The sequence below is a fragment of the Helianthus annuus genome, chromosome 2 (assembly GCF_002127325.2).
Source record: "Helianthus annuus cultivar XRQ/B chromosome 2, HanXRQr2.0-SUNRISE, whole genome shotgun sequence".
NCBI lineage: Eukaryota > Viridiplantae > Streptophyta > Magnoliopsida > Asterales > Asteraceae > Helianthus > Helianthus annuus.
This window is the reverse complement of record NC_035434.2, coordinates 131248792-131320880: the sequence shown is the minus strand read 5'-3', so window position 1 is coordinate 131320880 and position 72089 is coordinate 131248792. Positions and strand designations below refer to the sequence as shown.

The window sequence follows — 72089 nt, the reverse complement described above, 5'->3', positions numbered from 1 at the left end:
AAAAACCATTTTGATTGAAACAAACTTGAGTGTTTTGAAATCATTATGGGAAAATAGTTTGTTGTGAGGGGGAGTTCTGATTGTTTTTTGCACGAGAATGGTGAATTGAGGTAATTCACATAATGTTGTCAAATTTCTTGTATAGTTTGTTTTCAATTTTTTTTTTCAGAAAATCAAAATTGAAATATATTTTGATTTTAGGGGGAGTAATAAAATTTTGAAAAATTTAAAAAAATTGAAAAATGAAAATGAGTTTTGTTGCAAAAAGAGGAGATGATAGTACATTGGTGGACTATCACAGCATGCTAGAGATTTGTAAAGACAAAATTGTTTTTAAACAAGTCTTACTAATGATGTGTCAGTAGGCTTCACACAGTTAGTAAATTGTATTCAAGATATAAACATAAAATCAAAACTTACTTATTTTGTGGGGAACACTACTTGGATATATAGGTAACCCCTGAAATCTCGTTTGAAAGGTTTCTTATTCTGGAATACTAGGTTCTTGTACTCAATTGATGTCTGGGGTATTATTCCGGGACTTCTGCTGAACGGTAGTTCTGACCTAGTCCCTGGCTAATACTTTCTTCATATGCTTGAAACATAGCATAAAGCCCTCAGCTGATTAGACAATAAAATTGATGATCAGTTGTTGTAGCTGAAAAGATCCTCTAAAGGGGACCCACTGCTAAGTCGAAACTGATATCTCTCTGCTGAACGGAAGTTCTGACCTGAGATCCCTCAGTTCTCGCATTTTTCCCCTAATTTATATACAGATATCATTTGTAGTTATACTTACCTGTAGATCAGAATATTGGGATCTGGATACGGGAGTATATTCAAGAGGTGGGACACTCAAATAAGTTTAAGTGCTAATACATTAAATACGTATCTTGAATCAATTGAAAATTTGTGTAGAGGTTTAAGTGGACAACAATACTGACAATCAGAAGTAAATTTGTTTTTAACATTTGCTGATTAATCAAGATCAACGGTGTTGGTGATATGTCTCAAAAACCGATATGATCCTCTTGCACAATCTCTCAAAAATAGTGTTCATTTCTGTATTGTTCAAAATTCAAAAATCCAAAAATATTGTATTTTTGTTTGATATTTGAAAACTACAAAAAGATTTTCGACAACAGAGTGTGAAGAACTGATTTTTGTCATTTCAAGTGCTAAACATGTTGAACTTGTGGTTTGAGAGAGAGTGTTAAATTGTGAAGATTTAAATGCAAAATTTGGTTCATTAACTTGATGACTAAGTTGAATGGTAACCTACAATTTGATCTTCATAATTTTTCTTATACGATTAGTTAATTCATTAAGTTGAATTACAAATTGTATTGGTTTGTGATAGTGCGTTTGAGTTGTGCAGGTTTCTGATCCTGTTGCTACGGATAGCCAGGAGATATATCAGAACCAGAGAAGAGCTTAAACAGAGAAAGCCAGGAGTTGATTTCAATGGTGATAACGGCTTCCAGACAGAGATCCCAGCATGATGATAGGGGGAGTCTGACGAAAGTTAGAGCCAGAGAAAGATCCAGGCATATGATTCCAGGATGAGTTCCTGAAGAAGATCGAACAAGATTGAGTTATCTGTCGACTACATCTTCATTCGAGTCTTAAAATGATAGAATGATAAAGAGAGAGAAGCCCGAAGACTGATCAAGACTAAAGAACTGAAGACAGAATGGTGTGACTCGATAGTCGACTCCATCAACATCTGAGGGGGAGTCTGTTGGTGCACTACATCTGCTGATTCCGTCTTGTATCGAGTCATAGTCTTAGTTTGTTAGATTTGGGCGCGTTTACGAGAAAACAGGAGAGTTTAGGCGTATTATAGTTCTGGACCGCTTATTCGGACATGCCGAATAAGTGGACCAGACCTGGACCGCTTATTCGGACATGACGAATAAGTGGACCAGACCTGGATCGCTTTTACGGACGTGACGTATAAGTGGACCAGAAATCCTATAAATACCCTTGGAGAGGTCCCCAAATGTAACGTGGTGTAGAAATCGTGCCGAAGTGCTGCCGGTGCGAGATTTGAAGTGTAATCAGTGTCAAATCAATAAACAAGTAGTTAAAGTGATTTGCCTGCTGTTTCTACCTTAGTTTCTTGTTATTCCGCACCTGAAACCAAGGAGAAAGCCTCTGAACGACTCGTTCGGGTCGGAATCCGATCCTACAGAAACGGCAAATGGAAGTTCTATCAGCATAAGTGAAATCCTTCAGAAAGGAAAGATAGAATTTTTAGGACATAAGTTCACCGCTAACCTTTTACCAATGAATCTAGCCGGATTCGATGTCGTATGAGGGATGGATTGGTTGGTGGCCAATCATGCGAGAATTTTGTGTGATCAAAATTCTGTATAAGTTCGTACTCCAACTGGAGAAAGGATTACAATTCAGGGAGACAAGCCGACAACATACACAAAGTTCATCTCAGTAATGAAAGCTGCAAGCTATGCACGAAAAGGATGAATAGTGTATATGATTTCGGAAATCATTAGCAATAAAGGAAAAGAGTTAAAAGATATTCTCGTAGTATCTGATTTCTCAGACATTTTCCCAGAAGAGCTACCTGGACTACCGCCAGATCGCGAGGTTGAATTTAAAATTCACCTAATACCAAGAACTGCACCAATTGCCAAAGCACCCTATCGCTTAGCGCCAACAGAGATGCTGGAATTGAAGAAGCAATTAGAAGAATTATTAGAAAAAGGTTTCATACAACCTAGTTCATCGCCTTGGGGAGCGCCTGTGTTATTCGTCAAGAAGAAAGATGGATCGATGCGCATGTGTATTGATTACAGAGATTTGAATAAGATTACGATTAAATATCGGTATCCACTACCGAGAATCGATGATCTATTCGATCAACGTCAAGGAGCTTGATTCTTCTCGAAGATTGACTTACGCTCAGGATATCATCAACTGAAGGTACTGGAAGAGGATGTTCCTAAGACTGCTTTTAAGACAAATGGTCATTATGAATTTACAGTCATGCCATTCGGTTTGACAAATTCCCCAATAACATTTATGGATATGATGAACAGGATATGTAAACCATACCTGGATAAATTCATAATTGTCTTTATAGATGATATACTAATTTACTCCAAGAGTAAGGAGGAGCATGCCGGACATTTACAAATACTTCTATCATCGTTGAGAAAGGAAAAGCTTTAGCTAAATTCTCAAAATGTGAATTCTGATTGCAAGAAGTACAATTTCTTGGGCACTTAGTTATTTATGAAGGAATTCATGCAGATCCTATAAATTTCGAAACTATTACCAAACGAAAAGTCCGTGATTCACCAACAGAAGTAAGAAGTTTTCTTGGATTGGTAGGATATTATAGGCGTTTTATTCAAGATTTTTCTAGAATAGCTATTCCATTAACCAAACTAACATGCAAGTCAGTTAAGTTTGAATGGGGACCAAAATAGGAGGAAGCATTCAAGGTTCTGAAGCAAAGGTTAACATTTGCTATAAATATGCAAATTTAATGATCTTCCACTCATAGTGCAACTTGTTAAAAAAATCATATAGTTTTCTTTTAATACGGCTGAAAGGTTTATTTTTCAACTAATGCTGAATGGTTTGTTAAAGACCAACTTATATAACAACCCTAAAAATGTCCCAAAACACTCTGTAATCAAAAAACCCAAACTTGTAAAACGATATTCCGCATGAAAAATGAAATAAAATAATTTCATGTCTGTCGCAGGCCGCGACAGACTTATAGTAACCTATTGCGGGTGGCGAAAGCCTAATAACTTTCCGGACACGCCTAGGGACACGTGTCGTCCACGTGTCAAGCCTATACCAATGACTAGTGCCTCGCGGGGCACGATAGGATTACCCTAGCATATCGCGGCCCCCGAAAGACTTGCTAATCAGCTATAAATAAAGCATTCGTGCAACAGTTCAAAGTCGTTCAAAACTTTCTTTCTCTCTCAACTTTCTGCTCAAGATAGAATACCCCTAATAACAGGAAGCTTTACCCCGTTGTAAGTGTTTTAACCCCTAAATCACTAATTCGATACCTTGTCCGATCGATACGAAACCCAGCAACGGATGTCAAGGTGATGCTTGAATAAGGCTACAGTTTGTTAACTACGTTGGGGTTTTGATCTCGTGATGTATTGATAAAGTAGAGTTGGGTTATTATACTAACACGTGTGCATTGTATATTTTATTAGGAACTCAGAAATTTTATCAGTAAATATTACCAGGAGGTTTTTAGCTAAACCCCAAGTTTACAAAGTGAGTCACTCTTCGTTTCCTCACATTATTGTGAGTCATTCTCTCTTTTTCTCAAATGCTTTGCAAAACCCAAAATGTTTTTATCAGTTATATTTATAGTGATTAAGTCTTTGTATTCTGAAATTATTGCCGGTATGTGGGGTTTTGTATACATCACTTGTCAAACGTTATTATTGGGTGACAGGATCCAATAGTAATATGACCACGAGCACAGGGGATTGGCCCTAGTCGCCATACTGTTTTGAGTAATTGATAGATAAAAACATTGTAATCGCTCTTGATCCTGTAAAATATAACAATGTGTCTTTTTTATAAAATGGAATGAACTCGTCGGTATTTCTTGCTGATAAAATGTTTTCAAACGCGTTTAAGGTAATTTACTGTGAACGTAATAGAAGCCCGCTTTGGAGCACTGAAGGCTTAAATAAAGTGGCTATGATTACCTGAATAAAAGAAGAAATTTATGTTTTCAGCAATTAGGGTTTATCCCTATTAAAACATTTGAATGCAATATGAGTTTTAGCCCATTTGTTTTTGGTGTTTTACAAACTCTGAAATTATTTACTAACTACGATCCTGATGATTTATTACGCTGCAAATTTAATAAACACCGATATCATATGACTGGTTTATGGCTCCCGCTCTCAGGGTAGGGTTTGGGGCTATGATATCTTATAGGGAAGTGACTTAAGTAATATTGTAGGTTTTCAGATCACATGGTGATTTCCAACATATGGTGGTTTAACAAACCTTAATAGTTATTTTTGTAATGTACTATTAAGTCTATGGCTCAAATGTGATCCAGATAATTAGCCTCTTTTAGTTGCCTAATAACCTTCCTATTTGATTAATTACAACAAGTGGTTTAACCTTTTGATTATTGTTCATCAAACCGTTTTGTCAGGGTAGGGTTTGGGGCTATGATATCTTATAGGGAAGTGACTTAAGTAATATCGTAGGTTTTCAGATCACATGATGATTTCCAACATATGGTGGTTTAACAAACCTTAATAGTTATTTTTTTAATGTACTATTGAGTCTATGGCTCAAATGTGATCTAGATAATTAGCCTCTTTTAGTTGCCTAATAACCTTCCTATTTGATTAATTACAACAAGTGGTTTAACCTTTTGATTATGGTTAAACCACTTGTTGTAATTAATCAAATAGGAAGGTTATTAGGCAACTAAAAGAGGCTAATTATCTGGATCACGTTTGAGCCATAGACTCAATAGTACATTACAAAAATAACTATTAAGGTTTGTTAAACCACCATATGTTGGAAATCACCATGTGATCTGAAAACCTACGATATTACTTAAGTCACTTCCCTATAAGATATCATAGCCCCAAACCCTACCCTGAGAGCGGGAGCCATAAACCAGTCATATGATATCGGTGTTTATTAAATTTGCAGCGTAATAAATCATCAGGATCGTAGTTAGTAAATAATTTCAGAGTTTGTAAAACACCAAAAACAAATGGGCTAAAACCCATATTGCATTCAAATCTTTTAATAGGGATAAACCCTAATTGCTGAAACATAAATTTCTTCTTTTATTTAGGTAATCATAGCCACTTTATTTAAGCCTTCAGTGCTCCAAAGCGGGCTTCTATTACGTTCATAGTAAATTACCTTAAACGCATTTGAAAACATTTTATCAGCAAGAAATACTGACGAGTTCATTCCATTTTATAAAAAAGACACATTGTTATATTTTACAGGATCAAGAGCGATTACAATATTTTTATCTATCAATTACTCAAAACAGTATGGCGACTAGGGCCAATCCCCTGTGCTCGTGGTCATATTACTATTGGATCCTGTCACCCAATAATAACGTTTGACAAGTGATGTATACAAAACCCCACATACCGGCAGTAATTTCAGAATACAAAGACTTAATCACTATAAATATAACTGATAAAAACATTTAGGGTTTTGCAAAGCATTTGAGAAAAAGAGAGAATGACTCACAATAATGTGAGGAAACGAAGAGTGACTCACTTTGTAAACTTGGGGTTTAGCTAAAAACCTCCTGGTAATATTTACTGATAAAATTTCTAATAATATATTGTTATACATCAAGCTTGTGTATCTTTGTCGGTGATGGATCATAATCTTACATCAGTAAGGGCCAAAACAAGTAATGTCATAAAGGTGGTCCTAGATTTAGAATGGAAACTTTTTGGATTAAAGTCACATAGACGACATTCATCCTCGATAAGATGATCATTTATTAGGTTTGATTTGGAATATATTTATATCTTTAAGACTATGGGGTATGGGGCTTGGGTTGGGGCATGGGTTGGCTGAAAACGCCTAAGTCACCACCCCGGAGGCTTGGATTGGGGTGTGGCGTGGGGCGGTCTAGTGATCCTATGTGGCGGGCTCCTATTCGCTATGTCCTATTCCCTTTTTTTTTAATAAACTGCCAAGCCACGCCCCAACCCAAGTCCCACCATACCCCACGGACACGTCACTCACCTGTGGGGGCTCGAACTCCACGTGTCAACTCATGCCCCCAACCCAAGCCCCACCATACCCCACGGTCTAAGACTATGGGGTATGGAGGGGCTTGAGTTGGGGGCATTGCTCGACACGTGACAAATGTTGCCTTTATCAGTTCACACCCAAAAAAGTGTGGCGTGGAAGCGGCGTGACCAGGCCGGCGTTGTGGAAGGGGCTAGCCAAACGGTCATCAACAACTAGCCAACCATTGACAGACGTGTCACCTCAGGCCAACGCCACACGCCAAGCAGTATTGCCATGCTAAGTTGGCAACGTCCACCAAAACACTAAACCAGAGTAGAACACCCGGTTGAAAGGCCATCAACACCCAAAAGTCACGCACATACCCAGCGGTCTAAAGACTGAAGCTTTGTTGAAGCTATTAAACAAGCATAGATCTAATAGTTATTTCGCGTCATCTAACGTCTCACCCTCTTTTTTGTCCTCTATTAATTTTGTCCCTCTGATCAGATCCAATACTTATGTCTAATAAGTCCCTCATGTATAGGGATATTTGCTATTAAAGCTAATTAGATTAGAGATAAGTGAATATTTGAGACAACTATTCGGATATGAAATCAAATATGAGATTTAAGATTAAATATTTTCACAAATTACTCTATATAATATTTACCGTAGCTTCTTACCTACGGTAGATGTTTTGGTTGGTCCACGTGTCCTAACCTCACTGGTTACAATTTTTTTAACATTTTAACTTTTTTTACTAGGGTGCTAAACAGGTCGTGTTGACGGATTCAATCTTACCCGAACTCGAAAATCGTATCATACATATGAACCCGAACACGACCCGTTCAACCCAAATTTTTTTTCTGAAATTAATATATTAAATTAAAATTTACTTAAAAAACACAAATGTATAAAACAAAACTATATTGAATTATAAAATCTTATGGTAATTTCTCTTTTTAAGTTATAATTACGGGATAAAATACATACCTCATTTAATTTATGACATAAAACAACCTATAAAAAAATAAAATATAATATAAATGTGTTAAACGGGTCAACCCGCCAACCTGATCGGGTTGACCCAAACCCGACCCGTTAACCTAAACGGGTTCAACCTAAAACTGACTCGAACCTATTTAGACTAAATCTAAACTCGCGAATTTCGTGTTAGGTCGTTCGTCTCGTGTTTTCAGGTCGTGTCTGAAATTCACGTGTCACACCCTGGCTTTTGCGGAAGCGTGGGTTTATTTGGTATGACTTCTTAATACCATAGCAACAATCACAACAATGCTATATGAATATAAAACACACGATAGTCATCCATTCATTGAATTTAAGAGTTACCACAGCATCATTGTTTTAAGAGTTGACACATGAAACAAAATACAAACATGACATGAATTTAAAACGTGTTCACTTGACATAACAAGAGACTTGAATAAAACATGGTTTAAGACTTGTAACCCGTCCAGGAAAGGGTCACACCTCCTAAACTTGGATGACATCATTACTCCCTACGCAGCTTAACATCATTGCACACTTGGCCAGATCCTTTAATTTCCTGAAATACATGTAGTTTGAAAAATCAACAAAAAGTTGAGCGAGTTCATGTAAAAGTGAGAATGTATAAAACTTTCATGTATAAAAGTCCCTGGTATGTAGCAATAAGGAAAAAGAGATCACCAATAGGTTTCAAATCCACTGGTATGTGTGAAAAGGTGCAAGATAACTCAAACCTAGCAAAATTTTTACCGGGCTTCGGCAGTAAGACACAGTCACCTCTATGGGCCACCCCGGCCTCACGGGTGTGGGCTTGCTACACCCAAATAGATCTATCACTCTTGTGTCCCTCGGTCCTAACAACGAGGATTAATGGCCTTAAGTGTTGTACCCACCCCTCACATGATCTAGTAGTAAAACCCTCCCTACGCTAACCATACCATGTAAATAAATGTTTGTAATAATTGTCGCATGTATTTCACCCCCGAAGTATAAAACTGAAAACAGTAAAGAGAATAGGGGGACATGAACTCACAGAAGTGTGTATCCTGTAACGTCAACCTCAAATATTTATATGTGTATTTCCTTCCCAAGGATGGGGGTATTTATACATGTACACTTGTAATTCCGAAAAATATATTTTTAGTCCCACTTAGAAAAATATATTTAGATTATTTGTCTTAAAAAATCTTACTTCAAAATATATATATTTTTCCCAAAAATATTATATTTTACCTCATAGGTTTTCCAAAATAATATTTTACCAAAAATATACGTATAAGAGTATTTTTCCGAAATACTACATAAGTCACGTTTTAGCGTTTTGTATTGCAATAAAAATTGCGTAACTTAAATATTTATTTCGTAAGAGTTTTAAGTATTATTTTGGGGTCAATATTTTATGGTATTCATGTGTTATATTATTTCATCCTAAAAATAATATAACTAATTCACAAAATAAACAAACAATGATCACACAAGCGTTTTAGTATAAAATATATATTCTAAATATATATTTATCAAGTTTTATTTACGAAAATCAACCTCTAGCATTTAATATCTTTGTAATAAAAATCATGGCAAAGTTTATTTTGAAAACCAAGTTAAAAATATGTTTGTAACACTTGTTAGAAAAATATTTTCTAAGTGTTAGATTTTTAGAAAAATTTCGCCAGAGTTTCCTTTGTAAATGGAGGCGTCCATGCTTACTAGCATATCATTTTCTTTTGTAAAATCATTCAATCAACTTTTCAATCAACAACATATAACCTCTATTAACCAAACTTGTCAAAAAAAGCATGGTCCGTAAACTTATGAACTTGAAAATTTATAAAAACATGTAGTAACTTACTAGCACTCTTAGTAAGTCTTGTTACCTTCCAAAATGTGATTAGTTCCTTTAAGACTTCATTTTTAAAGAGTTTGGTGTTTCACAACTTCTAGTCATATTTTCTAAAAATATTTCTTTGTGAAATTTTCTCATTACGCAAGTGTTTCTACGCTTGTTTATCCTCTAAAAATGTGATTAGTTTATGTAAGATCCAAGTTTTAACAAAACTCATACTTTTCACATGGTTCTTTCGAAAAACCACTCATGGATCTTTAGATCTACAAGTTTACACCCTACTTTGATCTTTGTTTTTCAAGAAAACATTTATTTATTCATTCAAGTTCATAGTTTATGTACTTCATCATCCACAACATCTCTAACTTTCACATCTTGCTAGTTCATGTTTTTAATCATGATCTAGCAAGTCCATGTGATGATCCATATCATTTTTACTAGCAAACAACATTCAACAAACATCATAGCACAGTGATTTCATCAACATTTTAACCATACTTCATCACAAGTTAGTTTATGTTTCAAGACTTTGTTTATGGTTCTTTAGAGTTCTTATCATTACATCATTCTTTTAACTATTAACCATAAAAAATATGAAGAGGATGAAGATCTAAGACACTTACTACTAGCACAAGGCTAGGGGAGTTCAAGAGTGTAAAAGTGGTGGTTAAAAGAAAATGAGAGAGGTCCTTGAGCTTCCGAACACACCAAGCTTCGTTGTATGATCTCTAACACCATTGGATGTATGTAGAATGCATGACAGAAAACTTGAAGGTGGTTATGGTGGTGCTTGTGTTCTCGGCTGAACAAGGAAGAGGAGAGGGTGAAGTTTGAGTTTGAAAGTGTGTTGTGATGAGAGAAGGTGATGGACTATGGGTTTAAATAAAAATCCTCCAACTCTTGTTTACACATTGGTAAAGATGTTCCCATAGTACACTACAAGTTCAATAAACAAATCAAAGTAATCAAGGGTGGGTCTCCACCCTTGTAACCGGTTTCGAAAGGGAGGGTATAGGGTTGGGTTTCAATGGTAAGGTTACTAATCTAGTTAGGATTCAATGATATAGTTAGTGTCTTTTGTGTGTTATTAATTATATAGTGTGTTAGGGTGTTCGGGGACCCTAACTAGCTCAGAAAAATAAACACAATGTGTTTGACAATATTTTTGTGTTCCGGGTAAAGTCCGGTTGTTCGGTTGGATGTTGTTCCGTTAAAGTGCTAAATTAATCAATAAGGTGTCTTTTATAATACTTTTAGTGACACATTTAATTCCCAACACTTTGGAAAGTATCTAGGACTATTTTGTCAAGTTTTTGCACTTTACTAAATTTTGTTTATTTAGTGCAGAATTTTGCATTAAAGTGTGTTTTAGGCACTTCCCGACACTATATCTATCACCTAGTGACGCAGTTTTATGGTCCTCACCTCCCTACACTCCCTACTAGTGTAGTATTCTATCTTTGGCTCATACTGGCCTCAAAAATATTGTCTGTCTAGGTTCTAGCATTGTCAGCATGTTTTCTGGGTTATCCGTTCAGTGTGCTAATTGTGCTTTGTGCATCAAGTTTGTCAGTAATGTTTGTATGAAATAAATGATGTGACAGTATGAAAGGTGATGCATATGTATGTATGTAACAGAAAAACAGAAAGCAGTTTAATCACAGTTGTAATCAAGCACAGTCATTAATCACAAATTAATTATTAATTAAGTGTACGGATACCTGTAAATGTGAGGGTTGTCACATTCTCCCCCTGTTAAGAAAATTTCGTCCCGAAATTTTAGGTTCTGCTTCTAGTTGCAGGGGTCTTGGGAAATAAATGGGGGTATTTCTCCTTCATACGATCCTCACGTTCCCACGTGAATTTTGGGTCGTGTCATGCATTCCATCGAACTTTGACGAGTTTGACACTACTCCTGCGTGTCTTGTTAATCTTCCAATTGGTAACCTCCACCGGTTCTTCGACAAAGTGGAGCGTGTCGTCGATGTGAACTTCGTCGGCAGGAATGACAACTGTCTCTTGAGTTGGACACTTTTTCAGGTTTGATACATGGAATGTATCATGAACGCCATTGAGTTCAGCAGGTAAGTCCAATTTGTATGCTACAAGTCCAATCCTTTGCAGGATTCTGAACGGGCCAATGTAACGTGGATTCAACTTCCCACGCTTTCCAAAGCGTGCCACACCCTTCCAGGGTGAAACCTTCAATAATACCATATCTCCTACCTCAAATTCCAGAGGTTTCCTTCTTCGGTCCGCATAACACTTTTGTCGATCGCGAGCCGCCTTGATGCGTTCTCGGATCTGTGCAATCTTGTCTGTCGTTTCTTGGACCAATTCCGGACCAACAAGTTGTCTTTCACCTGCGTCAGCCCAACAAATCGGTGATCGACATTTGTGTCCATAAAGAGCTTCGAACAGTGCGGCTTGAATACTTGCGTGATAACTTTTGTTGTATGAAAATTCGACCAATGGTAGGTGAGTGTCCCAACTTCCACCTAAATCCATTACGCAAGCTCGCAGCGTGTCTTCTAACGTCTGAATCGTTCGTTCACTCTGTCCATCCGTTTGCAGGTAAAATGTTGTACTTAGATTCAGCTAAGAACCAAATGCTTCTTGAAAGGATTGCCAAATCCTTGACACAAATCTTTCATCCTATCAGAGATGATTGAGAGAGGCACTCCATGTCGTACAACAATCTCTCTCATGTATATCTCAGCTAGTTTACTCGTGTTGTCTTTTTCCCTGATTGGCAATAAGTGCGCAGATTTCGTTAGCCGATCTACTATTACCCAAATTGTATCGTGACCTTTGGGCATCCTTGGCAGTTTCGTTATGAAATCCATTGAAATCTGTTCCCATTTCCAGTTGGGTATTTCAGGTTGCTGTAGAAGACCTGAAGGCTTTTGGTATTCGAATTTTACCTTGGCGCACGTTAAACATTTGCTAGCATAAACTGCAACATCGCCTTTCATCCTAGGCCACCAGTAGAAATCCTTAAGGTCTTGGTACATCTTATCCGCTCCTGGATGAATCGAGTATCACGACTTGTGAGCTTCGTCGAAAATAACCTTTCTCAATCCACCAAACAGAGGAACCCAAATTCGTTTCATGAAGTATAAAGTTCCTTCCTCGTTTGGTACCAACTGCTTCTCCATCCCACGGAGATACTCGTCCTCAATATTCCTTTCCTTCAGAGCTTCTCTCTGCGCGGCACGAATACGCAATGAGAGGTCTGTCTGGACAATCATTTCCAAAGCCCTAACCCTTATGGGCTTGATCCTTTCTTTTCGACTTAGGGCATCGGCGACGACGTTCGCCTTCCCTGGATGATACTTGATTTCACAGTCGTAGTCGTTCAACAGTTCAACCCAGTGTCTTTGCCTCATGTTAAGCTCCTTCTGGTCAAATATGTGCTGCAGGCTCTTATGATCCGTGAAGATTGTACATCGCGTACCATACAAATAATGTCGCCAGATCTTCAACGCAAATACCACTGCGCCTAATTCCAAGTCATGCGTGGTATAATTTTTCTCGTGGACCTTCAACTGGCGAGAAGCATATGCTATAAATTTCTGTCGCTGCATCAACACGCAACCCAAACCTTGACGTGAAGCATCGTAATATACCACGAAATCATCCGTTCCTTCGAGTAGCGATAAGATTGGTGCATTACAAAGCTTGTTCTTCAACAACTGGAACGCTTCTTCTTGTTTGTCTCCCCAATCAAACTTTTTATCCTTCTGGGTAAGGGAAGTCAAAGGTTGAGCGATTTTTGAGAAATCCTCAATGAACCTTTGATAATAACCAGCCAAACCTAAGAACTGTCGCATCTCGGTCGGCGTATTTGGAGCTTCCCAGTTCTTTATCGCTTCGATCTTTGTGGGGTCCACGTGAATCCCATTTCCATTAACCACATGTCCAAGAAATTGGACTTCATGCAACCAGAACTCGCACTTCGAGAACTTGGCATACAACTTCTCCTTTTTAAGTAGCTCCAAGATAGCTCTTAAATGTTGTCCGTGCTCATCCTTCGTCTTTGAGTAGATCAAAATGTCATCGATGAACACAATCACAAACTTGTCGAGGTACGGCTTGTAAACTCTGTTCATTAAATCCATAAAAACGGCTGGCACGTTTGTCAACCCAAACGGCATAACCAGAAACTCGTAATGTCCATATCGAGTTCTAAAAGCAGTCTTAGGAATACTTTCCTCTTGAATTCTCAACTGATGATATCCTGATCGCAAATCGATCTTTGAGTAGTAACTTGAACCTTGCAGCTGATTGAATAGATCATCAATTCTCGGCAGAGGATATCTATTCTTGATTATCAACTTGTTCAGTTCTCGGAAGTCGATACACATGCGAAAACTACCATCCTTCTTCTTGACAAACAAAACTGGAGCTCCCCAAGGTGAGAAGCTTGGTCTGATGAATCCCTTGTCTAACAGCTCCTGGAGCTGTGTCGACAACTCCTGCATCTCCGAAGGTGCAAGTCGGTAGGGTGCCTTAGCCACAGGCGCGGCGCCTGGAACTAAGTCAATGTAGAACTCGACTTGTCTTTGCGGTGGTAATCCTGGCAAGTCTTCTGGAAAGACTTCAGGATATTCTTTTACGACTGGAATGTCTTCGATCTTTGGCTCAGCAGCTTCTTTATCCACGATGTGTGCCAAGAAGGCAACACATCCCTTCTTTAAACACTTTCTAGCTTTCAGACAGCTAATGATTCTCAGAGGCGTATCGCGCTTTTCTCCATGGACTACGATCGTCTCTCCATATTCTATTGGGATGCGGATGGTCTTTTCGTGACAAACAATCTCGGCTTTGTTGCTTGACAACCAATCCATCCCTACCACCATGTCGAAACTTCCCAACTCGACTGGTAGTAGATCCAAAGTGAACTCGCGTTATCCCAGCTCAATTACACATCCTCGGACAACTTCATTCGCTCCACCTAGCTTTCCATTAGCCAGTTCAATTGAGTACGGAACGTCTAACTTACTAGCGGTTAACCCAAGCATTTTCTTAAATTCTAATGATACGAGACTATAATCGGCACCAGTATCAAACAGAACAGATGCAAAGCGTTGGTTTATAGGGAACGTACCAGTGACAACATTTGGATCCTGGCGCGCTTCCCTTGCGCCGATGTTGAACACTCTTCCATGAGCTTGATTCAGCTTTGGGCATTCCCTCTTAAACTGCCCAATATCTCCACAATTGAGACATCCCGGTCCTCGACCATTTCCATTTCCATTTCCATTTCCATTTCCACCTTGAGTGTTGTTTTGGTTACGATTTCCGTCCCCAGCTTGATTCGCAACATTTCCACGGTTTCCATTTCTGCCATTTCCTCCCTAATGGCGGTTTCCATTACCGTTCCCATAACTTCGATTACCACCACGCCCAGCACCAGTTCTGGCCCAACACGTATCCTTCGTGTGGCCGTTCTTTCCACATCACTCGCATTTCCTCCATCTGCACTGGCCAGAATGGTGGCGCTGGCACGTATCACACTTGGGCAGATTGCCCATGTAACCCTTTCCTTTGTTTTCGACACCGGTTGTAGCTCTGGCCGGTGTGCTTGACTCACCCTTCTTGTTCACGTTACTGGTACCTTGTTTGAAGTTTGAAAATTTCCATTTGTTTTCCCCAGACGACTCCACATGAGTCTCTTTCTTCTTCTGTTCAGTAACTGAAAACTTGTTCAATCTAATAGCTTCCTCAGTAAGTGCCACACTGAGATCGATGGCTTCCGTGATCGTTACAGGCTTGGATGTGGTAACCATACTCATGATCTGGGGTGTCAATCCCCATATGAAGCGCTAAACATGTTTAAACTCGGGCGTGACCATATACGGCACCACATGAGACAAATCGTGAAACCTTTGAACATATACTGCAATCTTAGAACCCTCCATTCTCAGGTGCCAGAACTCAGTCTCTAGCTTCTGAATTTCAGCACGCGAACAGTACTTCCTCCTCATGAGCTCCTTCAGCTCATTCCATGATAACGCATAAGCTGCCGCTTCTCCTAAGGTTTGCACTTGCAGATTCCACCATGATAGGGCACCATCCAGAAACAGCCCTGAGATGTAGGTCACTTGTTGCTCAGGAGCACATTTGCTCATCCTTAGGACAGAGTCTGTCTTTTCAGCCCACCTAACAAACGCAACAGCACCTCCAGTGCCGTCGAAATTTACGGGCTTGCAGTCGAGGAATTGCTTGTAGGTGCACCCTGCACATACGTTAGAATTTTACAAATGGTATTAGCGGGCGTGCTAAAAATATCCAAATGTATCGTAATATATCTCAAACGACTTAATATTACCATTGGGTGGATTGTTATTGCCGTTGTTGTTCGAGATATTTCCGCCGGTTTCTGCATGAGAGGTCGCATACTGGGCTATAGCCGTGGCGATTATCCCTTGGAGTTCCGCCTCCGTAGTAGGCATACGCGGGTCACGTCGCGGAGGCATCTTCTAAAAGATGATCATATAGGTCAGGTCATAGTAAGTAAATAATATGCGTACGTAATAACATTCATCAATCACATAACATCACATGTAATAACATAAAATAAATAACTCAACAAAGCATGTAGTGAGAAAGTTGCCATTGAGCTTTTCATTAATCACGACCACAACATTGTTTTACAAGTCTAATAATACATCATACATCCAATGATATCATAGGGTCACATCACCCTCCAAAAATACAAGTCAAACTACACCTATCATAAACAAAAAGTGTGATCTCTCAAAAATCTTCGTAAGCTGGCTCAATCGCGACTTTCTCACCAAAATGATCTACCTGCAATCAAACCAAAAATGCCTATGGTGATGGCGGAGGAGGAGGAGGAAAATAAGAGAAAAGCAAGCGACGCATGAGCATCCAATCCTCCTCTAAGGCACGACAGACGCGCAGCAAATATGCAATCTGCTGCTCCAATGTCAAGAAACGAACATCCGAATCGGGGGAAAGAGGACGAGGAGTGTGTGGTGCTGCAAAGGGGGTCTGACAGCGACAAGGTGGACGTGGAGCTCTCTCTAACTCCTGAATACGACGGCTCAGTGCGTCCTGCTGTAGCTGCAGTGACGTAAGTATATCCTCCGTAGTGTACCCCACATGAAATGGGTGGTACGGGTCAGACAATGGCATAACAGAGGGCGTAGTCCACAAAAACGGGTCGCCCGACTGTATAAAAGATGGTGCAGCAGGTGGCGCAACATGAGGAAACTGTGACAAAAATGGATAAGATGGTGACAGTACGGGTGGAACAGAAACAGGCGGCTACCTCGATGAACCCTCTCCAGGACGAGGTGGCGGTATGTCCTGGAGGAATGTGATGGGAAGATCAGTGCGATGGATGTCCGTGGTGTGTGGGTAGAACAAAGGAATATCAGTGGGTGAAGAAACAGGTGCTACTGGAGGAGTGACAGGTAGCACAAACAGTGGATAGTCGTCATCATCCTCGATCCACCCGTTACGGGTGTCAGCATAACGAGGATCTATGTCAGCGGCGAAAGGTGCACGGTCAACCAATGTCGGCACGGGATCAGGTAAAGGTGCATCAATAACATGATCATCCACCAATGGTGGTGCAACAATGGGAAGGTCAGCAATGGGTATATCATCAACAAGAGGTGCAATGGCCGGTGCACCCATATCAGGCGGTGCAATGGCTGGGACATCATCATGAACAGGGCCATGGTCAACAACAGGCTCTGGTGCGGCGACGGGCTCAGGTCGACTAGGTCCATATCAAAATCGGCAGAAATGTCAAACAATGGATCAATGGGAGCCACTGGTGCTTCTAAGGGCCGGTCCATATGAATAAACTCGATATCATGGTCAGGATCGAAGTCCGGAGGAAAAACTGGATCGAAATCGTCATCGATCTCGTGGTCAAACTCAAACTCGTGTGACGGACCAGGTGCAGCTGACATCGCCACGTCAGGGTCGGCGTCAGGGGAGTGATGTTGCACACCCTGGTCGTGCAGGGACGTGGATGCCACAGACTCCAATGAGTCTGGAACAGGTGAACCAAGAGGAAGCTCCTCTACAGGGGCCTCAACAATAGGAAGGACAGCATCAGCATCAGTCGGGGCCCCACCCTCATAGTCGTCCTCAGGGGGACCCTCCTCGAACAGATCAATGTAGTCATCAGATACGACATTGAGTGGCACATCCGCCACGGGGAAAGCAGCAAGCGGAACGGGAGCAGGGATCACCGCAAGAGGTAAATCCCCAGCAGGAATGCCATCAGCAGGCTGTATCTCAACTCCGATGTCTGGCAGAGCGAACGGCTGGAAATCATCGTCGTCCATGCTCGTGGTGTCTGATGTGTATATGTCTCCCTCAGATGGTATCTCGTCGTCTGACACAACTGCCATGGGATCCACTGTGTCTGATACTCTTGCGTCGGAAGAAGAAACCATGGTGTCTGTAACACAACCACACATATGCACAAATATCAACATGAAATCAAATAAACATGTAAGTCACAATAAAGCAAACAAGTAATAAAACTGAAAACAGTAAAGAGAATAGGGGGACATGAACTCACAGAAGTGCGTATCCTATAACGTCAACCTCAAACTCGATCTGCTGCGTGACGACCTTCACGTACTAATGTCTATTAGACGAACGGACCGTGCCTTGGCTTAGGGTTTAGTGTTTTGCGTTGCGTTACTTTAATATTATACTTGTTAAAATAATAATAATTATTTTAACTTTTGTTTTTAGGAAAAATAGTTAGGCAACTATTTCGTATTTCACACTTCTCAAATATTTATATGTGTATTTCCTTCCCAAGGATGGGGTATTTATACATGTACACTTGTAATTCCGAAAAATATATTTTTAGTCCCACTTAGAAAAATATATTTAGATTATTTGTCTTAAAACATCTTACTTCAAAATATATATATTTTTCCCAAAAATATTATATTTTACCTCATAGGTTTTCCAAAATAATATTTTACCAAAAATATACGTATAAGAGTATTTTTCCGAAATACAACATAAGTCACGTTTTAGCGTTTTGTATTGCAATAAAAATTGCGTAACTTAAATATTTATTTCGTAAGAGTTTTTAGTATTATTTTGGGGTCAATATTTTATGGTATTCATGTGTTATATTATTTCATCCTAAAAATAATATAACTAATTCACAAAATAAACAAACAATGATCACACAAGCGTTTTAGTATAAAATATATATTCTAAATATATATTTATCAAGTTTTATTTACGAAAATCAACCTCCGGCCTTTAATATCTTTGTAATAAAAATCATGGCGAAGTTTATTTTGAAAACCAAGTTAAAAATATGTTTGTAACACTTGTTAGAAAAATATTTTCTAAGTGTTGGAGTTTTAGAAAAATTTCGCCAGAGTTTCCTTTGTAAATGGAGGCGTCCATGCTTACTAGCATATCATTTTCTTTTGTAAAATCATTCAATCAACTTTTCAATCAACAACATATAACCTCTATTAACCAAACTTGTCAAAAAAAAAAGCATGATCCGTAAACTTATGAACTTGAAAATTTATAAAAACACGTAGTAACTTACTAGCACTCTTAGTAAGTCTTGTTACCTTCCAAAATGTGATTAGTTCCTTTAAGACTTCATTTTTAAAGAGTTTGGTGTTTCACAACTTCTAGTCATATTTTCTAAAAATATTTCTTTGTGAAATTTTCTCATTACGCAAGTGTTTCTACGCTTGTTTATCCTCTAAAAATGTGATTAGTTTATGTAAGATCCAAGTTTTAACAAAACTCATACTTTTCACTTGGTTCTTTCGAAAAACCACTCATGGATCTTTAGATCTACAAGTTTACAACCTACTTTGATCTTTGTTTTTCAAGAAAACATTTATTTATTCAAGTTCATAGTTTATGTACTTCATCATCCACAACATCTCTAACTTTCACATCTTGCTTGTTCATGTTTTTAATCATGATCTAGCAAGTCCATGTGATGATCCATATCATTTTTACTAGCAAACAACATTCAACAAACATCATAGCACAAGAATAACATGATTTCATCAACATTTTAACCATACTTCATCACAAGTTAGTTTATGTTTCAAGACTTTGTTTATGGTTCTTTAGAGTTCTTATCATTACATCATTCTTTTAACTATTAACCATCAAAAATATGTATGAAGATCTAAGACACTTACTACTAGCACAAGGCTAGGGGAGTTCAAGAGTGTAAAAGTGGTGGTTAAAAGATAATGAGAGAGGTCCTTGAGCTTCCGAACACACCAAGCTTCGTTGTATGATCTCTAACACCCTTGGATGTATGTAGAATGCATGAAAGAAAACTTGAAGTTGGTGATGGTAGTGCTTGTGTCTCGGCCGAACAAGGAAGAGGAGAGGGTGAAGTTTGAGTTTGAAAGTGTGTTGTGATGAGAGAAGGTGATGGACTATGGGTTTAAATAAAAATCCTCCAACTCTTGTTTACAGATTGGTTAAGATGTTCCCATAGTACACTACAAGTTCAATAAACAAATCAAAGTAATTAAGGGTGGGTCTCCACCCTTGTAACCGGTTTCGAAGGGGGGGGGGTATAGGGTTGGGTTTCAATGGTAAGGTTACTAATCTAGTTAGGATTCAATGATATAGTTAGTGTCATTTGTGTGTTATTAATTATATAGTGTGTTAGGGTGTTCGGGGACCCTAACTAGCTCAGAAAAATAAACACAATGTGTTTGACAGTATTTTTGTGTTCCGGGTAAAGTCCGGTTGTTCGGTTGGATGTTGTTCCGTTAAAGTGCTAAATTAATCAATAAGGTGTCTTTTATAATACTTTTAGTGACACATTTAATCCCAACACTTTGGAAAGTATCTAGGACTATTTTGTCAAGTTTTTGCACTTTACTAACTTAATTAAATGCTGAATTTTGTTTATTTAGTGCAGAATTCTGCATTTAAAGTGTGTTTTAGGCACTTCCCGACACTATATCTATCTCCTAGTGACGCAGTTTTATGGTCCTCACCTCCCTACACTCTCTACTAGTGTAGTATTCTATCTCTGGCTCATACTGGCCTCAAAAACATTGTCTGTCTAGGTGCTGGCATTGTCAGCATGTTTTCTGGGTTATCCGTTCAGTGTGCTAACTGTGATTTGTGCATCAAGTTTGTCACTAATGTTTGTATGAAATAAATGATGTGACAGTATGAAAGGTGATGCATATGTATGTATGTAACAGAAAAACAGAAAGCAGTTTAATCACAGTTGTAATCAAGCACAGTCATTAATCACAAATTAATTATTAATTAAGTGTAAGGATACTTGTAAATATGAGGGTTGTCACATCACACCCCTACTTTTCATTATTCTTCATAGTTTATAGACTCCGCCGCCTGTTTTCTATCTTTCTTCCACTAAATCTCAGTGGTGGCCACGACTTTAAGAAGTAGCGATTTCGTCTCGGTGGTGGCGACGACTTTGAGGGTGAGCCGATTTAGTAAAATCATATATTTATTATAGATATATAGCGGAATGATTTATATTTTAAGTAGATTTTTTGAGGCGTGTTTAAGATTGAATGTATGGTAATTTTGATAATTACTCTACTAGTAAATAATTACGAAAATGTCATCGCGTTTTTTTTACCTTTTTTATGTTTTTCATACGTTTTATACGATAAGACTATTTGTATTTGATCTTTTGCCTATATTTTAACGTGTTCATATATATTTCCTACATATACAAAAGTAAGTTAGGGGAATAGTGCCACGCAGATGCGTGACACTTCCCTCTTCAACAAACTATTTTATTGTTTTATATTCATTTTAAAATTACGGTTTCGTCCTTAATTTAAAATAAAATTACGTTTTTACCCCAGCTCAAAATAAAATTATCTTTTTGTCCCTCGCTCAAAATTACGATTTTGCCCTCGGTTCAAAATTATGATTTTATCCCCAGATTACAATTACATTTTTGGCCCCAGTTCAAAATAAATTTTTGCTTTTGCCCCAAACTAAAAATGACGACTTTGCATTTTCGCCCCGTTTCAAAAATTATGATTTCGCCTTCAGTTTAAAATTATGTTTTTATCAGGTTCAAAATAAAAGTAAGCTTTTGCCCCCTATTCAAAATTACGATTTTGCACTCAGTTTAGAATTTTGATTTTGTCCCAGTTCAAGTTAAAAATATAGTTTTGTCCCCAGCTTAAAATTACGATTTTGTCCTTAGTGCAAAGTTATATTACGATTTTGTCTCCGGTTCAAATTTATAGTGTTGCCATCACTTTAACTTTTGCCAAATTACGATTTTACCAAAGTCAACAAATATAACTTTGCCCCAGTTCAAATTACAGTATTGCTATCGTTTTAGTTTTTTTAGCAAAACTATAAAAGTATTTTTTTAATTGGTTGACTAGATTTAATTTTTTTATGTCAAAGAGCTGCCTAACACTCGCTCATTAATCCTTACAAACTACAGTTTTGCCCTGAGCTCAGAACTACGGTCTTGTCATCGTTTTAGTTTTTTTTCCTAACAAAACTATAATAGTGTTTTTTTAATTGATTGAGAATTATTCACCTATCGACCCGCAACGCGGGCGGGGACATCAACTAGTTTTTCAACAAAAGGCACACTTAATCCCAAAAGAAAAAAAACTTTAGAACATGAATTACTACAAACCTAAACTCCAAGGTCCATTTCATAACTTCCACCATCCTAAACACCATCTTCACACACACACACACACTCCAAATCCAAACTCACACACACACACTAACTCCCCCCAAAATTACCATCCTACCCTTACCCCAATGGTGGAATCCCAATCCTACACCACTCGCCGGAGCAGCAACCCCAGATTCGAAACCATCATCCCCATCCCCACCACACCCACCAACGAAGTCCGTTTTGGCACTTCTTCCAACATCTTCACCACCACCACCATCCTCCCCCCACCCCTCCTCACCACCCTCATCATCCTCTCATGGTACCTCTCCAACATCGTCGTCCTCCTCTTAAACAAATACCTCCTCACCTTCTCCTCCTTCAAGTTCCCCATCTTCCTCACCATGCTCCACATGCTCTCCTGCACCTTCTACTCCTTCATCTCCATCCACTTCTTCCATCTTGTCCCATTCCAACACATCTCTTCCAAAAACCAACTTTCCAAAATCTTCTTACTCTCCGCTATCTTCTCTTTCTCTGTCGTTTGCGGCAACACTTCACTTAAATACCTCCCCGTCTCATTCAACCAAGCCATCGGCGCTACGACGCCGTTTTTCACTGCGATATTCGCCTTCTTGATTACCTGGCAAGGTGAATCTATTCAAGTTTATCTTGCTTTGTTACCGGTTGTGGTTGGGATTGTTATTGCTTGCAACAGCGAGCCCTTGTTTCATTTGTTTGGATTTATGTTGTGTGTCGGTTCGACCGCTGGTCGGGCGTTGAAGTCGGTTGTGCAAGGGTTACTCCTGACCTCGGATTCGGAGAAGCTGAATTCGATGAATTTGTTGTTGTATATGGCGCCGATGGCGGCGGTTATATTGCTGCCGATTAGTTTGTGTATAGAAGGGAATGTGATGGCGAAAACGGTCGAGAAGGCGAGGAATGATTCGGTTTTGGTGTGGTTATTGGTTGGGAATGCGACGGTTGCGTATTTGGTGAATTTGAGTAACTTTTTGGTTACGAAGCATACGAGTGCGTTGACGTTGCAGGTGCTTGGGAATGCGAAGGCTGCGGTGGCTGCGGTTGTGTCGGTTTTGGTTTTTAAGAATCCAGTGACGGTTTTGGGGGTTTCGGGGTTTGGGGTTACGATAATGGGAGTGGTCCTCTATAGTGAGGCTAAGAGGAGATTGAAAGTTACAGCTCATTGACAGGTTATAACTTAAAAGTATCGATCACGCGGTTGTTCATGTGATTTATGACTTTAACAGTTCAATGTGTTAAAGTAAAGAACATAATTCGATTCGATTACATAACAGGATAAGGTCAGTTTCGGTTTCTTTTTTCAGATCTATGCTTTAATGCTTAGGTTGTAATACTAGTTATATGAAAATTCTTGAAATTGTTTCATTTTTGTTGTTGTTTTTGTAGAAAGAGGAATTAGCAACATTGTTTTAGTTTAGTTTGTTGACTGTCTGTTTACACTTCTGATTCATGTACTGAATTATTATCATATTAATTGATATTGTTTTGTGTATAATTAACAGCTTCTGAATGTTTTTGTTTTGAGTGTGTTCTAATTCAAGTTTACTTGTAGTTGTAATCATATATAAGAGTATGATAATAATATTCCACTGACTGTTGGAGAAATAGATTTTTCCCTTTAAAATTAAGTTTACCTTTAGTGTATGCGTTACTCGTTTTTTTATGTTTTATTTATTTAATTCATAGTCGAGTGACACAGATTCGATGTGGGTATACTTGTTTGAAGAAACTAAGATGAGATCATGAGACACACAAAAGTTTAGGATGTCACATTGATACTCTAGAAATGTGTATGCAATTTCATTGCTGCATTTGTACTTTGCAACTTGTTTTCTTCAACTGATGTCTGAAGATGGTTAGGTTTTGTTCAAATATAGGTTGGACCAAAGGCTCATTTTTTTACAATGTTGAAAAAACAAACAATGAATAGGGTTTGGGCTTTCAAAAGAGTAACATTTCCATATATAGCTATGAAAGCTATTAAAAAAGCAAGGAACCAAATAGGGCTGTTCAATTGTTCAAATTGCTCGGCGCTCGACGCTCGTTCGAAAAATGCTCGGGATTTGCTCGTTCAATTCAACTCGATTGAAAAAACGCTCGGTTCAGATCGGTTCGGTTTGTAAACGAACCGTGCACGAGCAAAGGTTCGCTCAATTTGGTTCGGCTCGGTATGCTCGATTTATTTTTTAATATGTGTGTGTGTGTGTGTGTGTCATTTTTAATGAAATAACTAGAGACCCACATTAACAATGTTTGGTTCAAGATCTAAATAGAGCTCAGTTAACTAATTAGAATTGAAGTCCAATATCAATAGTCCATTGTCCAATACTCGAGTCTCAACCTGCCATTCGATTCAGAACTACAAGACCCTAATCAAAATCCCCCATTGACCATCGTTATTCGATTTCTCCATCGCCATTCACCAAGATGCCAACTCGCTAGAGTTTTGCTTCCATCGGTTCATTCAATTTCAAACTTCCGATAGAACAAGGGTATGTTTCAATTGGTCGACGATTTATCTTCTCGTTTAGTTAATTTCGATAAAACTAGTTGAGTTTTTTTGTATTCCTTATTATTTGTTAAATTTTTTACTTGTGTTCTGTTGGACGAAACATCGAAAACTACACTTTATTCTAATAACTTGCACCCCCATCATCACTATCCTTGTTTCATCTACGACGCTCGATACTCGCTCGATGTTCGTTCGAAAAATGCTCGGAGCGAAAGACGCTCGCTCGACTTTGGCTCGGTTGGAAAAACGCTCGGTTCGGTTCGGATCGGTTTCTAAACAAATCGGGCTCGAACAAAGGTCTGATCGGTTCGGCTCGTGAACAGCCCTAGAACCAAATGGAGCAATTTTGTCATGATGCAAGTATATGGCTATTTAATGATATTTAAACTAATAGGCTAATTACCTAAAGTCCCATCATTAATTTCCATTTCTAGAATAAGGTTGAGATCCTGTACAAACAGTGCTAACTGTAAGAATCGTAAGAACAGATTAAGAACCGTAAGAACAGATCTGCTAAATCAAGGGTTGAGGTTGATTGTAAATAAAACCCTTATGATTAAAAATTAGTACTAACAAGTTAGGGGTAATTTCAAAAAATTGCTAGTTAGTTGACCATTTTCAATTAAATACAAATTCCACCAAGATTTTTTAAACTAAAATAACTTTTATATACTTCATTATTTTTTTTTAAAAAAAATATACCATAAAATCAAGTATTTTTTTTATCTTCAATATTAGTACCATTTTGCTATACCTTTTTTTTTATTTATAAAAGTAACTTTTAAAAAAGTTACCAAAAGTTTTTTATAATTGTGCTGATAATGTGCTATGTGCTGATTATGTGTTAATTACATTACAATATAATACAAAGAAACACCAAAAGTAGATATAATCAGCACATCAAGCACATCTGATGTGCTGAAAATGTAGAACGATTGAGGATGTTGTGCTAATGTCGTTTATGTTGATAATGGAGAACGATTGAGGACGATGTGCTGATAATTGAGAACGATTAAGGATATTATGCTAATTATATAGTGTTGTGCTGATTATATTTTTGTGGTGGTTCCTACAGGTTGGTTCGATCATGGAGAGTTACTAGATTATGGATATGTTAAAAAATTCAAACTTTGATTTGAATTAAACGTGCATGGATTTAGGGATGTTTTAATAATTATTTTTAATTAGTTATAAATAAATATGGTGAAAATGTCTAAATTACCGCTAAACTAATTTTTTATTGAGGGACACTTGTCAATTATGTGTTGGTTCTTACGGTTTTTACAAACATAAGTGTTTGTATTTGGTCTCATTCCTTCTAGAATAACTAACACAAGATTATGTACTTATGTACCTCTTTGATTTCCATTAAAATTAGGGCAGACAAAATGAGCGGGTTGGTAATGGGTCATTATGTCAAATTGAGCGAGTTAAAATGGGCCGCTTAAAAAGTATTAAATTGATGAGGTGGCAAAAATTTAAAAACAAGTTCGAATAATTAACGTAGTTATTTTAACCAGTTTTTTTTAAGATTTGACTAATGAATGAATATATAGTATGAATAAATCTTCTTATGTGAATATATACAATGTGAAGCTTTAACTATAAGTTAATCTTTGAGAAAGAAATATCTAAATATTTTCATAAAACAGTTCATTGCGTCGTCATCATGTGTGTATGTATACTCAATGACTTACAGATTAAGAAACTTTAACTTTAAACTGAGTGGCGGGTCTCACTGTAAGCAGCCTCTCTATTTTTACGTGGTAGAGGTAAGGTTGTCTACATGTTACCCTCCTCAGACCCTACCTTTGCTTTGCTATTGGTGAAATTTACTGAGTATGGTGATGATGACGACAACTTGGACCACCAGTGCTTTCACATAATTCGCTAGTTGAGCCACGATCTCCGATCCAGTTTGAACGATCCTAATCGCGGTACGTTCGCGATCCCGGATCGACCCGGATCGCGATTTCAAAGTTAAAATTGGCGTTCCCAACTCATCAATTCAATCGTATTACGTGCTATCGGGATCGCGATTTGCTTGAATTCGGAACGTGTATACAAATACTTTGGAACGTCGAACTAAAGCTGAAGATGGAAAGTCGGACAGAAAAAAAAACAGTTTCTGCCTGAAACCAGGAATAGCAGCGGTGCTTCCTGCGTTTTAAGCCTTCTAGGGTTTTAATATAATATAAGTTTAGGTGTTTTAACTTTTAGCCCCTCTATCTTTCACTAATTCCCATTTAATCCCTAAAACTTGTAAAATTTATATAAAAAGTGTAAAATTAGTTTGTGTATTTTAACATTTAACCCTCTCTATCTTCACTACTTTACATTTTATACTTAAACTTATAATAGCACTTAGTTATGTAATCTGTTTTGAAATTTCAAGTTTGAAGTTACTTATGAAATATGATCCAAAATAATAGCACTTAGTTTAATGGGTACATCGTACCGCATGATATGGTACATCGTACCGAAACGATCCGAAATGAGCTTACCCCCCTTCGTACCGGATTTTAGGGACCTAGCAAATTGCGATCCCGTACCACGTTCCCGTATCAGAGCGTACCGCAAACCATGTGACTATGTTTGAAACGTACAGAAGGAAACATCTTTTAGTCACACAAAAACCGTGTTGGCCACGACTAAAATAGTCAAAATAGGATCAGCTTCCTGACATTTCAACTTAGACTCAACTAGTGAACCTTATATAACATCACCTTATCTCTTGATAGTTCATCCTTCCATAATTTACAAAACTACAATGTCTTCCTCCATCTCCAAAGCAACCCTCAACTGCCAACAACTCTATCGTCTAACATACCGAATCCTCAACATGAATTCCCTCCATTTCATCCTCCTCTCCCTCCTCTTCCTCCCCCTCGCGTTCTCTGCCGTTGCAGCCGTTGAATTCTACTTCTCCTCCCCAACCAAATTCGACCCATTCAACCTCATCCTCTTCAAAACCATAATCGCCTCTTCTCAAAATCTACTCACTCTAAAAACTCTAATTACAATTCTCACCTTCATCTGCTTCATCGTCCTCCCTGTTAGAATTGGATACCAAAGAACATATTGAATCAAAACTCGTTTATTGATAATTGGTACTATTAGGGTTAAACATAAATCCTTCTATTTATAAGCCTAATAACTTGTTCAACAAGTAAACCTATTTGACTCAAACTAGGATTAAAAAACTATCTAAAAAAACCCCAAGTTTTTAACCCGGTCACTTTTTACCCGAACTTTGTAAGTCGGTCACTTTTAACCCGAACTTACGCATAATATGCAAGATTAGTCTAACAATCACCCCCCTAATCTTGCAATACCGAAAAGATATCTCATCTCGATAATCTTCAGTCGTGGCACAACAGTGTTCGGTTGTTACCAGGTTTCAAGTTGGAAATCGTTTGAGAACCGACAAATTGCGAGGAGGCCTTGTTCGACGAAACTGAAGGATGGGTGATAACGCGAACCGTGTTCCTCAAACGAAGGAACCGATGCCTAGTCTTCCATGTCCAATGCTTACGGATACAAACTACACCGTTTGGGCTATGAAGATGAAGGTAATCTTCAAGGTTTACAAGGTATGGGATGTGATTGACCCAGGAACGACCATCGATACTCACAAAGATTCTATAGCAATCGCTTTGCTATTCCAAGGGTTACCCGAAGAGCTAGTGTTGCAGATTGGGAACAATGATTCAACAAAAGAGATGTGGGAAGCGGTGAAATCTCGCAATCAAGGTGCTGAACGTGTGAAAGAAGCAAGACTTCAAACCTTAATGTCGGAATTTGAGGGTTTGAAGATGAAGGAACCAAGTACGATCGCTGAGTTCGCAGGAAAGATTTCAGGGATTGCTTCTAGATCTGCTTCTCTTGGAACAGTAATTAAAGAAGAGAAACTGGTTAAAAGGTTTCTACATAGTTTGCCGAAAAGGTTTATTCATATGGTTGCTTCTCTCGAGCAATCTCTTAACCTTAAGACAGTTGGATTTGATGATGTCGTAGGTCGTCTTATAGCCTATGAGGAACGCGTCAACCTTGAAGATAAGGAGCAACCGGTTAGAAGTGATCAGTTACTGTTGACTTATGAGGAGTGGGAAGCTAGAAAAAAGGAAGGGTACGATCGAGGCAAAGGAACGACCGAGTCTAGTCAAAGAGGTTGGGGTTGCGGTTGAGAAAAAACCGGGGGTCAAGATAAAGATAAGGAACCGGATCAAAAACCAAAGAAGGATCGTTCTAAGATAAAGTGCTTTCGATGTGATGAATTAGGGCATTTTTCTTCGGATTGTCTTACACGTAAAAAGGACGATGACGAGGAAAACAATCTTATTCAAAGGGTTGAACCGGTTCTTTACTTGCAAACACACGTTGAAGAGGCTAATGATGTGTTTCTAGACGAGGAAAGGATTATTCCAAGGATGTATGCTTCGAGCCCAAGTGAACTCAATACATGGTTTCTTGACAACGGGGCGAGTAACTACATGACGGGTAAAAAAGAGTGGTTCACTAACCTCGATCAGAACATCAAGGGAAAAGTAAAGTTTGGAGACGGGTCATGCGTAGAGATTAAAGGACAAGGGATGGTCGTCTTGGAAGGAAAATCTGGGGAACAAAGGGTGTTGTGCGATGTTTATTATATACCTGCACTTGAAAGTAATATAATAAGCATTGGCCAGTTGGACGAGAGAGGGTACAAGATCGCAATCCAAGATGGTATACTTTGGATGTTTGAGCAAGACGAAACTTTGCTAATTGGATACCAAAGAACGTATTGAATCAAAACTCGTTTATTGATAATTGGTACTATTAGGGTTACAAATAAATCCTTCTATTTATAAGCCTAATAACTTGTTCAACAAGTAAACCTATTTGACTCAAACTAGGATTAAAAAACTATCTAAAAAAAACCCCAAGTTTTTAACCCGGTCACTTTTTACCCGAACTTTGTAAGTCGGTCACTTTTAACCCGAACTTACGCATAATATGCAAGATTAGTCTAACACTCCCCACCGTCGCGGGCATAGCGTTAATCACCTTTAGCACAAACCAGGCCATGCAATATAAACCTCTCACCTTCTCCTCTGCTCTCAAATCGCTCGGGCGTTCATACACCCCTCTTCTCTACACAGTCGTGGCAGGTGCAATAAGCGTAATCATCCTTTTCCTCGCATTTACCCTTTCCTCAATCGCAGTCAACAAAGGAGTTAAAGCGTTAGGGTTGGGTTTAGATATATACGTTGTTTTTTCAACCTTTGTAAACTTGATCTTTTCATATGGTTTAGCATTCACTATATTATTCTTCATAACAATATGGGGATCAGCAGCCGCGATCACAGTGTTGGAATCAAAATCAGGATTCAAGGCTCTACAACAAAGCGCGAATCAATCAACTGAGTTTCGACGCTACTCGTTTTCCATAGTGTACTTCACAGGATTGGTAGGCGGCTCAGCGCTAGCGTGTTCGGCCGTTCTCCAAGTTTCAGGACCGGAAGCAAACTGGATCATGATTGTGAAATTCGGAGCCATTTATTTGACATCATCGGTGATGATTTTGATGTATGTGGTGGGGAACACGGTGTTGTATGAGCAGTGCAAGGTAGCCAGTGGGGAAGAGGTTGCAATGACGGCGGTGAAAGGGGAGGTTTCTGGCGAGTATGTTAGGCTGCTTGTGAATGATACAGAGAGTGAGGAGTACTTTAATGGAGGTTTTAACCACTTGTGGTGTTTTTTAGCATTTGTTCGGGTAATTTTACTTTGGGTGCCAGTTGTTTCATACTGAAATGATTTATTAACTAGGTTTATCACCTGCTGCAATGCGGCGGGGATCGATTATAGATGTATTATAGTAAATGAAAGCCCAATACTTGTTACATTAAGCTGTTGAGTTTCATTCACATCGCCTACCCTATCTACCTATTCTATACAAAATTAGTATCAATTTGTTTACAACTCATCTTAGTATCAATTTGTTTACAACTCATCTTACTAACACCAACTCTCTTATATAGATAAGTTGTACAAAAGATGTTTCTTTTGGAAATTTGAGTCTTTTTGGCTTGAAAAACGCTACATTTTGAGTCCATAATGGTGGTGGTACTAGAAGTTAGAGAGGGAGAGAGGTAAGAGAGAGAGGGGAAGAGCGTGGTTTGTGTGTATATATTTAACGTTTTTAAAAAAATGTTTTATTTATTATTTTTTATGTTTATTTATTTCAATAAATAGGTTAAAATGATCAAACTATCTTCATTTGGGTCTAAATGGTCAGATTTAACTTTAAAAATATAGGAAGTTTTAGGGCAAAGGCCGGAGCGTGTAAGAGTATGCAAACGTATTTTACATCTTTTTGTAATTTTGAAATGTAAATAACACACTTTGCAAAAAGGATATGAACATAAGTGATGTTTTCTGTAACTTACTCTAAATAATAATCAATTTTCGTAATTGTTAAATTTAAGTCAGAATGTAAAAATTAATAATGAAATAGTAACCAAGATTCATATACATTTCACTTGCCTCAATTTAAAAAATTTAAAACTATATAAAAACAATTATATAAGACTGAAACACCTCTTTTTAAACAGGCAAAAAATCTCACGTGTAAACCCACCCACTCGAGGCTATGTATAAGATCGACTCTTCGACCGCCATGAGACCGTGCCCCCTGATGCGAGCGAACCGGATGGAATCCATAAACCCTCGCCCCCGTCAGGTTCAAACCCGGGATTAAAGCCCAGGTTCGTCCCTTCACCCAAATATCCCTCGAAAATGGCCGAAGCAGGAATCAAACCTGTGTCTCCACTAGAGAGGACATGCCTTTTGACTACTAGACCAACATCTCAGAACAGGATTGAAACACCTAATAAAATAAGTTAATTTTAGGGTGACTTAACATTACAAGTATTAATTAGCTCAAACACTAATCCTATAATATATAAAGATCAGATTGTACCCAACAAGAGGATGTTTCAACCTATGCTTTTGTAGCTGCTGAAGGTGACACTCATTGACAGGGGCGGATGTACCATATAAGAAGGGGTAGCCGGTAAATTTTGGAAAAATTTGACATTTTTTTAACGTTTTTTCGATTTCGTTACCCCTTTCTTTTAAGACGTTACCCCTATGAAAGTTTTCTAGATCCGCCACTGCTCATTGACCCCTTAACATAGAGATGGTGCAATAATATCAACACATAAAGACAAGTAGATACAATCAAATTGACATAAAACAATCTCTCTGCATTCAAATCACACCTAGGTATAGTTTAAACTGTATCGGATTAAACTTTATTGAAAACAAACAAACAAACAAAATGTGTTTAAACGGTTTGGATTAAACTTTACTGGATACATAATCAGCATTGGTTGCTTCCCAAATGGTGGTGCCATCACAGGTGCAGAGCTTCTTGTAGTTCTCACCAACTCCTGCACTTCTTGCTACAACCGCTGCCGCAAGCCCAGCATCACCTCTGTCTTCATTTTCATACACCGCTATTGCTCGACCAATAAGATCCGCGATTTTAAGGTTCTTTTTCACACCCGAGAAGAACGCTTCACCGTTCTCATCAGCCTCTAGTGTTCCCAGGTCACCGAGCGCCTACATATATTATTATTTAACCAGAAGACGATTTACTTTTTCATATAAGAAAAGGTTAATGCCATAAAAAACCAACATACTTTCGTTTTCTTTTTGCAAAAAAATCCAAACTAATTTTTGGTACATTAAAGTCCCTAAACTTATAAAAATACACGAAAAAGTTTCTAATTTTAGTATATGTTAAAGTCCCTAGACTTGAAAATATACACAAATAAGTCTCCAATTTTAGTATATGAAATTCAATTAACCTAAACTTGTAAAATATACACGAAAAAGTCTCTAATTAGCATATTAAAAAGTCAATAAATTTGTATAAAAATGAACGTACTAATAAGTTTTTTTAGCATAACTTGTTAGCTCTTAAATTGATAAAAATAAGATGGTCTGAATTGTTTTGTGCAAAAAGTATTGAATATCACTTTATCTAATTTTGACTGGTGGGTAGGAGTGTGAACGATGCACAGCGGCTTGAGGGCTACTCGGGATCAGATTGATAAAAAGCTCAAACAAGCCCGGGCCCGGGCCCGAGCTTAAAACATGACTCGTTTGGACTTTGGTTATCGAGTCCGAGCTCGAGCTAGACATACAAAGTTCGCTTAGGCCTGCAAGCCCAAACGTAATTTTAAATTATTTTTATATATAAAATACAACTATTGTAACATTGGCGAGACGAGCTTTGGATCGTTTAAGCTATATCGAAGCGAGCTTGAGCCGAGCTTTTAGCTTGTTTGAGATAGTTCTCAAATTACCTCGAGCCAAGCCGAGCTCGATCTTTGGGTGTTACTTGCGATCCGAACTCGATCTCAAAATAGTAGGCTGGAACCGAGCCGAGGTCGAGCTTCAAAAAATATGATGAGCCGAGCTCGAGTAGTAGAAGGCTCAGGCTCGGCTCGGCTCGGCTCGGCTCATTTACACCCTTACTGGTGGGTAATAAGTCATTATTTTATTTTTATTTCACATGTACATGCATTATACAAAAGTTTAGGGACTTGAATATACCGATATTAGGTTGAGGGACTTTTTGTGTGTATTTTTGACAAGTTTGGGACTTTAATATACCAAAATTAAGTTCAGGGATATGGTATTAACCGTATAATAAACAGCCTACACTACACCAATTAAAAGTTATTGATATGTTAATAAAATCTGACCTTTTCTTCTGAGAGCTGATTAACAGGATTAAACACTTTGCCAGTACTGGCGGCACCTCGAGTAAGATCACCGAATTCGTTGATGGACCAACCGTGTTTTCCAGGTGACAACCCACTGAAGTTGGCTTCGATTCTAGCCAATTCCATACTCACTTGGGCCAGACGGACCACCCCAAATATTTGTGGGCCTTTGAATTCAGCAACAGCAGCAGTAATTAAGACATCTGAATGGCAAAATGGGCAGAAAGAGAGTTTAGAGGGTCTTTGAATGTGTTTTGAAATGAATTATTTGACTCACTAACCTCCTGGTAACCCTTGACCAATTAGCCGGGCTTTCCTACCGGTCTGCTCCAAGGCTTCAGCCATGGTCTTAACCGGTGAAGACCCAAAAATTCTAACTACTTGATTGCTCAAATCCACATCAACGCTCTTAATTCCTATAAGAACATAATATAAACAAGATGTTAAACACATAAAACACCAACTGTAATGTGATCGTGCTCATAATACTGACCATTGACTGTTTGCAACTTATTCTTGACAGCTTTAACACAACCTTCACAACTCATATCCACCATGAACTCTGTCTGTAATTGCAGGAATACAAGATCTCAGATTACCAAAACTTAATCCCACATTTTCAATTTTTAAGGTTTCTGTTTAGGCACGCCGATTTTAGCCATACCCGAGTAACTTGACGGCCTGACCCGCTTTCACCCATACCCGATTAACCCAACCCGAACAAACCTGTTACCCGAAAACCGATTAAACCGATTGTTATTAGGGCCGGGTGCCAAATCGACCTATATAAACATCAAAAACTCAAATAAACCAAACTGATTAACCCAAAACCCGAATTACATTGGTTTCGTTTGGCATGTTATCAAGAATTCCTGAGTAAACATAACTTTCCAAATAGTAAGAGAGTTATTAACAAATATGTCCAAACTCGAACTACCAGACCCGATAACCCGATAACCAAACAACCCGACTGAACCTGATAGTGATATGGATCGGTTATCAGATACAGCATCATACACAAAAAAACCCCACCCGAACTGCCCGAAACCCGAATAATAAACACGATCAACACCCCTAGTTTCTGTTAATTTCTATTAACCAATCCATATCAACTTAACTATTCCCAAATTAACAAAGAAACCCTAGAAACCACAAGATTATTCCAATCAAAAACCCAACAGAAAAACAATAATTTTAAAAAAAAAACGCACCATAACTTCCGGCAATTCCGCATCAAGCTGCAAGAAAACAAAAACCCACAAATTAAAACCAAAACCCATATTGAACTCAATTCAATTGTTCAAATTGAAGCAAAAAGTTGCAACCTTTGGAGCCTGTTTAGTGTCCATGTGAAGAGCAGAAGGGGGGCTGGTGAGATTCTTGATGAGGCCGAAACGATTTGGGGATGAAAAGGGTTGATTGAAAAAGGGTTTTGTGAAGTTGTGATTATTGTGTGATGAGGATGAAGATGGTGAAATGGAGTTAAGGGTGAGTGCTGCTGTAATGGCCGTAGTTGTTGACGCTGCTGCAACTGTTCTAAGAAAACCCATTGTGAATAGACGAATTTAATGAAAATCGAATAATAATATTAAGGTATTATTATTATTATTATTAAAATTCTGGTGTGGGTTCTAGAGGCATCCGGATGCATGCCATTCATGACTTGATGTGATGACACTCTTGTGGTTGAAAAACCATGGAGAATGTTACATTTTTTAACATTTGATGCTGAAATGAACTTGGAAATTATTAATGTGTATGGTAACATCACACCCGTGTCACTTAGTCTATGTTGTGTGGTTATGACTTTTATTTGTTTATCTTTTAATGAGGCTTTTAATGGTTCAGACTTTATATTGGTTTAGCATATAATGGTTCAAACTGTTTGTTTCACGAGCAGATGTCTGAATGATTCAGTCATTTGCATCTGAATGGTTAAACATTATACAGAGTCTGAATGGTAAAGACCTCTAATCTGAATTGGTCAGACATTTGCCTCTGAATGGTTAAGCATTATACATGCTCTTAATGGTTCAGACCTCAGACCTCTTACTGGTTCAGCATTATACAAGCTCTTAATGGTTCAGACCTCTTACTGGTTCAACACTTAATGGTTCAGACCTTTTACTGATTCAACACTTAACCATTCAGATGTTGCCAAACAGCCCCTTAGATGATCACCATCGTCTTATACGTTAGGGTCATGTGCCCTCATCCTCATCCACCAACCTAATCCACCACTCTATATGATGTGGACCATAATTCCATTATCATCCACTATCCTCATCTACTGATCATAATCCCATGTTTAATTAAAAGAGGGTCATGGTTGCTATAGGTTAAACCATGTGAACCATCATGGTTTGCATAGGGGCGGTGTAGCGGTGATTCAATAGTCCTACGTGACGATACATGACCAAAACGACCATCTCATATTCCATAGTTGTATAACACATGTGAACGACAAAATAGATTTGTATGTTTGTTTCAAGTATGATACATATAAGATGGTTATATCGTCTAGTTATATTGTCAATACACCATATACTAATGTTTTATGCAGTACCTATAATTTTTAACGTACAATTAGTTTCGAAAAAAAAATTTATTAGTTAAACAAACAAATAAATAAATAAATAAATAAATTAAAGATAAGTCCATTTAACGGTTATTTATTTTGCGAAAAATTTTCAAGGTTCCAAAGGTTAGGATCCGAGTTTCAAAACGGGTCCGATTTTGGGAGCCAATTTTGACAGATCTTACACGAACCATTAGTATATACGCTAAGAATGATGATGTATGCTTAAAAAATCAGACATTAAGATGGTGAGACCTAACCTTCCAAGCACAAGATCATGACATATGCCATGGAATGGAAAGAATGAAAAGAACTGACTGTCACACCCCAACCGATGGCGGAATCATCGGGGCATGGCACTGAGCGAAACAGACTGTTCAGAAGTTTCCACAACAACTATCATTACCATTCAGTTTAAATAATACGTCCCATATCGTATCCCAAACAGTAAAACAAATTATTACAGAATACAACCAGTCAAATACTCTGTTCCGACAACTCAGATTTAATAAAAATAAATATTGCCTTGCTTGTATATTAGTTTTCAGTTATTCTCTTCGGCGCGGGGTAGAGCAGTTTGGTAGCTCTCAAGGCTCATAACCTTGAGGTCACGGGTTCAAATCCTGTCTCCGCAATACTTTTTGTCAAAAAAAATTGTATGTTTTACTCTGGTAACTAGTAATTAGTTAACACTTTCTTTTGGGGTAGGGGTAGAAGGCAAAAAGGGGAAGGATAGAATAACTACACTATGACGACTAACTATACCAAATCCTTTAGCATTTTAATTTAGAATTTTAGATATGAAATAAATGACTTCAGTTTGTTGTTTGCTTCTAAAGACCCCTAGCTTGACCACTACAGACAACTATTTGTTGGGGGGCTCTAAAGCTTTATTCTAGCCTCGCATCCCTAGCAAGTAAACACCTTAAACACCTGTCACATACGTTAAAATAAAGTCAATACATAAAATGTAAAGGTGAGCATACAAGTTTGATAGTAGCATATAGAGTTCGAAATAGTTTACGCATAACCAACACGTACACAGAGGAAAACGAAGCATGTTAATTATCGACATGGATCTATCGATACCAATGACTGCGGGTTGACTGTCCGAGACAGTTCGCAATACATGATTACCACCGTAATCCATGCAAGTAATTGTCCTTAACAACCCCCGTGTGAACGGATGCTGAGTCCAAACTATAGTACTATGTCGTTAAGGCAGGTAGACAGCATCCCACGTATAAACATAACAACAAGCATTCATTTAGTCACGTAATACATGCAGAATGGTTAGCGTTTAAATAATTGAGTAGTGTGTTCGATTGTGATTTTAGATAAGTAACGTATGTTACACCCAAAAGTGCTAAAGCAAAAAGGGTTCGAGTATACTCACAACGATTGATTGATGGATTGAAGGGAGCGCTTGAGAGTAGGGTTAGCCTGAATAGTTCGATAGCATAACGATGAGTAACGCGTAAACTGGGAACAAGTGTTAGTGGGTCGAACAGCCTGGTCGATCGAACAGTAGGTTCGATCGAACGGGTTGTTCGTTCGGTTGGACAGTCCGTTCGGACAGCCTGTTCGATCGGCCGGTAGGCTCGATCGGCTGGGCTGTTCGAGTGGATTGTTTCTTCCTTTAGAGTAGGATGTGTTTGTGTATGACGGCTTGTCCTTTTGAGGTTTTCGTTGTAGTATTTGAGAACACTGAAGTGTCCTTTCCTTTCAGGTCGATCGATCGAACGACCTGTTCGATCGGCCGACTTAACCGATCGGTTGGGTACTTCAGAAATGGTCCTCAGCAGGATGTCACTTGATCGGACAACATGTTCGATCGGGTGGCACTCCAATACGTTGAACGAATTGAAAATTGATTAAGTGTTGAAGCATAGTATCTCATGATCCAAAGAGTAATGTTATCAAACAGCTCGTTCGATCGAACGTCACTTCGTTCAATACCATACTTCATGAAACTGTCAAAGTGTAGGACCATGTTCTAGCCGATCGGCTGGCCTGGTCGATCGGCTGACATGTGCGATCGGTTGGGCTGTTCGTTCGAACAGCCTGTTCGATCGGTCAGCATCCTGACCTGGTCGCCCTATTCGCCTAACACTTGGCTGTTCTGATTGTTTGACGTTATATCAAAGTATTTTGACAACGAGTTGAACCATGGAACCTTCGTTCTTACTTGTTTCTCCTGCTCGGACAGGAATCACCCAAGTCCGGCCGGTGAATGGTTCGGAACGGTAGTTTAACGTTTAACCCGAAATCGGTGAACCTCATAGATAGAATCCGAATCTTGAACCACTGAACCATTAGAATGATTAGTGAGTTGGCTCAAGCTCCGTTTCTACCGGTTTGAAGGCATTGAGTGTAAAAGAGTTGAAAGAAAGTTGGAAAATCCATCTTTCAATCCTTTACATCGTGTAAATGTTTAGATCTAGGATAGATCTTTGTTTGTTTATGTGAAAATCGGTTAGATCCAAGTGATTCTTGGTGGATTGAGGCCAAAACATGAAGTTCTTGAAGAACATCATGATGACATCATCCTAGAATACTTAGATCTTGATGATTTCACGGTTAGAAATCAAGATTTGAAAGATAGAAAGGTGTAGAAGTGTGCATAGATCAAAAACGTGCAAGATTTAGGATGAAATCTTACTGGGATTGAGAGAAATCTGAGAAATAGTGAAGAACACGAGCTGGTCGGTCAGAGAGTTTCCAAAAGTGGAAAGAATGACAATGACAGGGCTATTTATAGGCTTCCAAAAGGGGAAAGAGTTGGCCGATCGGCCAGGCATCCCGATCGGAAAGCCTGCTCGATCGGACAGTCCGTCCAATCGGCTGGGCTGTTCGATCGGCTGGGAGCCTGATCGATCAACAGCCTGTTTCGAGTGTTCGGTACGACGATTTCTGATATTTCGATTGAAGATTGAAGATGATACGAATACGATAGAGTTTCCTATTCAAATTACTTTTTGTCCCAACTACTATATCTACATACAAGCATCTATGTTCCACACTATCCTTTCGCTACCATTCATCATAATTCGATTTCGACTGAGTTCGATTGAGTTTCGAGTTTCGATTCGATTGATCACCACACATAACATAAAGTAACATGCACAGGTAACACATAAGGCACACACACACGTATAATAATACCAGAGTCATATAATTCGAGTCTCGAATTCGATTGATGATTTGATTAGCTTGATTATTGATTGATTAACTTTATCGCATTGTTACTTCCTACTATTCAAGGTCGTTAAGCGTTTCGCGTCGATTACACATTCGATTACTTCGATTCTTTTAATTAGCAACACTTACTCCACATAATACAATTAAAACACAAAATAAACTAGGGTCAGTCAAAGAAGTCAAACTTGACTTTGACTTTGACATTCGGAAACACGGGGTGTTATAGCCTCCCCTTGTTCATGGAATTTCGTCCCGAAATTAGGCTGGAAGCTGCACAACACCGTGAGTGGTCTTGCCAATTTCTTGCTTCAGATCTTCACTTAAACAACTGCTGGTACTTAGCCTTCATGTCGCTTTCGAGTTCCCAAGTGAACTCTGCGCCTCGTTTGCCTTCCCATCGGACTTTCACGATAGGGATGCGCGAGCGTCTGAGTTGCTTGGTTTGGCGATCCATGATTTCGACAGGGTTCTCCACGAAGTGTAGCGTTTCATTGACTTGAAGATCGTCGAGAGGTACAATCAGATCATGGTCAGCTAGGCATTTTCGGAGGTTTGACACATGGAAAGTTGGGTGGACGTTTAAGTTCCTCCGGTAGTTCGAGTCTGTAGGCGACTTTTCCAATCCTTTCCAGAATCTTAAAAGGTCCAACATATCATGGCGCTAGTTTCCCTTTCTTGCCGAACCTGACCACACCCTTCCAAGGTGATACCTTTAGGAGTACGTAGTCGCCAACGTCAAACTCAAGGGGCTTGCGTCTTCTATCGGCGTAACTTTTCTGTCTATCTTGAGCTTTCACCAAGTTGTCTCGAATCTGAAGGATTTTGTCAGTCGTTTCTTGTAAAAGCTCAGGACCGATTAATTGCGAGTGACCGATCTCGTGCCGTACAATAGGCGATCGACATCTTCTTCCATATAAAGCCTCGAATGGTGCCATTTGGATGCTGGCATGATAACTGTTGTTGTACGAGAATTCAACTAACGGTAGGTATTTGTTCCAACTACCACCGAAGTCTATGACACACGCACGAAGCATGTCTTCAAGAGTACGGATCGTTCTTTTAGCCTGTCCGTCGGTTTGAGGATGGAATGCGGTACTTAGATTAAGTGACGTACCAAGAGCCGCTTGAAACATTTCCCACAATCGCGAAGTAAACCGAGCATCACGGTCTGAAATGATGTCATGAGGCGTACCATGATTACAAATGATCTCGTCGGTGTAGATTCAGGCTAGTCGTTCTACCTTGTAGTCTTCCCGTATTGGCAAAAATTGGGCTGATTTGGTCAGACGATCAACTATAACCCAAAATACTGTCATGACCTGATGGCGTGGGTAGAAGTTTGGTTATGAAATCCATAGCTATACTCTCCCACTTCCATATAGGGATCGGCGGTTGTTCGAGTAAGCCAGAAGGTCATTGATGTTCAGCCTTAACTCTTGCACAAGTCAGGCAACTTCCAACATAAAGAGCGATGTCCCGTTTCATGCCCGGCCACCAGTACCTGTAACGAAGGTCCTGGTACATTTTATCGGCACCAGGATGAATAGAATATCGGGATTTGTGGGCTTCGTCCATTATAATCTTTCGCAAATTGGTCCGCTTAGGGATCCAAATTCGATCCAGATAATAGAAGATCCCATTCGCTTTGCTTACAAGCTGAGCTCCATCGTGATAAATCCTTTCTCTCTTCAAAGTGCGTTCATTAAAGCAAGCATGTTGGGCTTCGCAGATGAGGGTTTGAAGATCATGCTGGGCTTTCGAATGCTGAGCAAATAACTCCATCTGCTGAGCGCGTCGGCAACAACATTTGCCTTGCCTGGGTGATACCGAATTTCGCAATCGTAATCGCTAAGAAGTTCCACCCATTGGCGTTGACGCATGTTAAGTTCCTTCTGATTAAAGATGTGTTGCAAACTCCTGTGATCGGTGAAGATCGTACACTTGGTACCATACCGGTAGTGTCGCCAAATCTTCAATGCAAAAACAACTGCGCCTAGCTCGAGATCATGGGTTGTATAGTTCTTCTCGTGGATTTTGAGCTGACGAGATGCGTAAGCTATAACTTTGTCCCGCTGCATAAGAACACAACCGAGACCAAGGTTGGAAGCATCACAATAGACAATGAAGTCGTTGTTTCCGTCGGGCAATGTGAGAACAGGAGCATTGCAAAGCATATGCTTGAGGGTTTCGAAGGCAGACTCTTGTTCAGTTCCCCAAACAAAAGGCTTGTCTTTATGAGTAAGGGCGGTAAGCGGCACATCGATCTTAGAGAATCCTTCGATAAATCGTCGATAATAGCCCGCTAATCCGAGAAAAGAACGAACTTCAGACGGGTTCTTAGGCGTAATCTAGCTCTTAACTGCTTCAATCTTCACGGGATCGACATAAATTCCTTGACTATTAACGATGTGACCCAGAAACTGAACCTCCTCCAACCAGAATTCACACTTGGAGAATTTGGCATAGAGTTGATTCCCCTGGAGTAGCTCGAGAACCAAACGTAGATGTTGCGCGTGTTCGGCTTTCGACTTGGAATAGATCAAGATATCGTCGATGAACACGATGACAAAACGGTCTAGAAATGGTTTACACACGCGATTCATCAAATCCATGAAGACCGCGGGTGCGTTGGTTAAACCAAAAGGCATGACAACGAATTCATAATGGCCATAGCGAGTACGGAATGCGGTTTTAGGTATGTCTTCCTCTTGAATGCGCAATTGATGATAGCCTGAACGTAGATCAATCTTCGAGAAACACTTTGGACCTTGCAGCTGATCAAATAAGTCATTGATTCGAGGCAGAGGGTATCGGTTCTTGATGGTTAACTTATTCAACTCCCGATAGTCGATGCACATCCTGAACGACCCATCCTTCTTTTTAACGAAAAGGACTGGTGCGCCCCAAGGAGAGGTGCTCGGGCGAATAAAGCCTTTTTCAAGTAACTCCTGGAGTTGGTTCGAGAGTTCCCTCATTTCGGATGGCGCGAGTCGATAAGGGGCTTTGGCAACAGGATTAGCTCCAGGAATAAGGTCGATATGAAAGTCGATATCACGACTTGGCGGGAGTCCTGGGAGATCATCAGGAAACACATGAGGGAATTCGCAAACAACAGGTACCTAGTCTTCCGCCATTTCTTTCTTTTCCTTCTCTGCTACTACAATGTTGGCCAAGAAAGCTCTGTATTCCTTGCGTAGATACTTGCTAGCTTGGATGCATGACATGAGCTTGAGACCTTTCGAAGCGGTTTCACCATACACACATAATAGATCACCATTTGCGAGCGAAAATCGAATCATTTTATCAAAGCACACAACTTCAGCATGGTTTTCGCGAAGAAAGTCCATGCCTACTATGACGTTGAAACTTCCGAGCTGCATCGGAATAAGGTCGATTGGGAAGATGTGATTGTTGAGCTCGAGGGTACAATCACGGAGAACAGAGTTAACGGCGACAGTTCTTCCAGTAGCGACTTCGACTTCGAATGACGAGGGGAGATAAGAGCGCTTACGACTAAGGAGCTCCTCGAATTCAAACGACACAAAGCAGTTATCGGCTCCAGTATCAAACAAACACGATGCATAAATACCATTCACAAGGAACGCACCATTAACCACGTTGTTGTCAGCCTGAGCTTGACAAGCGTTGATGTTGAAGGTTCTTGCACGGGCTGCTTGCTGCTGCTGCTGCTGTTGGGGCTCTTGCTTCACAACCCGATTCGGGCACATATTCGCAAAGTAGTTAGGATCACCACATGCGAAGCGGACTCGAGCATTGACCGCGGGCGCTTGAGCTGCCTGTTGGCCTTGAGGGGCTGGGAGTAGAGCTTGATGAGCGACGGCAGGAGCTGCGGTGTTTCGGGGACATAGCGACAGTTTGCAATGAAATGACCGTAGAGGTTGCAGTGAGCGCAGAAATGACAGGCAAGTCCCACTGGATGATGATATGAGCATGTCGGGCAGAGCGGGTGGGGACCTGTGTAAGCACGCTTTGCTGGCGGTGCATTGGTCACTGGTGCTGGTCGGTGATGCAACTGCTGCTGAGCCTGTACGGCTTGCAGAGGGGCAGCAGTTGTTGTGACAGCACAGTTCTTGTTGCTGGAGCTGCTGTTGTTGTGCTTCTTCCTTCTGCGTGATGACTTGGATGGCTGAGCAGAGGAGTCGGTGGTTGCTGCAGTTGTAGCTTGATGCAAAGACTTTGAGGGCTTATCCCAGAACCCAGACTTTACTCGCTTGTCATTGATCTCGGCGGCAAGCAAGTAAGTCTCCTCGATTGACGATGTCTTGGCGGTGTGAACAAAGTCGGCAACACAATCAGGTAGAGCTCGAATATACTTCTTGATGGCCATGTCTGGTGTCTTGACTTAATCGGGACAGATGATACTAAGCTGCTTGAAGCGAGCAGTTAAAGCAGCGTTGTCTCCGTCATTCTGCTTGATGTTCCAAAACTCGTCCTCCAGCTTTTGGCGTTCATGGGGAGGGCAGAATTCGTCCATCATGATAGCCTTCAGCTCTTCCCAAGTCAGCTCATAAGCTGCATCATTCCCGCGTTTGTTTCGTTCGGCCGTCCACCAATCTAGAGCTCGGGACTGGAAGACGCCGGTCGCACTGAGGGTACGGAGATTTTCCGGACAGCTGCTTTGGCGCAGAGTGACTTCCACTGAGTCGAACCATTGGAACATAGCGGTAGGGCCATCTTCCCCGGTAAACTCTTTAGGTCCGCATGCCTTAAACTGTTTGAAACTGAAGACAGTCTTGTTAGCATCTTTAGGAGCTTCGATTCTTGACTCCTCAGACGATTCGCTGACGTTTTCATACACATCGCTCACTGCTTTTGCCACTTGCTTGGCGATGATAGCAGCAAGACAACGGTCTCGCTTTTCTTGGCGGGTAAGAGGGGTTCGGTGTCCAGATGACGACATGGTCTGCAATAGACATCGTCGTAGGTCTTAGACACAACAAATCGAATCTCACCTCACACGTCTACTACTGACTAAAGCTAAGGAACACGATAAGCATGAATCATATAAACACATAAGCACCAAAATCACATAGTCACAGAAGCACATAAGCACGTAAGGCACAGAATCACAGAAGCACATAAGCACATACGCATTTAATCACAGAGGCAGATAATACCACATAATTCTCCTATCAGCACACAGTAGCACATACAGTATCCTGGTTGCCCCTAAGTCTTGCTAGTATTCGAATATAGTGGTCGCGTATAGCACATCGAGTAGTGTAATATAATCATATAGCATGTCGAGTATAGTATAAGCGTATATCGTAGCATAATGTCGTCTAGATTTGCAGCGACTTGTTAGCGATGTGTAGTGTGTTGTGTGATTTGCGGAAGCAGAAGGCGTTAGTTCAAAACCCATGGTATCTCAATACGCCAACAATTTAAACACATAAACAGATAAAACACATAAAACACATAAAATCGACGAATTATCAGAGTCACAACTGCCGACTCAGAATCGGAACACATAAAATTGAGAGATAGATTGTCTGCGGCTATTAGACATCGACTACCCAAAGCGATTCGACTATTCACAATAGACTTGTCGTCACATTTCGACTTTCGGGATCGTGTTTCTGCCTCGACTCTTGGGCATTCAACACGCATTCCCTAGGTCATACTCGTGAGTTCAGGTCGTTGGAGTCCGTCGAGGCTTTGGTGAGATAAAATAAGAATCAGAACAATTTGTCAAGGTTAGGGTTTCACCCCTAGCTTAGCAACTTCTTCCTTGTCTAGCAAAATTGAGGAGATTATTCATCAAAATATGGATTTCACTCCTGATTTGGTATAATTCTCCTCGTTCGTTATTAAAAATAATGAGGAAATCTTTGATAAATCGATAAAATTAGCATTGACCAAGCAATTTAGTTGAGAGTTTGCGGTTTTCACACCTATTCCCGACTAAATCGCTCGACTCTATTTGAAATTCGAGTACAGTGATAGCAAGAAGTAGCTGGGTATAACACATAAGCTTGGTCTGTTGGTTCCTAACTATAGTCTAGGTCTCTAAGACAGCGACCCGGACTAGGTCGTGTCTAGCCTAATTCCCTATAGTTATGGCTCTAATACCAATCTGTCACACCCCAACCGATGGCGGAATCATCGGGGCATGGCACTGAGCGAAACAGATTGTCCAGAAGTTTCCACAACAACTATCATTACCATTCAGATTAAATAATACGTCCCATACCGTATCCCAACAGTAAAACAAATTATTACAGAATACAACCAGTCAAATACTCTGTTCCGACAACTCAGATTTAAATAAAAATTAATATTGTTTGTTTGCTTCTAAAGACCCTTAGCTCGACCACTACAGACAACTATTTGTTGGGGGGCTCTAAAGCTTTATTCTAGCCTCGCATCCCTAGCAAGTAAACACCTTAAACACCTGTCACATACGTTAAAATAAAGTCAATACATAAAATGTAAAGGTGAGCATACAAGTTTGATAGTAGCATATAGAGTTCGAAATAGTTTACGCATAACCAGCACGTACACAGAGGAAAACGAAGCATGTTAATTATCGACATGGATCTATCGATACCAATGACTACGGGTTGACTGTAACAGTTCGCAATACATGATTACCACCGTAATCCATGTAAGTAATTGTCCTTAACAACCCCCGTGTGAACAGGTTCTGAGTCCAAACTATAGTACTACGCCGTTAAGGCAGGTAGACAACATCCCACGTGTAAACATAACAACAAGCATTCATTTAGTCACGTAATACATGCAGAACGGTTAGCGTTTAAATAATTGAGTAGTGTGTTCGATTGTGATTTTAGATAAGTAACGTATGTAACACCCAAAAGTGCTAAAGCAAAAAGGGTTCGAGTATACTCACAACGATTGATTGATGGATTGAAGGGAGCGCTTGAGAGTAAGGTTAGCCTGTCACACCCTGGCTTTGCGGAAGCGTGGGTTTATTTAGTGTGACTTCTTAATACCATAGCTTAATCATAACATAGCTATATGAAAGTAAAACCATGCAGAATCATCCACTAAAGTCTTAAAAACAAAAGTAACAACATTGTTTACAACCTACCAAATGAAAACATTGTTCTTAAGACACAACCACAAACTTTAAAATAAACATCGTTTAAGACTTGCGACTCGTCCAGGTAAAAGTCGCAATCCCTAAACGAGGATGATCCCGTAACTCTAACGCAGTGTCGCATACTATGCCAGATCTTTAGTTCCCTGAAATACATGTAAGTTGGAAAAATCAACAAAAATGTTGAGCGAGTTCATGTGTAGTGAGTATGTAAAACCTTTGTAAGTATAAAAACCCTGGTATGCAGCAAATAAGGAAATAAAGAGATCACCAATGGTTTGCAAGGCCATTAATATGTGTGAAGTGCAGTAGGAAGACTCAAACCTAGCAAATTTTGCATTGGGTACACAGTCACCCCGAGGTCCGTTCTGCTGGGCCTGGGGCTGGGCTCGCTACACCCAGATAGATCTATTGCTACTGTCCCTCGGTCCTACTCTGAGGATTAATGGCCTTCAGTTCACGCCTACCCACTCACATGATCTAAGTAGTAACCCTCCTTACGCTAACCATACCATGTAAAAAGTACTTGTAATCACAGTAACATGTATTTCACCCCCGCAGTTTAGAAAACTGAAAACAATTAAGAGAAAAGGGGGGACATGAACTCACCGAAGTGCGTCTCTAAAAAGTATCTCCCAGAAAATCAGCTGTGCGACGACCTACACGTACTAACTTCTATTAGACGGACGGCCGTGCCTTAACTTGAGGTTTAGTGTCTTTGGGAAATAGTTAGACAACTATTTCGTGTTTACACTTCATAATTATTTGGTAAATATATTCCTTCCCAAGCATGAGGGTTTTAATACATGTGCGTTCGTATAACTTCGAAATATATTATTAAGTCTCACTTATAATATATTCTAATTCTTTCTCCAAAATATAATATTTTTCCCAAAAATATTATATTTTATTACATATAATTTTTCCCAAAATAATACTTATAACAAAATATGCATTTAAGTGTATTTTCTGAAAATACGTAAGTTACGTTGTAAGGTTCGGGTGGTATTAATAATACCGGTGTAACTTAAATAATTATTGTGAAGGCGTTCGTATTATTTTGGAGCCGTTAATAATCAGTAATATTATTTTTACCCTAAAAATAATATTCAGATAGTTCACAAAATAATCATAAAAATCTCACAAGTGTTATTCCGTAAAATATATACTAAATATATATTTATCAAGTTTTATTTTGTGAAAATCCCACCTCCGACACTTGCTTATTTTGTAATAAAAATCGTGGCGAAATTTATTTGGAAAAATAAGTTAAAAATTATATTCTTAACACTTGTGATAAAAATATTTCCAAGTGTTAGATTTTTGGAAAAATTTCGCCAGAGTTTCCCCTGTAACAAGAGGTGGCCACGCTTTTAAGCGTATCATTTTCTTCTATAAATTCAAACAACAATTTTCTCAATCAACAACAAACAATATTCCAACATCATACTAGTTCAAAAATATCACAAACACATGAACTTGTGGGTTGTGTAAAAGTGTGTAGTAACTTCCCATTATTTTTAATAGATCTTTCTGCTTTTATAAATGAAACCGGTTTCTCGAAAATCTTATTTTTACAGAAAATGCATTTGTATATCTTCTAGTCAAAAATTACAAAAATAATTATTTGTTAAAACTTTTTGTTACACACGTGTCTACACACTTGTGTGTTCACAAAAATCACCTTTGTTTAGGAAAAATCCGGCTTTAAAAATATGATTTCATTTGACATTTGGTTCTTCGAAAATACCACTTGTAGATCTTTAGATCCACTAGTTTAGAACACTATTTCATAAGAAAAATTGTTTTTACACAAGTTTATGTTTATGTTCGAAAGGGTTCGTCATCTAATAACTTTACGACTTAACATAAGGCTAGTTCATGTTTCGTGAACATAATCTAGCGTGGTTTGATGATGATCCATTCCCATACTAGTAATCAACAACAATAAATAATCATAATAAAACTAGATTTATAAGTTTTACACTATTATTTACTTATTAACCACTTTGTTTTTTTTTTTTTTGTAGACTTTAAACTTTATCTCTAGTGTTTATGATTTTTGCCCGTTAAATCTTTTATTAACCACTTTAGAATAGAACAATAGGGTGTTTAGAGTCACTTACTACTAGCTCGAGGCTAGGGAAGAAACTAGTCGAAAAATGGGTGGTTAAAAGCACCGTAGAGAGGTCCTTGGCAATCCGCTAGCACCGGGCTTCCTCGTATGTGACCCTTCACACTTGAATATACTTGGAATGGCTTGAATGAAATCAAAAATGTGGGTGTGCTTGGCTTTGGTTCTCGGCCGTGAGGTTCAAGAGAAGGGGAGATAGAACAATTTTGTTTAAGTGTGGTGTGTGAAGTGTTTAGGGATCCATGAGGCCTTTTTATAATCCATTCAACATTTTTGTCCAAAGGATTTAGTGTCAACTAGATTTTAAGCATCCAAGATTATAATATTCAATCATTTAGTGGGGTGTCCCCTCATTGTAACCGAGTTTGTTGGGGGGGGGGGGGATTTCATGGTTTATTTTGAACTAAATGATTAAGCATTAGTTGTTAAGTTAGAAGGTTAAGACTAGATATTAGTGTGTGGTAATTATAACGGGTGTTAGGGCATTCGGGGACCCTAACTGGCTCAGAAAAAGAGAAACAATGTTAATGACAGTATTTTTATGTTCCGGGTTAAGTCCGGTTGTTCGGTTGGATACTGATCCGTTAAAGTGCTTATTAAAGCTTTAAAGTGTCTTTATTATTATTTTTAGTGGCACAAAGAGTTCCCGACACTTTGGAAAGTGTCTAGTATTATTTTTCCGTGTTTTTGCACTTTACTAGTTATATTAAAAGCTGAATTTTTGTGATAAAGTATAACAACCCTCGGTAAAACCGACACCCTCATAATAGTTCTGACACCCTAATATATCTTAAAATACCCCAATATGTTTTTGTATGTGCCCCGTATGTGAAAACCGAGCCCAAAATACTATATAACATGTTAAATAAATTAAAAACAATAATCATTAAGCTGAGGCGGGCCGCGTAGGACCTCACCTCAAGCTCATGCGGGCCGCATTAGGATGTAATTGGACTCCGTTTAAACCGTTAGTTGATGCGGGCCGCGTACAAGCTCGCTTAAGTCCATGCGGGCCGTGAGTGTCCTAAATTATGGCGCAGCCCTGGGCCGCCACGTGGCCCAACACCCGGACAAGCTAGCGAACGACTCAGCTAAGCTACGCAGTTGACCGGAGTCAATGCGGGCCGCGTAAGCCCTGCCCATATCCCACGCGGGCCGCGAGGAAGTCCGATTTCACAACTATAAATAGATCGCATCAGTGTTCGTTTTCCGTCGCTCACATTCTCAATCTCAAATCACAATTTCTGTAGGAAGTAATTATACGCGGGCATTATACCCCCTAATTAGCGAGGTTCTGCTACGGTGTAAGTATTATAACCCCTGGAGACGTATTAGATACGCTGCCCAATTGATCTAGGGTTCCGTAACGGCTGTCGTGGTTCTGCCCGACGTAGTCGTTGGAATGCCGTCTCGGGGAGGGTATTACTAATGTTAAAATGGGTTATTATACTAACACACGTGCATTTGTGTAAATTATAGATATTCACCAGGAAACCCTAAAGAATAACCTAAGACAGCAATGTGAGTAATCTCCTTTCTGTTAACAGTTTTTACAAAACCTTAACCTTTTTATAATGCAATTTAGCAGTGATTGAGTCTTTGTAATTCTACAATTACTGCTGGTATGTTGGGGTTTTGTATACAAAATGTGAGTAACGTTACCATTGGACGAAGAGTTAGCCAATGTGTAATATGACCCACAAGTCAGGATTGACAGTACTGAATGAGTAATTGAGTAGATATAAACATTGTAATAGCCCTCAATACTGTTTAAATTAAATTAATATTTCTTGATTAAACTGGGATTCACTCACCAGTATTTCCCACTGACAAAACCTTTTTAAAACGCGTTTCAGGTAACACAATGTGAAAGCCAATTAGAAGCCAGCTGGACAGCACTGAAGGCTTGGAAAAGTGGCTATAAAAGTTACCTAAATAAAAGAAAGCGTTTATTCCAATAAAGTGGGATTTATCCCTGTAAATCAGTTTGTAATAAAAACTTGGGTTTTACCCATGTGTTTAATATTATAAAATATGGTGGTTTACTCTGATTTAATATTTCCTAACAACGGTCCTGATGAAAATTTCCGCGCCAAATAAGTAATTAACATGATACCACCGAAACTGGCTCACGGCCGCCCGCTCCCGGGAACTAGGTATCGGGGCTGTGACAGAAGGTGGTATCAGAGCTATGCCACTGATTCATCCACAGAAGTGTTCTGCTGACATCAAAATTCAAAGTGTTAGGAAATAAATTATGGAAATACGTGTATAATTGTATTTCTTGCTATGTGTTATCTGACTACTTGTTAGTTTACAGTATGAGCGACCAAGGACCTTCTGACGCCTATCGTCAACTGTCTGGTTCGCCTAGGAGCGAAGGCACCTCCTCTTCTCAGCCTGCCCTCTCAGGGTATTCTGCTGACACGGAAGAAGGAATCTTTGTGTTTAAGGCTCAATCTGAAGAGCCATTTCCTCAGAAAAAGAGGGGATGGTTCAGTGGGGAAGCGCACGAGTGTAGGAAAAGAATGAAAAAGTTGCAGGAACAGCGAGTGTTAGCTGCAGCAAAAAGAGAGACTGATGCTTATAATCAGGATATGCTCAATAGGGGTATCGCTAATATCCATATTTTAGCAACCACTGCTGCTGACCCAAACCTGGAACAAATGCTAGCACCCCAACCACAAAATCCTGACCAACCCATGGAAGTAGAAAACCAGATAGAAATGCCTGATTACAACCCGGAGGAGATACCTAGGGTACCTGCACCAAATCCTTTAGACCCAAACAACTACGACCCCTGGTGGGACGATGTTAGGGACTACGTGCAACAGAACCCAATACAGGAAAATGTGCCAATGCCCAACTTAGGAGCTTACCCAGGGTTAGATCCTCAAGATCCTTACAACATTAGTGATGCATATGTTAGGGAAATTTTAGAGAATCCATACCCATACCAGGCCCCTATGCCTCCGTATCAGGAACCCGTACCACAAATTCCAAACCCAGTCCTAGAACCTGCACCCCAATGAGTGCAGAAAATGTCCAAGAACTTAGGACTTTTGGGGAGGAAATTTTAGAAAGCAGTGAGAGAATGCGACAGGTGGGAGAACGCCTCGTATGGAAATACGATGAGCGTAATATGGATTTTTGGATGAATCCATATTAGTAAATGTGATGACAGGAACGGTAATAGTAATAATAATATAATATAATAATATATGTGAGTATGTGTTAGAAAAAAAAACTACGGATGCCTACTATTAGTATTGTAGCATACTATATAAATAGAGTAAAAGTCGCAATGCTCGACGCTTTTGGTTAAAAGTGCGTGTCATGTGATTGGCTATATTCAAATATTAATTGTGATATTAATATTTGGTAATTGTGTAAAATTCAGATGGCCGACGAGGAAAATCAGGATAATATGAATAATGATAACCAGAGTAACAATAACGTGGTTAATGAGAATCCAAACAACAATGGAAACCAAATGGATAATAGTGCCGTTCAACACATAGTGGCACAAGGAATTATAGATGCAATGCCATTTATTATTCAAACAGTTCAAGAAGCGAATAATAAAAGTAAGCATAGTAGTAAACGACCAAGTGAACTGGAAAACAGCGTGAACAATGGACCCGTACTTCAAGCGCCCATTCCCAAAAGAAGAAGAACCATGCCATATGGTTGTTCTTACAAAGAATTCTGGTCCTGTAAGCCAATAGAATTCTCGGGAAATGAAGGACCCATTGCAGCCCTACGCTGGATAGAGAAAACTGAGGCTGTTCTGAAAATAAGTAAGTGTGCTGAAGAAGATAAGATAATGTTTGCTTCAAATCTGTTTAAAAACGCAGCCTTAGAATGGTGGAACACTATCCTCCAGTCAAGAGGAAGTGATAGAATTTATAGCATGGAATGGGAGGAATTCAAAAATATGGTAGAAAGGAAATTCTGCCCTCCCAATGAAAAAGAACAGATAGCAAATAAGTTTCTGAATCTTAGAATGACTGGGGTAGACAGTAAAGGTTACACTACCACATTCTTTGAATATGCTAGGATAGTACCAACCCTTGCATCACCTGAACCGGTATTAATCTCCCGTTATATCTAGGGATTAATTGGAGAGATTAGACATGTAGTCAAGGCAGCTAGACCTCAAACTATAGAAGAAGCTGTAGAACTAGCCAATACCTTGACAGATGAGTTAATCCGTACTAGGGAAGAAGATCAGAGGAAAAACTTAACTCAGAGGCTTACTCAAGAATTCCGTTCTGGGAATTCCAACCGTAGGAATGTAGGGTCTACATCTGCACCTTATTGCAAGTATTGCAAAAGGAAGCATTCTGGAAAATGCTCCATATATTGCAATTTTTGCAAAATGTCAGGTCACAAGGAAGAAGACTGCAGAAAGAAAGCCAACAACCCAATATGCTTCAACTGTGGAGAAAAAGGCCATATCAAGCCAAACTGTCCAAAGTTAGCCCCAGTTGCAAACAACAAGAACACTAAAAATGCTAGAGCATTCGTTCTAACTGCAGATGAAGCTAGACTAATTCCGAACGTCATTGCTGGTACGCTTTTAGTTAATGATATATTTGCTAAAGTATTATTTGACTCTGGTGCAAACCAAAGTTTTATTAATACTTCATTTTGCAAACTCCTAAATCAATCATTAACTAAACTACCACAAGAATGTCTAGTAGAGACAGCAAATGGAGAAACCGTTAAAATTTCTGAAATCTTGCAAGGAGCAAGAATAGAAATTTTTAATCAAAAGTTTATTGCAAACCTTTACCCAATGAATTTGGTAGGATTTGATGTCATATTAGGAATGGATTGGTTAATAGCCAATAAAGCTAATATGTTATGTGATCAAAAGTCAATTCAGGTAAAATCACCAAGAGGTGAAAAGATCACAATTAAAGGAGATAAACCATCTAGATCCACTAAATTCATCTCTGTGATGAAAACTGCAAGTTATATAAGGAAAGGATCTATAGTGTATTTGATTTCTATAATCACTAACACGAAAGGAAAAGAATTAAAAGACATTCCAGTAGTGTCCCAGTTTTCAGATGTCTTTCCTGAAGAATTGCCAGGACTACCGCCAGACAGGGAAGTTGAATTCAGAATTCACCTGCTACCAGGGACAGCACCAATTGCCAAAGCACCTTATCGTTTGGCACCCGCGGAAATGCGAGAACTGAAGAACTAGCTAGATGAATTGTTGGAGAAAGGATTCATACAGCCAAGCTCATCGCCATGGGGAGCACCAATTTTATTCGTTAAGAAGAAGGACGGATCAATGCGTATGTGCATTGACTACCGTGAATTAAACAAAGTCACGATTAAGAATCGGTATCCATTATCGAGGATCGATGATTTGTTTGATCAACTTCAGGGAGCTCGATTTTTCTCTAAAATCGATTTAAGATCAGGATATCATCAATTAAAGGTACATGAAGAGGACATTCCTAAAACCGCATTCAGAACGAGGTATGGTCATTATGAATTTACTGTCATGCCATTTGGTTTAACCAATGCCCCAGCCGCATTTATGGACATGATGAACCGAATATGTAAGCCATATTTGGATAAATTCATAATTGTCTTCATAGATGATATTCTAATTTACTCTAAAAGTAAAGAAGAGCATGCAAAGCACTTACACTTACTTTTAAGTTTATTGAGAAAAGAGAAGCTTTATGCTAAGTTCTCAAAGTGCGAATTTTGGTTAGAACAGGTGCAATTCCTCGGACATTTAGTTAATCATGAAGGAATTCATGTAGATCCAACAAAGATCGAGGCAATTACCAAATGGAAAACCCCAGAGTCACCAACTGAGGTTAGAAGTTTCTTAGGATTGGCCGGTTATTATAGAAGATTTATCCGAGATTTTTCTAGAATAGCCATTCCTTTAACCAAGTTAACCTGTAAATCTGTTAAGTTTGAATGGGGACCAAAACAAGAAGAAGCCTTTAGAATACTTAAGCAAAGATTAACCCATACACCCATACTAGCGTTACCAGAAGGAACTGAAGACTTTGTAGTCTTTTGTGACGCTTCTAAGTTAGGATATGGATGTGTGTTAATGCAACGTCAAAAGGTTATAGCTTATGCCTCTAGACAACTTAAGAGTCATGAAGAAAATTATTCAACCCATGATTTGGAACTAGGAGCTATAATTTTTGCCCTTAAAATTTGGAGACATTATCTTTATGGTAGTAAGTTTACCATATTCACAGATCATAAGAGTTTAAGGTATGTTTTTGGGCAAAAAGAGTTGAATATGAGACAAAGACGCTGGATGGAATTACTTAGTGATTATGATTGTGATATCCAGTATCATGCAGGAAAAGCAAATGTAGTGGTAGATGCTTTAAGTCGAAAGTATCATGAAAAGCCAAAAAGGGTACGTTCTCTTAAATTAAATCTTCAAGTAGATTTAAATGATCAGATTAGGAAAGTTCAAGAATCAGTAATCAAGGAAGATACTGAAAAATTAAAAGGAATGATTAAAGAATTAGAACAAGGAACAGATGGAATTTGGAGGTTCCATAAAAAGAGAATGTGGATACCTAAATTAGGAAATTTACGTCACCGTATATTAGAAGAAGCCCATAAGTCTAAATATACGATGCATCCAGGAAGTGATAAAATGTACCAGGATTTAAGGAAAAATTTCTGGTGGATAGGAATGAAAAAGGATGTAGCAGCCTATGTTTCTAAATGTTTAACTTGTTCACAAGTTAAAGCTGAACATCAGAAACCCTCAGGTTTGTTGCAACAATTAGAAATGCCAGTTTGGAAATGGGAATTGATAATAATGGATTTTGTTACCAAATTACCCAAAACAAGAAAAGGTAATGATACAATCTGGGTGATTGTAGATAGGCTAACCAAATCAGCCCATTTCTTACCAATGAAGGAAACCTTTAGTATGGAACAATTAGCCAAATTGTATGTAAAAGAAATCGTTTCTTTACATGGCATTCCTTTATCAATTGTTTCTGATAGAGATAGCCGCTTTACCTCTCGTTTTTGGTCAAGTTTCCAAAAAGCAATGGGAACTAAGTTGAACTTAAGCACAGCTTATCATCCTTAAACGGGCGGACAAAGTGAAAGAACCATTCAAACAATGGAAGACATGCTTAGAGCTTGTGTAATTGATTTCAGAAGTAATTGGGACGAACACTTACCTTTAATAGAATTTTCTTATAATAACAGTTATCACACAAGTATCAATGCTGCACCATTCGAAGCACTTTATGGACGAAAGTGCAGAACCCCAGTCTGTTGGGCAGAAATTGGGGAAAAACAATTATCTGGACCTGAGATAGTACAAGAAACAACTGACAAAATCATTCAAGTCAAGGAACGACTGAAAGCAGCACGCGATCGACAAAAGAGCTACGCTGATAACAGACGCAAACCATTAGAATTTCAAGTAGGAGATAGAGTATTATTAAAAGTCTCTCCTTGGAAAGGAGTGGTAAGATTCATTAAAAGAGGAAAGCTAAGTCGTAGGTATATTGGACCTTTCAAGATTCTTAAAAGAGTAGGACCTGTAGCCTATTAGCTACAACTGCCAGAGGAAATGGCAGGAATACATGATGTATTTCATGTATCTAATCTCAAAAAGTGCCTAGCTGACGAATCACTCGTAGTACCTCTCAAGGATATAGAGGTAAATGAACAACTCAAATTTGTAGAGAGACCTCTACAGATTGAAGATAGGAAAATTAAGAATCTCAAACATAAGAGATTAGTTCTAGTCAAAGTGAAGTGGGACTCCAAAAGAGGACCTGAATACACATGGGAGCTTGAGTCAGAAATGCAAAAGAAATATCCACACTTGTTCCAGTAGATCTCGAGGACGAGCTCTAAAACAAGGTGGGGAAGATATAACAACCCTCGGTAAAACCGACACCCTCATAATAGTTCTGACACCCTAATATATCTTAAAATACCCCAATATGTTTTTGTATGTGCCCCGTATGTGAAAACCGAGCCCAAAATATTATATAACATGTTAAATAAATTAAAAACAATAATCATTAAGCTGAGGCGGGCCGCGTAGGACCTCACCTCAAGCTCATGCGGGCCGCATTAGGATGTAATTGGACTCCGTTTAAACCGTTAGTTGATGCGGGTCGCGTACAAGATCGCTTAAGTCCATGCGGGCCGCGAGTGTCCTAAATTGTGGCGCAGCCCTGGGCCGCCACGTGGCCCAACACCCGGACAAGCTAGTGAACGACTCAGCTAAGCTACGCAGTTGACCGGAGTCAATGCGGGCCGCGTAAGCCCTGCCCATATCCCACGCGGGCCGCGAGGAAGTCCGATTTCACAACTATAAATAGATCGCATCAGTGTTCGTTTTCCGTCGCTCACATTCTCAATCTCAAATCACAATTTCTGTAGGAAGTAATTATACGCGGGCATTATACCCCCTAATTAGCGAGGTTCTGCTACGATGTAAGTATTATAACCCCTGGAGACGTATTAGATACGCTGCCCGATTGATCTAGGGTTCCGTAACGGCTGTCGTTGTTCTGCCCGACGTAGTCGTTGGAATGCCGTCTCGGGGAGGGTATTACTAATGTTAAAATGGGTTATTATACTAACACACGTGCATTTGTGTAAATTATAGATATTCACCAGGAAACCCTAAAGAATAACCTAAGACAGCAATGTGAGTAATCTCCTTTTTGTTAACAGTTTTTACAAAACCTTAACCTTTTTATAATGCAATTTAGCAGTGATTGAGTCTTTGTAATTCTACAATTACTGCCGGTATGTTGGGGTTTTGTATACAAAATGTGAGTAACGTTACCATTGGACGAAGAGTTAGCCAATGTGTAATATGACCCACAAGTCAGGATTGACAGTACTGAATGAGTAATTGAGTAGATATAAACATTATAATAGCCCTCAATACTGTTTAAATTAAATTAATATTTCTTGATTAAACTGAGATTCACTCACCAGTATTTCCCACTGACAAAACCTTTTTAAAACGCGTTTCAGGTAACACAATGTGAAAGCCAATTAGAAGCCAGCTGGACAGCACTGAAGGCTTGGAAAAGTGGCTATAAAAGTTACCTAAATAAAAGAAAGCGTTTATTCCAATAAAGTGGGATTTATCCCTGTAAATCAGTTTGTAATAAAAACTTGGGTTTTACCTATGTGTTTAATATTATAAAATATGGTGGTTTACTCTGATTTAATATTCCCTAACAACGGTCCTGATGAAAATTTCCGCTGCCAAATAAGTAATTAACATGATACCACCGAAACTGGCTCACGGCCGCCCGCTCCCGGGAACTAGGGATCGGGGCTGTGACATAAAGTGCAGGATTTTGTACTTAAAGTACGTTTTTGGCACATCCGGTCACTATATCTATCACCTAGTGACGCAGTTCTACAACCCTCATTTCCCTACACTTTCTGCTGGTGTAGTAAACTATCTCTGGCTCATACAGGCCTTAGAGGCAGTGTCTGCTTGGTGCTGGCTATGTCAGCACGTTTACTAGGTTATCCGTTCATTGTGCTACTGTGCTTTTGTGCATCATGTTTGTCACTAAGTACTGTATGTAAATAATAGAGTGACAGCAATTAACATATGATGCAAGTATGTGCATGTATCGGTATTCAAGTAGCAGTTTATCCATAATTGTAAGCAAGCACAGTAATTATGCAGTAATTAAATATTAATTAAGTTGTACGGATACCTGGTTTGGTGACAGTTGTCACATTCTCCCCCCGTTAGAAAAAATTCGTCCCGAAATTTTAAGTTCTGCTTTTAGATGCAGGGGTCTTGGGAAATAAGTGGGGGTACTTTTCTTTCATTCGGTCCTCATGCTCCCAGGTGTATTCAGGACCATGTCTTGCATTCCAACGTACCTTGACGAGCTTGACACTGCTCCGGCAAGTTTTGTTCACTTTCCAATCCGTAACCTCAACGGGTTCTTCAACAAAATGGAGCGTGTCGTCAATATGGATCTCGTCTGCGGGAATAACAATAGTATCTTGCGTTGGACTTTTCTTCAGATTTGATACATGAAATGTATCGTGAACGCCATTCAGTTCAGCACGTAAATCCAACTTGTACGCTACGAACCCAATTCTTTCCAAAATTCTGAACGGACCAATATACCGCGGATTCAACTTTCCACGCTTCCCAAAGCATGCCACACCCTTCCAGGGTGATACTTTCATCAAAACCATATCACCTACCTCAAATTCTAGAGGTTTCCTTCTTCGATCCGCATAACATTTCTGACGATCACGAGCCGCCTTGATGCGATCCCGGATCTGTGCAATTTTGTCTGTGGTTTCCTGTACCACATCAGGACCAACCAACTGTCTATCACCTGCATCAGACCAACACAGCGGTGATCTGCACTTGCTGCCATATAAAGCTTCGAATGGCGCGACACCAATACTGGTGTGGTAGCTGTTTTTGTATGAAAATTCGACCAATGGCAAATGTTTATCCCAGCTACCGCTCAAATCCATAACACATGCTCTCAGCATATCTTCCAATGTTTGTATCGTTCGTTCGCTTTGTCCGTCGGTCTGTGGGTGAAACGCAGTGCTCAAATTCAATTGTGAGCCAAAAGCTTCTTGGAAGGATTGCCAAATCCTTGATACGAACCTTCCGTCTCTATCAGAGATGATCGAGAGAGGCACTCCATGGCGTGTAACAATTTCTCTCATATAAATTTCAGCCAATTTGCTCGTGTTATCTTTCTCCCTGATAGGTAAGAAGTGTGCTGATTTTATTAATCGGTCCACTATTACCCAAATAGTGTCATGACCTCTTGGCGTTCTTGGCAACTTCGTTATAAAATCCATTGAAATGTGTTCCCATTTCGACTTGGGAATCTCAGGTTGTTGCAGAAGTCCTGAAGGCTTCTGGTATTCAGCTTTCACCTTAGCGCACGTTAAACACTTGCTTACGTAAACAGCAACGTCGCCTTTCATCCTAGGCCACCAATAGTAATTTTTAAGATCTTGGTACATCTTATCCGCTCCTAGATGGATAGAGTACCGTGATTTGTGTGCCTCATCAAAAATAACATTCCTCAAACCTCCAAACAGAGAACCCAAATCCTTTTCATGAAACATAACGTCCCTTCCTCGTTTGGTATTAACTGCTTCTCCATCCCACGGAGATATTCTTCTTCAATGTTCCTTTCCTTAAGTGCTTCTTTCTGCGCGACACGAATGCGCAGAGAAAGATCTGTTTGAATAATCATCTCCAAAGCCCTAACCCTTATGGGCTTGATCCTTTCCTTTCGACTTAGGGCATCGGCGACCACATTCGCCTTCCCTGGATGGTACTTTATCTCGCAGTCGTAGTCGTTCAACAACTCAACCCATCGTCTTTGTCTCATATTCAACTCCTTCTGGTCGAATATGTGTTGTAGGCTCTTATGATCTGTAAAGATTGTACATTTCGTACCATATAGGTAGTGTCTCTAGATCTTTGAAGCAAATATCACTGCACCGAGTTCCAAATCATGTGTGGTATAGTTCTTTTCATGTACCTTCGATTGGCGGGACGCGTAAGCTATAACTTTCTGGCGTTGCATCAACACGCAACCCAATCCTTGGCGTGAGGCGTCATAGTATACCACAAAATCGTCAGTACCTTCTGGTAGTGCTAAGATTGGCGCATTGCAGAGCTTACCTTTCAATAGCTGAAATGCTTCTTCCTGTTTGATTCCCCAATCAAACTTCTTATCTTTTTGCGTGAGGAGTATCAATGGTTGAGCGATCTTCGAAAAATCCTCAATGAACCTTCGATAGTAGCCAGCCAAACCCAAGAATTGTCGAACCTCGGTTGGCGTCTTTGGGGTCTCCCAATTCTTGATCGCTTCGATCTTGGTGGGGTCCACATGAATCCCATCTCCATTTACCACATGTCCAAGAAATTGGACTTCTCGTAGCCAAAACTCGCACTTAGAGAATTTGGCATACAACTGTTCCTTCTTCAGCAACTCCAGAATAGCTCTCAAGTGCTGTTCGTGCTCAGCCTTCGTCTTTGAATAAATCAAAATGTCGTCGATAAACACAATCACGAACTTATCGAGGTACGGCTTGCAAACTCTGTTCATCAAATCCATGAAAACTGCAGGCGCGTTTGTCAACCCAAACGGCATAACTAGGAACTCGTAATGTCCATAACGAGTCCTAAAGGCTGTCTTCGGGATACTTTCCTCTTGTATCCTTAGCTGATGGTAACCTGAGCGTAAATCGATGTTAGAGTAAAAGCTTGAACCTTGCAGCTGATCGGATAAGTCGTCGATTCTTGGCAAAGGGTATCTATTCTTGATAGTTAACTTGTTCAACTCCTGGTAGTCAATGCACATACGAAAACTACCGTCCTTCTTTTTGACAAACAGGACCGGAGCTCCCCAAGGTGAGAAGCTTGGTCTGATGAATCCCTTGTCTAACAACTCTTGAAGTTGTGTCGATAATTCCTGCATCTCTGACGGTGCAAGTCTATAAGGTGCCCTAGCTACAGGCGCGGCGCCTGGAACTAAGTCAATACGGAGCTCCACTTGCCTCTGGGGTGGCAATCCTGGCAAGTCCTCTGGGAAGACTTCCGGATATTCCCTTACGATAGGAATATCTTCGATTTTTGGCTCAGCAGCTTTCTTGTCCACGATGTGTGCCAGGAAGGCAGCACATCCCTTTTGTAAACACTTTCGCGCTTTCAGGCAGCTGATAATTCTTAACGATGCATCCCGCTTCTCCCCATGAACCACAATTGTTTCACCATCTTCGGTTGGGATACGAACGACTTTTTCGTGACAGACAATCTCCGCCTTGTTACTTGATAACCAATCCATTCCTACTACCACGTCGAAGCTTCCCAGCTGGACTGGTAGTAGATCCAGAGTAAACTCACGCTCTCCTAACTCGATTATGCAACCTCTGATCACTTCATTAGCTTCTACTAACTTTCCATTATCCAATTCGATTGAGTAGGGAATATCTAATTTACTAGCGGCTAGACCAAGCATATTCTTAAACTCTAACGATACGAAGCTATAATCGGCACCAGTATCAAATAAAACGGACGCAAAGCGTTGGTTTACAGGGAACGTACCAGTAACAACATTGGGATCCTGGCGCGCTTCCCTCGCTTCGATATTGAAAACCCTTCCACGGGCTTGGTGCTATTCTGGGCAGTTCCTCTTATAGTGCCCAATGTCACCGCAGTTAAAGCAACCTGGTCTTTGCCCGTTTCCACCTCCATTTCCAGCTTGATTGTTGTTCTGATTTCGATTCACATTACCAGCTTGATTCACATTGTTGCCTCGATTCCCATTTCCTCCATTGTTCCCCTGTGAGCGATTCCCAATACCACCACGATTATTGTTTCTATTCCCAAATCCTCCTTGGCCTCCCCGACCAACAGTAGCCCAACAAGAATCCTTCGAGTGACCAGTTTTCCCACATGCCTCGCATACTTTTAAACCACACCAGCCTGAGTGGTGACGCTGGCAGGTGTTGCACTTGGGATGGGTACCCATATACCCCTTTCCTTTCCTTCCAGTACCAGTTGCAGTTTGGACTGGCGCGCTCGGTTCTCCTTTCCTGCCATCACCGCTGGTGCCTTGTTTGAAGTTCGAGAATTTTCTTTTGTTACCCCCGGACGACTCAATGTGAGTCTCCTTCTTCTTTGGCTCAACATCAGAAACTTGTTTAGGCGAATAGCCTCCTCAGTGAGAGCCACACTCAGATCAATTGCCTCAGTGATAGTTGCAGGCTTGGAAGAGGTTACCATACTTATGATTTGAGGAGCTAAACCCCAAATGAAGCGCTCGATTCGCTTGAATTCTGGTGTGACCATATAAGGTACCACATGAGATAAGTCGTGAAACCTTTGAACATACTCTGCGATTTTCGGACCTTCCATCTTCAGGTGCCAAAATTCAGTTTCCAACTTTTGAATTTCTGCACGAGAGCAATACTTTCTACGCATGAGCTCTTTCAGCTCGTTCCATGCCATTGCGTATGCAGCGGCTTCACCGAGTGTTTGGCCTTGTAAATTCCACCATGACAGGGCTCCGTCCATGAATAGCCCAGAGATGTAAGTAACTTGCTGGTCTAGAGCGCATTTGCTCATGCGGAGAACTGACTCTGTCTACTCGGCCCAACGAACAAAAGCAACAGCACCTCCGGTGCCGTCAAAGTTTACAGGTTTGCAGTCCAGGAACTGCTTGTAGGTGCACCCTGCACATACGTTACAACATATGAATGGCATTAGCAACCTTGCTAGAGATATCCAATTGTATCATGGTATGTCTTAATGACTTAGTATTACCATGAGGCAGATTGTTGTTGCCAGTATTGCCAGAATTACTTCCGCTAGTTCCTCCTTGAGAGGCGGCGTACTGTGCGATGGCGGCCGCGATGACCTGTTGAAGCTCTGCCTCATTGGTAGGCATTCGTGTTTGACGTCTCGGTGGCATCTTCTAAAAGATGTGTTTACGTTGGTCAGGCCATAGTAGTAATGTGTACGTATATAATGACAGTAATAATACATAACATCTCATGTTATAAATAAACCAATCACATAACATCCCATGTTATAAAACATAAATAATCAATCAAACATCATATGTGATGAGAATACTGCGATTGCATTGCCATAAATCGAGACCACATGGTAAAGTGTACAAGTACACAACTGTAACATACAACATCAACGACTAAGGGCTACATCACCCCAGTCCAAAAATATCAAATCAGTGTCAATACATCCCATATACATAACAACAAAAGTCAGGATCAATATGCAGTCTCCAAAAAGCGGTGCAGTCTGAGCAATCGCCGTCTTCTCAACAAAAGTCCACCCGTGCTGTACAAAATAGCCCTACGCTGATGGCGGTGGAGGAGGGGGAAAATGAGAATAGAACAAACGACGCATGTGGAGCCAATCCTCCTCCATGGCTCGGTGAGAACGCAACAAGAAAGCTATCTGCTACTCCTGTGTCCAAAAACGTGCAGCAGAGTCTGGAGATAATGGTCGAGGGGGATGCGATATCGCAGGATGAGGAGGGCACTGGCATGGGGGTCTCTGAGCTCTCTCGAGCTCCTGCACGCGTCGAGTAAGTGCCTCCTGCTGGACCATGAATGACCTGAGAATGTCCTCAACAGAATAACCCATGTGAAAAGGATGATAGGGATTGGATGGTGGCATGATGGGTGGTGATGTCCAAAGAAAAGGCTCACTAGCTGGAGTAAAAGGTGGCACAGTAAACGGCAGAACAGGGGGAACAACAGTATGGTGAGGGATCTGCGGTGCAAATTGATCTCCTCCAGTCAGAAAAGGTGCACGACCGAAAGGCTGACGTGAGCAGCCCTCTCCATGACGTGGTGGAGGGATCTCCTAGAGAAATGTGATGGGCAGATCCGCGCGATGCGCATCAGCAGTGTGTGTGGGGAACAAGGGTGCATCAAAAGGAGCTGAAGCTGGTGCTGAAACTGGTGTAACTGGTACCACAAAAGGTGGAAAATCATCATCGTCCTCTATCCACCCATTCCGGGTGTGCGCATACTGAGGGTCGACATGAGTCGCAAAGAGTGCATGATCAGGCTCTATGGGTACAGGGTCAGGAAAAGGAGCAACAACAACAAGATCAACGGGTATATCAACAATGTGAGGGGTATCAACCTGAGCATCAACAGCGTGCCCTCCTCCAATAGTGGAGCAACTATAGGATGATCATCGATAGGTACATCAGCAATCAAAGGATCAACAATGGGTACATCAGCATGAATAGGGTCATGCTCGAACACGGGGTCTGGAGCAACTACCGGCTCGGGGGCCATAGCAGGCTCCGGGTCGTCAAACTCCATCTCGAAATCTGCAGGGTCAGCAAACGCAGGGTCAACAGGATCAACTGGGTCGTCCATGGGCTGATCTAGGTGTATAAACTCAATGTCCTGGTCCGGATCGAAGCCAGGTGGGAAGACGGGGTCAGAATCCTCATCAATGTCGTGATCAATAGCAAAACTCGGGGCAGGGGCAGGTGCAGCAGATGACGCCCTATCGGGGTCTGAATCATGCGAGTAGTGCTGCGCGCCCTGCGCGTGCGATGGTGCCGATGCCACAGACTCGAAAGAGTCTGGGACAGGTGAATGGGCAGGTGAGTCCCCAGCAGGAGCATCTGCGAGAAGCAAGAGATCATCGGCAGCTATAAGGGCCTCGCCCTCAAAGTCATCCTCCAGTGGCTCCTCGTCAAACAAATCGACGTCGTCGTCAACGACTACGTCTAGAGGCATATCAATAACAGGGTACATGGCAAGGGGTATGGGAGCAGGGATCTCCACAAGCGGCAAATCCCCAGCGATGGGGCCATCAGCGGGCTCAATCACGGCATCGGGTAGTGCAAACGGCTGGAAATCATCGTCGTCTGTACTGGTGGTGTCCGAAGTGTACACCTCTCGCTCTGATGACTCCCGCTCGTCTGATACAATGTGTATAGGGTCAGTGGTGTCCGACCCTCTTGTGCCGGATGAACACAAATATGCACAAATAATCAATCATATAGTTAGATAAACACATTAGCCATCAATTAGCAATCAATTAGTTCTCCTAGTCCCGCTAGCCTCCCAGCCTCCCAGACTGATCTTCCTAGTCCCACTAGCCTCCCAGCCTCCCAGACTGCTCTTCCTAGTCCCACTAGCCTCCCAGCCTCCCAGACTGCTCTTCCTAGTCCCACTAGCCTCCCAGCCTCCCAGACTGACTCCCTAGTCCCACTAGACAACTACCTCGGCCTCCCAGACCGAGCCTCAGCCTCCCAGACCGAGCCTCAGCCTCCCAGACTGGGCCTATAACTAACAAATAAAATGTGCTCAACATTTGTTTGTAAAAACGTTTTGGATCTGGACTTAAGTGGTATACAAGGAATCCTAGTTCGCTATGATCAGAGCTCTGATACCAAGCTGTCACACCCTGGCTTTGCGGAAGCGTGGGTTTATTTGGTGTGACTTCTTAATACCATAGCTTAATGATAACATAGCTATATGAAAGTAAAACCATGCAGAATCATCCATTAAAGTCTTAAAAACAAAAGTAACAACATTGTCTCAAAGCGTTGACACATGCAACGGATATTACAACCTACCAAATGAAAACATTGTTCTTAAGACACAACCACAAACTTTAAAATAAACACCGTTTAAGACTTGCGACTCGTCCAGGTAAAAGTCGCAATCCCTAAACGAGGATGATCCCGTAACTCTAACGCAGCGTAGCATACCGTGCCAGATCTTTAGTTCCCTGAAATACATGTAAGTTGGAAAAATCAACAAAAATGTTGAGCGAGTTCATGTGTAGTGAGTATGTAAAACCTTTGTAAGTATAAAAACCCTGGTATGTAGCAAATAAGGAAATAAAGAGATCACCAATGGTTTGCAAGGCCATTGATATGTATGAAGTGCAGTAGGAAGACTCAAACCTAGCAAATTTTGCGTTGGGTACAAAGTCACCCCGAGGTCCGTTCTGCTGGGCTCGCTACACCCAGATAGATCTACCGCTACTGTCCCTCGATCCTACTCTGAGGATTAATGGCCTTAAGTTCACGCCTACCCACTCACATGATCTAAGTAGTAACCCTCCTTACGCTAACCATACCATGTAAAAAGTACTTGTAATCATAGTAACATGTATTTCACCCCCGTAGTTTAGAAAACTGAAAACAGCTAAGAGAAAAGGGGGGGACATGAACTCACCGAAGTGCGTCTCTAAAAAGTATCTCCCAGAAAATTAGTTGTGCGACGACCTACACGTACTAACTTCTATTAGATGGATGGTCGTGCCTTAACTTGAGGTTTAGTGTCTTTGGGAAATAGTTAGACAACTATTTCGTGTTTACACTTCGTAATTATTTGGTAAATATATTCCTTCCCAAGGATGGGGGTTTTAATACATGTGCGTTCGTATAACTTCGAAATATATTATTAACTCTCACTTATAATATATTCTAATTCTTTCTCCAAAATATAAATATTTTTTCACAAAAATATTATATTTTATTACATATAATTTTTTCACAAAATAATACTTATAACAAAATATGCATTTAAGTGTATTTTCTGAAAATACGTAAGTTACGTTGTAAGGTTCGGGTGGTATTAACAATACCGGTGTAACTTAAATAATTATTGTGAAGGCGTTCGTATTATTTTGGAGCCGTTAATATTCAGTAATATTATTTTTACCCAAAAAATAATATTTAGATAGTTCACAAAATAATCATAAAAATCTCACAAGCGTTATTCCGGAAAATATATACTAAATATATATTTATCAAGTTTTATTTTGTGAAAATCTCACCTCCGACACTTGCTTATTTTGTAATAAAAATCGTGGCGAAATTTATTTGGAAAAATAAGTTAAAAATTATATTCTTAACACTTGTGATAAAAATATTTCCAAGTGTTAGATTTTTGGAAAAATTTCGCCAGAGTTTCCCCTGTAACTGGAGGTGGCCACGCTTTCAAGCGTATCATTTTCTTCTATGAATTCAAACAACAATTTTCTCAATCAACAACAAACAATATTCCAACATCATACTAGTTCAAAAATATCACAAACACATGAACTTGTGGGTTGTGTAAAAGTGTGTAGTAACTTCCCATTATTTTTAATAGATCTTTCTGCTTTTATAAATGAAATCGGTTTCTCGAAAATCTTATTTTTACAGAAAATGCATTTGTACATCTTCTAGTAAAAAATTACAAAAATAATTCTTTGTTAAAACTTTTTGTTACACAAGTGTCTACACACTTGTGTGTTCACAAAAATCACATTTGTTTAGAAAAGATCCGGCTTTAAAAATATGATTTCATTTGGTTCTTCGAAAATACCACTTGTAGATCTTTAGATCCACTAGTTTAGAACACTATTCCATAAGAAAAATTGTTTTTACACAAGTTCATGTTTATGTTCGAAAGGGTTCGTCATCTAATAACTTTACGACTTAACATAAGGCTAGTTTTTTCGTGAACATAATCTAGCGTGGTTTGATGACGATCCATTCCCATACTAGCAATCAACAACAATAAATAATCATAATAAAACTAGATTTATAAGTTTTACACTATTATTTACTTATTAACCACTTTGTTCGGGTTAAGTCCGGTTGTTCGGTTGGATACTGATCCGTTAAAGTGCTTATTAAAGCTTTAAAGTGTCTTTATTATTATTTTTAGTGACACAACGAGTTCCCGACACTTTGGAAAGTGTCTAGTATTATTTTTCCGCGTTTTTGCACTTTACTAGTTATATTAAAAGCTGAATTTTTGTGATAAAGTGCATGATTTTGTACTTAAAGTACGTTTTAGGCACATCCGGTCACTATATCTATCACCTAGTGACGCAGTTCTACAACCCTCATTTCCTTACACTCTCTGCTGGTGTAGTAAACTATCTCTGGCTCATACAGGCCTTAGAGGCAGTGTCTGCCTGGTGCTGGCTATGTCAGCACGTTTACTGGATTATCCGTTCATTGTGCTACTGTGCTTTTGTGCATCATGTTTGTCACTAAGTACTGTATGTAAATAATAGAGTGACAACAATTAACGTATGATGCAAGTATGTGCATGTATCGGTATTAAAGTAGCAGTTTATCCATAATTGTAAGCAAGCACAGTAATTATGCAGTAATTAAATATTAATTAAGTCGTACGGATACCTGGTTTGGTGAGGGTTGTCACATAGCCTGAGTAGTTCGATAGCATAACGATGAGTAATGCGTAAACTGGAAACAAGTGTTAGTGGGTCGAACAGCCTGGTCGATCGAACGGGTTGTGCGTTCGGTTGGACAGTCCGTTCGGACATCCTGTTTGATCGGCCGATAGGCTCGATCGGCTGGGCTGTTCGAGTGGATTGTTTCTTCCTTTAGAGTAGGATGTGTTTGTGTATGATGGCTTGTCCTTTTTAGGTTTTCGTTGTAGTATTTGAGAACACTGAAGTGTCCTTACCTTTCAGGTCGATCGATCGAATGACCTGTTCGATCGGCCGGCTTAACCGATCGGTTAGGTACTTCAGAAATGGTCCTCAGCAGGATGTCACTTGATCGGACAGCATGTTCGATCGGGTGGCACTCCAATACGTTGAACGAATTGAAAATTGATTAAGTGTTGAAGCATAATATCTCATGATTCGAAAAGTAATGTTATCAAACAGCTCGTTCGATCGAACGTCACTTTGTTCAATACCATACTTCATGAAACTGTCAAAGTGTAGGACCATGTGCTAGCCGATCGGCTGGCCTGGTCGATCGACTGACATGTGCGATCGGTTGGGCTGTTTGTTCGAACAACCTGTTCGATCGGTCAGCATCCTGACCTGGTCGGCCTGTTCGCCTAACACTGGCTGTTCTGATTGTTTGACGTTATATCGAAGTATTTTGACAACGAGTTGAACCATGGAACCTTCGCTCTTACTTGTTTCTCCTGCTCGGACAGGAATCATCCAAGTCCGGCCGATGAATGGTTCGGAACGGTAGTTTAACGTTTAACCCGAAATCGGTGAACCTCGTAGATAGAATCCGAATCTTGAACCACTCAACCATTAGAATGATTAGTGAGTTGGCTCAAGCTCCGTTTCTACCGGTTTGAAGGCATTGAGTGTAAAAGAGTTGAAAGAAAGTTGGAAAATCCATCTTTCAATCCTTTACATCGTGTAAATGTTTAGATCTAGGATAGATCTTTGTTTGTTTATGTGGAAATCGGTTAGATCCAAGTGATTCTTGGTGGATTGAGGCCAAAACATGAAATTCTTGAAGAACATCATGATGACATCATCCTAGAATACTTAGATCTTGATGATTTCACGGTTAGAAATCAAGATTTGAAAGACAGAAAGGTGTAGAAGTGTGCATAGATCAAAAACGTACAAGATTTAGGATGAAATCTTACCGGGACTGAGAGAAATCTGAGAAATAGAGAAGAACACAAGCTGGTCGGTCAGAGAGTTTCCAGAAGTGGAAAGAATGACAATGACAGGGCTATTTATAGGCTTCCAAAAGGGGAAAGAGCTGGCCGATCGGCCATGCATCCCGATCGGACAACCTGCTCGATCGGAGAGTCCGTCCGATCGGCTGGGCTGTTCGATCGGCTGGGAGCCTGATCGATCAACAGCCTGTTTCGAGTGTTTGGTACGACGATTTCTGATATTTCAATTTCGATTGAAGATGATACGAATATGATAGAGTTTCCTATTCAAATTACTTTTAGTCCCAACTACTATATCTACATACAAGCATCTATATTCCACACTATCCTTTCGCTACCATCCATCATAATTCGATTTCCATTGAGTTCGATTGAGTTTCGAGTTTCGATTCGATTGATCACCACACATAACATAAAGTAACACGCACAGGTAACACATAAGGCACACACACGTATAATAATACCAGAGTCGTATAATTCTAGTCTCGAGTTCGATTGATGATTTGATTAGCTTGATTATTGATTGATTAACTTTATCGCATTGTTACTTCCTACTATTCAAGGTCGTTAAGCGTTTCGCGTCGATTACACATTCGATTACTTCGATTCTTTTAATTAACAACACTTACTCCACATAATACAATTAAAACACAAAATAAACTAGGGTCAGTCAAAGAAGTCAAACTTGACTTTGACTTTGACATTCGGAAACACGGGGTGTTACACTGACAGCAAGGAAATTCTGTCTGCTTCATAAAAGGAACAAATGGCAACAAAATCACCAAATAATTGGTGGAAATTGTCGTAAGTATACGACAAAATTCTTCAGATACGCGAAAATGGTACTAGTTCTGGCTTCGCCAAAATATGTACTAATTTCTCATTTTATTTGGGACTATTCAGTCATATCCATAATCTGGTAAAGGTGGCCAGACCACAAACCATTAGCAAAATGTACTAGTTAGCAAATACTTTGACCAATGAGTTGATACCTGGACACAAGTAAGAAGAACGTGAAAAAAGAAGAGCCGTATATGTTTCCATTAGGGAAACAAATCGTATTCGGCAAGACAGTCCAAAACTGACACAACACCTGAAGACAAGGCAAAAACAACCGAAGATCCCAGGAGGAATGCAAAAGCATTGTTCTCACAATATAAGAGGCAACAATGATTTCTGAGACGAGTCTGGAACTCCACCAATTTTCGTGGAGTGCTTCGGGAAGAAAAGATAAAATTGCTAAGATACAACTTAGTGCTATTTTACTTCATATGAACCTCGTTGGATTCAATGTAGTGTTAGAAATGGAATGGTTAGCATCCAAACATGCTCAAATCTCAAGTGATCGGAATTCAGTTAAGATTCGTAAGTAAATAGGAAAAATGATCACAATCCAAGGAGACAATATAGCCAAGCCGACAAAGTTCATCTCTGCAAGGAAAGCTGCAAGTTATGTTAAAAAACGAGGAATAGTGTATATGATCTCTGTGATCATTTACACAAAGGAAAGGAACTGCAAGAGATTCCGGTAGTATCGGGATATCCTAACGTTTTCCCAAAGAATCTACCTGGACTATCACCGATTTTGAGGAGGAACTCAGAAATTACTCAATACCAGGAACAACACCGATTGTTAAAGCACCCTATTGCTTAGCACCGATAGATATACTCAAGCTGAAGAAGCAATTGGATGAATTGTTGGAAAAAGATTCCATACAACATCTCCGTAGGAAGCAGTAATATCATTTGTCAATAAGAAGGATGACTAGATGCATATGTATATTGATTACCGGGAAATGAATAATGTTGTATTTGTAACAATTTAGAAGTTATATACTTCTGAGAGTTTAGTTCAATTTAACCGATTTGTAAACAATTTTTTTGGAGTTTGCAAGTGCCTATACCGCCAAGAATGAGCCGAATCAAACTTCCACAAATCCTCATGATTGATACCACTATTTAACTTTATTGGTCACCTAACTTAGCATGATTTGTTTTGACTGTAATATTTCATTTGAAGTAAAATATGGGGAATTGATTTTGTTGATTATTCTTAATTACAACATCTCCGTAGGAAGCACTAATATCATTTGTCAATAAGAAGGATGACTAGATGCATATGTATATTGATTACCGGGAAATGAATAATGTTGTATTTGTAACAATTTAGAAGTTATATACTTCTGAGAGTTTGGTTCAATTTAACCGATTTGTAAACAATTTTTTTGGAGTTTGCAAGTGCCTATACCGCCAAGAATGAGCCGAATCAAACTTCCACAAATCCTCATGATTGATACCACTATTTAACTTTATTGGTCACCTAACTTAGCATGATTTGTTTTGACTGTAATATTTCATTTGAAGTAAAATATGGGGAATTGATTTTGTTGATTATTCTTAATTGTTCGGTGATTACAAAAAGCTTTGGCTTCAGCATTGGAGCATTGGATCTGATCATGAGTTGAGATTGAAAGAGAGTTGCAGAAGAAGTAAAGGAAGAAGCCGATATGAATAGTTTGT

At 39.7% G+C, this 72089-nt stretch overlaps 3 protein-coding genes and 1 non-coding gene across 5 annotated transcripts; 3 read left to right on the top strand and 1 right to left on the bottom strand.

The window, feature by feature from the left end:
• The first annotated feature begins 22314 nt into the window (after positions 1-22314).
• Positions 22315-23790, top strand: LOC110921442 (probable sugar phosphate/phosphate translocator At1g12500). The gene is made up of 2 exons (XM_022165765.2): positions 22315-23575; positions 23682-23790. The coding sequence occupies exon 1, from the start codon at positions 22400-22402 to the stop codon at positions 23459-23461; it is 1062 nt and encodes a 353-aa protein (XP_022021457.2). The 5' UTR covers positions 22315-22399; the 3' UTR covers positions 23462-23575; positions 23682-23790.
• A 3758-nt stretch (positions 23791-27548) lies between these two features.
• LOC118486749 lies at positions 27549-30691 on the top strand. Of its 2 annotated transcripts, none has more exons than XM_035983452.1 (2): positions 27549-27856; positions 29822-30691. In XM_035983452.1, the coding sequence occupies exons 1-2, from the start codon at positions 27578-27580 to the stop codon at positions 30596-30598; spliced, it is 1056 nt and encodes a 351-aa protein (XP_035839345.1). In that variant the 5' UTR covers positions 27549-27577; the 3' UTR covers positions 30599-30691. The 2 variants fall into 2 exon arrangements, with proteins under 2 accessions (XP_035839345.1, XP_035839344.1); XM_035983451.1 differs by having other exon boundaries at positions 27549-27860; positions 29826-30691.
• A 1318-nt stretch (positions 30692-32009) lies between these two features.
• On the bottom strand, positions 32010-35303 carry LOC110921433 (copper chaperone for superoxide dismutase, chloroplastic/cytosolic). Its single transcript, XM_022165759.2, has 6 exons — positions 34910-35303; positions 34796-34822; positions 34078-34150; positions 33866-34000; positions 33564-33787; positions 32010-32412 (listed from the first exon to the last, which is right to left on the bottom strand). The coding sequence occupies exons 1-6, from the start codon at positions 35132-35134 to the stop codon at positions 32149-32151; spliced, it is 948 nt and encodes a 315-aa protein (XP_022021451.1). The 5' UTR covers positions 35135-35303; the 3' UTR covers positions 32010-32148.
• A 1420-nt stretch (positions 35304-36723) lies between these two features.
• TRNAM-CAU lies at positions 36724-36797 on the top strand. The gene has a single exon. It is a non-coding gene; the product is annotated as a tRNA-Met (tRNA).
• Positions 36798-72089: the final 35292 nt, after the last annotated feature.

Bases quoted from the DNA above. Each gene is read 5' to 3' on its own strand.
- LOC110921442 (XM_022165765.2), top strand. From the start codon at position 22,400: ATGGTGGAATCCCAATCCTACACCACTCGCCGGAGCAGCAACCCCAGA.
- LOC118486749 (XM_035983452.1), top strand. From the start codon at position 27,578: ATGTCTTCCTCCATCTCCAAAGCAACCCTCAACTGCCAACAACTCTAT. The intron at 27,857-29,821 runs CTCCCTGTTAGA...ATTAGTCTAACA, and splicing joins CCTTCATCTGCTTCATCGTC to CTCCCCACCGTCGCGGGCAT.
- LOC110921433 (XM_022165759.2), bottom strand. From the start codon at position 35,134: ATGGGTTTTCTTAGAACAGTTGCAGCAGCGTCAACAACTACGGCCATT. The intron at 34,823-34,909 runs GTTGCAACTTTT...GTTTTCTTGCAG, and splicing joins ACACTAAACAGGCTCCAAAG to CTTGATGCGGAATTGCCGGA. The intron at 33,788-33,865 runs GTTAGTGAGTCA...TTTGCCATTCAG, and splicing joins TGGTCAAGGGTTACCAGGAG to ATGTCTTAATTACTGCTGCT.